At 43.7% G+C, this 72089-nt stretch overlaps 2 protein-coding genes and 1 long non-coding RNA gene across 3 annotated transcripts; all 3 read left to right on the forward strand.

The window, feature by feature from the left end:
• Positions 1 to 17784: 17784 nt before the first annotated feature.
• On the forward strand, positions 17785 to 27414 carry LOC116409569 (mucin-2-like). The gene is made up of 5 exons (XM_031898249.1): positions 17785 to 17842; positions 20011 to 21921; positions 22050 to 23678; positions 26616 to 26714; positions 27395 to 27414. The coding sequence occupies exons 1-5, from the start codon at positions 17785 to 17787 to the stop codon at positions 27412 to 27414; spliced, it is 3717 nt and encodes a 1238-aa protein (XP_031754109.1).
• Positions 27415 to 27455: 41 nt separating this feature from the next.
• Positions 27456 to 35677, forward strand: LOC116409521. The gene is made up of 4 exons (XR_004221886.1): positions 27456 to 27579; positions 28216 to 28274; positions 35248 to 35381; positions 35618 to 35677. It is a non-coding gene; the product is annotated as an uncharacterized LOC116409521 (long non-coding RNA).
• Positions 35678 to 36283: 606 nt separating this feature from the next.
• On the forward strand, positions 36284 to 40269 carry LOC116409522 (mucin-3B-like). Its single transcript, XM_031898180.1, has 5 exons — positions 36284 to 36419; positions 36783 to 36950; positions 38101 to 38195; positions 39097 to 39167; positions 39666 to 40269. The coding sequence occupies exons 1-5, from the start codon at positions 36286 to 36288 to the stop codon at positions 39696 to 39698; spliced, it is 501 nt and encodes a 166-aa protein (XP_031754040.1). The 5' UTR covers positions 36284 to 36285; the 3' UTR covers positions 39699 to 40269.
• The last annotated feature ends 31820 nt before the right edge of the window (positions 40270 to 72089 follow it).

Below are 72089 nucleotides of genomic sequence, written 5' to 3' on the forward strand. Positions count from 1 at the left end.
TCGAGGCAGGTAGCAAGAATCGTAGTCGGGGTACAGGCAAAGGTCAAACCGGAACTAACAATCAAAAAGCTTGAGCAGGTACTGATAAATAACCAGAAGCTAGCTTGGGCAAGGAGAGAATGAGAAATCAGTTTAAATAACCGGGTTTTGGCGCCAAAAACAACAAAGAAATGAGGTAATATAAAGAATCAGAAAACCTTTACCAAGATGGCGTTAACTGGCTTCATGTTGCGCAACCGCGCATGTGCAGTTGCACCTCGGCGCAAACCCTGAAGCACAGACGGGCATAAGCGAGGGTGAGTAACGCGCCTCTGCCGGCTGGCGCGGCCCAGGTCAGGGGATCGTCGACCTGATCCCTGGTTCTGTTCCCCCCAGAGGAAGAACTTATCCTCTCTCGATTCCTGAGACCCAAGCAATGAAAGACTATATTCTGGAGAATCTATCTAAAGGATTCATTAGAAAGTCTAATTCTCCCGCTGGGGCTGGGTTTTTTTTTGTTCAGAAGAAAGATGGAGGATTAAGACCATGTATTGATTACCGGGGCTTGAATAAGATTACCATCAAAAACCAATATCCTCTTCCCTTGATACCTGAGCTTTTTGATCGCCTCAACGGGGCTAAGATTTTCACCAAGTTAGATCTGCGGGGGGCCTACAACCTTATTCGCATTCGTCATGATGACGAATGGAAAACGGCTTTCAACACTCGTGACGGTCATTATGAATACTTAGTCATGCCCTTTGGCACACACAGGTAGCATAGGGCAGGCAGAGTATGGCGCATGCAGGCAGGGTAGGGCAGGCAGAGTATGGCACACACAGGCAGGGTAGGGCAGGCAGAGTATGGCACACACAGGCAGCATAGGGCAGCAGAGTATGGCACACACAGGCAACATAGGGCAGGCAGAGTATGGCACACACAGGCAGGGTAGGGAAGGCAGAGTATGGCACACACAGGCAGCATAGGGCAGGCAGAGTATGGCACACACAGGCAGCATAGGGCAGGCAGAGTATGGCACACACAGGTAGCATAGGGCAGGCAGAGTATGGCACACACAGGTAGCATAGGGCAGGCAGAGTATGGCACACACAGGCAGCATAGGGCAGGCAGAGTATGGCACACACAGGCAGGGTAGGGCAGTCAGAGTATGGCACACACAGGCAGGATAGGGCAGGCAGAGTATGGCACACACAGGCAGCGCAGGGCAGGCAGAGTATGGCACACACAGGCAGGGTAGGGCAGGGAGGCAGCATAGGGCAGGCAGAGTATGGCACACACAGGCAGGGTAGGGCAAGCAGAGTATGGCACACACAGGCAGCATAGGGCAGGCAGAGTATGGCACACACAGGTAGCATAGGGCAGGCAGTACATACAGTGACACAATGCTGGCACTGCTCCTACTGTGCTAAGATAATTTCCATACCTTGGAGCCCTGGCTTCTTGACTTCTGCTTCAGTGAGGTCTATGCCTCAGGCTCCTACTATTTTCAGTAACAACCACCTCTCCAAAATGTGGAGGGAAAAGAGAAAGCTCTTCTTTCTTTTTACAGCAGGAATTACCAAAAACACCCATAACCATATCAGTACAGTACTTTTAAAAAGGCCAAGCTTGACAACCTTCTGTTTTTCCTCAAGTAAACTGATGATGTTGCATACATCTTATTGGTTTTATATTGCACTATAGCTATTGTATAGATGCCCTGAAATTGGAAAATAGTATCCTAGGAATGTTGGTTAGAATGTTTTCATTTTCTCACTTAGGAACCTGTATACATGGACACCAGAGTGGGGCAATCTGCGTGTGTGATGAGAATTTCCATGGCAGCAAGTGCGAGTTGATTTTCAATGAAATAAGACCAGGTATGGTATAGGGATCTGACAATTTAAGGGTCAGGGTATAACCAGGCAACTAGATAAATAAATACAGCCATAAGCACTCACAGAAATGCTGCACTTAGTCCTCTATCAAAAGAAACACAGGATTTCTTGTCTCCTTTTGTGTAAACATGTTCTACTTTGTCCGACCAAGCTAAAATGGTAGCTACTACTTAAACAAACAGAGGGAGCTTCTAGGGCTGTTACTCAGGCAGGTAAAGCTTTCTGCAGAATAAATATAGGGTTCTAGGTGGCACTAATGTGGCAAATCTATTGGTAGTAAAATGCCAAAATGACTTTCCCTCTCATAAATTATTAAGCATCAACTGAGTAAACTATCCCTCACCAATGTAAGATCTTATGACTTATGACTTAATTACCTGGTAGAGCTCTACACATCTTTAATTCAGTCAGTATTAAAGATATCATGATGTGTCATATGATTGGGGGGGGGGGGCGGTTACATACAGGCCCAGTTTATTTCACTCTTTGATTCTCTCCAGTTTCCTATGTTGGTGATTAATGAAAGGAAGGAGCTTAGAGATGTCTCTGTATCTTTCTAGGTGTGGGTCCAATCATTGCTAAAATTAAAGTCACAGTTGTGGTGAAGAACCTCAATTTTTCAGTGGAATTAACTGACAAGAAGTCCTCTAAATACCGAGAGTTTGAAGATTTATTTACGCGTGAGGTAAGTTGATATATTCCCAAGTCTTGTCCAGAATACGTTTTTCTGATTATCTTCTACTCTTCAATGATCATAGACAGTGAGCCGAAATTAGCCCTTACCTTCTGTATAAACATTGTCATGTAAAGCCAGGACCACATTTCCTCTGGCACTCCAACAACAAAAATACCATTTCCTGAAGGCCAAACAATTGGATTACTCAATATCGCCCACCTTAGTTGGATATAATAGTGGAAAGATTCTCTCATTCGGCTCATTGATGCGGTCCTCACCTCAATGGGTGGGAGATATTGAGTAATCTGGTTGTTTTGCCCTCAAACCTAACAATCGCATTGCAATGAATAGAATAGAATAGGACCCAATGAGGTGAGGACCACATCAATGAGCCGATTCACTCATTCAGTGACCTTGCCAAATGAGCAGATGTTATAGTGTATGGCCCCCTTAAGTGACAAGAAGTCCTCTATACCCAGAGTTTAAAGCTATATTTAAGCGTGAGGTACTGTAAGTTTTAATATTCCCGTTTCTTAAATCTTCCACTTGTATCTAGTGAGTGGAATGTTCTTTCCTTGTCTCTGCAGATTAAAAAACTGTATAGTGAAATTACAGGCTTTGCTGATGTCAAGATCATCGCACTCACGTAAGTTCTTTGCTTATACATTGCAGTGTATTGTTTGTGTGCCTCCTTCTACTAGCAATGGCTGCTATCTCCATAAAAATATACCTTATGCCAGGTACCCTGGGGCTGGTTTTGCTAACACATGTGCGCCAGTTAAAGGGACACTGCCATTATATTTATGGGGCACTTTTTATTTCTAAATAACACTATTACACAGCAGATAATTCCCTCTGCCATTTAACCTTTTATTCTTGAACCAACAAATGTATTTGTAGCTGTAATATTGGTGTGTAGGCACCATCTCAGTGCATTGTGCCTGAGTCTGAGCTTTCAGCCAGCGCTACTCATTAGAACTGCTTTCAGCTAACCTATTGTTTCTCCTACTCCCATGTAACTGGAGGAGTCCCAAGCCTGACTTGGATTTCTTACTATTGAGTGCTATTCTGATACCTACTGGGAGCTGCTATCTTGCTCCCTTCCCATTGTTCTGCTGATCGGCTGGTGGGGGTGAGGGGGGAAATCACTCCAACTTGCAGCGCAGCAGTAAAGTGTGACTGAAGTTTTTATAAATCTGCCTCCCCATGTATAAGTGTGGGTTGCTTAATACCCCAAACTGAGACCTCAACTGAGAACTGCCTAATGAGAACTGTGATTGGCTATTTGATAGACCCTTCATGAACTGCCAACCTACAGGGAACTGTGTTTGGCAGTACACCAGGTTTTTATGCAACCAAAACATGTCTCCAAGTGAAGAATTCATAAATAAGCAGCTGCTTTGGGGCCACTGGGGGCAACATCCAAGGGGTTGGCGAGCAACATGTTGCCCCTGAGCCACTGGTTGGGGATCACTGCCCAAGATGATGAGAAACCAAGGTGCAATTAATGCCTGCAACAATTCAAAATAGAAATGAATCTGAACCAGATAGTTCACAGTTTGAGGGGGAGTCCCATTTGCTCAAACAGCTATCGCGTTAAAAAACAACAAAAATACTTGATTGGTGTTCCTGTTTAGTGAAAGGAACCCAAGCAGCCATATTTGCTTGGGGTATGTATTAGTTAACTTCATTAACATCTGAACTCCAAGAGGGTGTCTGATTGAGGTCCAATAGATCCCTTAGAACACTTAAGGACTTTTATTCCCTAAACTGCCCAGATAGGTAGAATGATCTATCTTACCAAGGTCTTGGTCATTTTGCAGTCCCTTTCCGGCCTGCACATGTATCCCTTCAAGTCCAAAAAGCCATACCTAAAATAAGAGCCAACGCACATAAGCTCCAGGGAAGACAAGCAGAGAAAACATATTGGGCCTGATTCACTAAAGTGCGATAAAAATTATCGCACGCTTTTTTTGCGTTAAAAAACGCAAAATAATTTGCGCGCGATTCACCATAGTATTATCGCGTGCGAAAGATCGCCATTTTCGCATGGGTTATTTCTCGCACTAGTTTTACCGCATGCGTTAATTTCCGCGCTGAAAAGAATACGATCGCATGATTCACCATAACTTTTGTGCGCTAAATATCGCATTCGGCTATGCGAAAATTAACACCTACTACAGGCAGGCGAAAAATTATACAAAAGTACAGTAAATGATTTTTTGCAATAAAATATGGACTTACAGTGCTATTTATTCAAGTCTGTGTTTCCCCCAGAGTGACACAGCCGCCAGTTTGCAGCGAAATGTTCATTTTTAATACAGTAATTTTCTGCAAGTATTGGCGTGTATGGCTAACATGGCGTGCGTTCATTTGCGCGACTATTTATATTTGGCTACAAGTGATGAAATGTTTCGCCAGGCATGGATTCGCAGCAAATTTTTGGACGTGCGTTGATTTTTTTGCGGCGGATTTTTTCATGGGTTTCGCAAAACAATCCGCCAATGGCAAAACGCATGAAAAAATTCGCCACGCAAAAATTCACCGCTCATCCAAAAATTGATACAAGCGTCAAAAAATAATAGTCACAGCAACAATTTTTTTGCCCGCACAACATTTTTGCCGTTTCGTGGATCTTTCGAAAGATTTGCTAATTTTTCACTAAAGAAACCAGAACACATTTGCTCATCACTAGTGGCTACTATTTATAAGCAGCTACTATTTATATGCTACTATTTATATGCTACTATTTATATGCTACCATTTATATGCTACTATTTATATGTGGCTAATATTTATATACACCATTTATATGCAGCGAAAATTTTTATACACTATTTCTAAGCTACCATTCATATGCGGCGACTATTCGCGGGCGTAATTTAGCACATGTACCAGCAAATACCGCATTGAAATAGTCTTCGCGAGTTAAATAACGCATGCAATATCACGCGTAAAAAAGCGCGAGTATGCTTATAGTGAATCGTGCGAAAAATCGCCAAAATTAAGCTGCGATAAAAATTTTAGCGCACAATAAAAATAGCGCACGTTTTATCGCCCTTTAGTGAATCAGGCCCATTGTGTAATACTTTTTAACTAGACACCACCACTTATTGTGTTCCTATTCGGATCTATGTAGACACCACAGGATGTGTAGACCCCCTCTAAATGGATAAACATCACCGTTTTATCAAGGGTTCAAAAGCCAAATAATCTGTACTCATCCATAAACAGCGGATGGCAACATTATTTGAATTTAAGCCTTTGGTACAACAATGATCTTTATCAGAGAATGATCTATTGGAAGACCCAAAACAACACTCAGCAGATGAATAGATAAAGGTATAACCTTAGTGGTTGATGCCATTTCTTTCACACAATCAGTCTCCTAATCCTCTGCCCTTATAACCTCTCTCCTTTCTTGTTCTTTCATTAGAAATGGAAGCATAGTGGTGGACCATGAAGTGCTGCTCCATCTCAATGCAACAAATGGAATCGAGCAATACAATACGGCGCTCAGAGAACTTAATGTTACTCTCAATGGAAGAAATGCCACCTCTAATGCTTCAGGTCAGCACAGACAACATATAAGGGGGGGTTACATTCTGAACTGTGCAGCTTAACCAAGTGGGTGGAATACAAGTCTTGGGGTACGGCCCAACATATCCAGCGTGATTGCTAATGTCACAGCGCATTTATACAAGTACATAGTAGAGCGGCCATCTTACTGATTAACCGCAGAACCCCCAATCAGCCATGGCAGTACACTTTACACAAATAATATAATCCTATGTTTTCCTCTACAGATTTCTTGTCCTTGATTGCATACAGAACACAAGTCAAACAAAGTGATGTGGGTGCTGCAGGTATACATCTTCTATTCTTACTATCTATTTACAGAGAATAGTGTTTACGTTACAAGCTGCACGGAGGTTAATTGTAAGAAGCATTTTGTGGTTCTCCTTGTTTGTTGTAATTGTAACCATTACAAATACTTTATTATACTATTTACAGTATAGCTATTACATCTAGTATAAGTAAATCTAAAGTAACTGGACTGGCTAAGTAACCATTGACATTTCACTACTCATCCGAGCAGCTTCTTCAGTTCAACTGACTGAAGAGTTACAAAGTGCCATTGTGATTGGATTAGTGGAAGAGTACATAGGCTGAGGGCTTCCCATACCAGTCAGTTGAACTGAAGAAGTTGCTCGGATGAGTAGTGAAACGTCTTCAATGATTACTTAACAAGTCCAGTTGCTTTAGATTTATTTATACTAGATATACCATGACCTGGATGAATGAAAATCTTCATAGTGATATAGCTATTACGGTCTATACATTCATTCAGAGCAAACCAGTAAGCTGTTATTGTTTAAAGACTGGTTTCGGACTTACTATTTTGTCCATTGTTTTTGCTCATTAGATCTGTGCTGTGTGCTTGATATAATGCCTGAAGAAATGTGCAAAAATTTCTATGGTGTCATTGACTCCAATACTCTCCTCTGTGCCACCAAGTGCAGCACCCTGAACCCAGAGTTTGTCGACTGTAACGGGGGTCAGTGCTCAGTCAGTAACGCAGGACTCAACTGCTAGTAAGTGCCATGATCATTTTCAACTCACTTTCAATCTTATATACACCTAGGGGCACATTTACTTATCCATGTACGCTCTGAGCGTTCGTTCCATCGATCCAATCGTATTTTCCGCGACTTTTTCGTACCTTACACGACTTTTTCGATGCTTTCCCGACTTTTCCGTATTTTTAGCGCGCAAAAAATGGATTTTTGCCGCTGTTTACAATTGTTCGGTACAAACATTTTGTGACTTTCGGATCTCCAATACGATATTATTGTGACTAATACATTTTTTTCGTAAGCATTTTCGTGATATTTGCGATCTTCAGAAATTTTCGTTTCCAATCCGAATTTTTCCCATTCAGGATTCGAACTCGTGTTTTGATAAATCTGCCCCCTAGTTTTGAAATGCTCAAATTAGGATGAGAAACAATCATCGTAGATGAAGGTTTACAGTTCATCATCGTTTTTTAGTCCATTGCTTTTCACCTGTTAGAAGTTCCAACAACATTCTAACGTTATTGGAACTTCTACTAACAGGTGAAACCTTCATGACTGTCTACTGACATAAACCACCCTGGTACTTGGGTTCATAGTCATCAAAGAGTGAAAACAGGGCTTGTTTACTTTGCTAGGGAGGGATTTCACAGTTCTACGCCTTAAAGTTTAACTTTCTCCCCAAAAATATTCTTCCTTTGAGTTAACTTCACAAATATTAACTTCTTGCAGCTGCAAGACCTCGGACCAGTATTGGTACACAGGGGACCGGTGTGAGAACGCTGTTAGTAAAGCAGGCGTCATTGCTGGAGTTACAGTCGGACTCTTCGTTTTGCTCCTTATATTTATCATTGTTGTAATAATCCTAATTAAGCGTCAGAAGAAAACAGGCAAAGAAACGTAAGTTTGAGAGTCTGCGCTTTTCATATGTTTCAAGTAAATCCCCCTCAGCCTAACTCCTCCAACCTGGGGCAGGGTAGAAGAGATGCGGCTCCTAACAGGTCATACGTATGATGGAGACCTTTTTTATTAAGCCTACTCAGGTACCCCCTTTCCATAACCCCATGCCTAATCCCCAGTCTTGCTCTTCCACACCCAGTCCTTTTCACTTTTCCGCATGCATGTGTAGATATTATTCAGATCATATTATGCTAAAAATATTTTAGTTGATGGTTTTTAAACAGGTCCAGTTCCAAACACAACTTTCATTGTCCCCTAGTGATCATAAATTGTTCTACGTTGTCTATGTAGTCTTTAACTACAGGATGGTGCTCTGGCCCACGCTGGCTTTTGAGGTGAAAATTGGGACTTAGGAGGAGGCAGACACTTGGAGTACTGGCAGGAACACAAATACCCAGAAGTGTCTGAAGGGTTAACCAGTCTCTTGGTGACTATATGACCAGTGGTTGGGACTGGCAGAGACTGGAGACTCAGGCAGAACAGCAATAATAAAGTGCACCCAGGAACTTACACAAACAGGAATAGAACCCAGTTCCATAGAATTTGGCACCACTCAGAGGTCCAATGATGTCACTCAACAGGTCACATTTTGGCCAAGAACACTAACATTTTGGACGTGGTGCTGGTAGAAGGAGTGCCATTTGTCTGCCATTGCAAAGATGATGGAAGTACAGTTGTTTTTCAATGTGTTGGGATAACTATGGCCCTGGGTGAGATGCCTGCTTATGAAGCACACTTTATTGCATCTGCTTTACAGATAATTATTATGGTTGAACGTGATGGACGTAAGTCTTTTTTCAACCCAATTTACTATGTTACTATGATAATACAACACTGCTCCCACAGTGCATAGAGCGGATCATGATATGTCATGCCTAACTATCGTTTTCAGTTGAGCCTTACTGGCATTCCAACAGTGATGTCAAATATCAAATAAACTGATCCCATGTCCTCCCACCCACTTTTATTCTGTTTTTTCCTTTTGTTCTGTCCTCTGCAGGTTAGTTGACAATGAACACAACTGGTACAATAACTGGGAAGGTGAAAACTTTGAAAAGGGGCAAATCAGGAACTCAGCATCTAACAGCAACAATGGTGAGGCACCTCTAGAAAGTCTTCCTCCTCTATCATACTCTAGGACAGGGATCCCCAACCTTTTATACCTGTGAGCCACATTCAATTGGAAAAAGTGTTGGAGAACAACACAAGCATGAAACATGTTCCTGGAGGTGCCAGTGAGAGCTATAATTGTCTATTTGGTAGCCCCTATTTATTTATTTATCTAGTATAAATAAATCTAAAGCAACTGGACTTGTTAAGTAATCATTGAAGACGTTTCACGACTCATCCGAGCAGCTTCTTCAGTTGAAGAAGAACTGAAGAAGCTGCTCGGATGAGTAGTGAGGTTCAGTTGCTTTAGATTTATTTATATTGGATAAACCACCCCAAATATTTCCCTGAGAACATTCTGCTTCTTTAGGAGAAACCAGCAGAACTGACTGTTTAATCCATCCCTATACTTCATTGTTCAAAGATCTCTGTAGGTCCTCATCTCAGCAACCTACTGGAGATTTGCAGAACCTCATTCCCTATGTCTGCCAGAAGTATTAATATCGACATCTATTTTAACAACCCTTAACCTTGCTCTGTTTTAGGGTCTCAGAGCTCCAGCTTTGCTAACAGGGAGTTCAGGCCAGCGCTGGACAAAGTGGACACAAGTCTTAAGGTAAGAGATACAAGGTGATAGATGTGTGAGGAGCAAAATGGTCAGGGTGGAAGAGGAAGAGGACTCTTCAAGATCATTAAAGGATGCAAATGTGTTCCCATTTGTGCTGATGCATAGAACACTTGTACCTACTGCCATGGGACAGGGAGGTTAGGGCAGCTCTGCTGGCCTCCATGCAGCCTTGCACTTAGCACTAGTTATAGGCAGGTTCTCCTCTGCATGTTGTGAAACCTGGCATCTTTTGATGTTTAACTTGAGGGAGTTCTTGAGGATGTTTGTGTGCCAAGAACAACCCACCCCCATGAATTCAGTGCACTCAAACAGGCAGCCCTGTATTCCAAGTATGGCACAACTCTTTGCACTCCATTCTAGGAAAGAGGTGCGCCATTGGGAACCCAATTTTTGCACTTGCACATTGTCTCTTGCCTGATAAATGAGCCTTATGGTATGTCCTAATGAGACAATACATTTGTTTTGTTCACATCTCGCTCTCTTTTCCCCACAGATAAGGACCGGCAGAGCCAGAGTAGCTCATTAACTATTTTGTCAAATCATCTCATCGTCTTGAAGAGCACTTAATGTCTACAGCCAAATCTTTTGCACTGTTTCCCTCTAGCAGGCAACCTGCCTTTATTAATCATCACACGTATTCTCTATTCTCAATGCTAATTACCAATCAGCTAATGATTAGGCTTCGGCCAGAAACAAAAATGGCCCACATGGACCTCATATGCTGTCACTGAGCCAGTGAAGGTACAATACACTTAGATATAAGGGGCTAAGGAGCTCCTCCTATAAACTGCCTATTCATGATACAGACTGCTTGGAACAAGCACAGTACTACATTATGGATCCAACTTACCGTGGTTATGATTAACTCCATGTTGGTAGATACCATTCAGGTATGAAAAAAGAAGCCTTTATATACTTATATTGTGATTCACCGATTTTTACTTCAATGCCTCTGTGAATCAATGTAGCCCATAATATGTACCTACACACCTGTAACATGATTTATTTCACAGCACTTACATTATACAGACCCTGTATTGCTTTATATTGCTTTACATAGGAATAAAAAAATCATGGTTAGCTGCAATTCCCCTCAGCGTGCCCATATGGATTCTATGTATATACAGTACCGACTGGTGTATTTTTTTAAAAAATATATATTTTTGACATCAGTTATAAAAACTTATAAACATTTATTTATTTATTTATTGAATAAAATGTCTGTTTATTTTGAAAATGGTGCTTCTATAGTAATGTTACTGCATTTTTGACATGTCCTGTATTCAGGGGTGCAAAGGAGACACAAGCTCTCCCCTACAAGAAAAGATTAATATGCTCCATATACAGGGTTTTTATGTGGTTTTATTAAAAACTTCACAAAAGAGAATTAACAAAACTCAGACCGACATGCCGGCCAATAATTACAAGTTACAACTAAAATTCACCCCCCCAGTCCACTGGCCAAATGTCCCGATGAAGATCCTGACATATGGACAAAAGTAGTCTCAGTCCTGGGAAGAGTCTATGATTTTGCCGTGGATTTCCGGAAGAGGACGATGGAAAATCAAAACTATTTACATCCTGTTGCTCCCGGGGGTCTGAAGGAGCAAAACCCAACATAGTGAGCTTGGCAGGTCCAGAAAGCTCCAAGTCCCATGTAAGAACCCAGTCTAATAACAATGTGACAACTCCTAGAAAACCTGGGAGAAACATATTGTTACCCGAACTATGGCCCCATGGGGATCCCAGTTGAGAGCACAAATAACCAGTAAGCCAGGCAGCAGCTAACAGGGTAAGGGCGGCTAATGTGTGCCCTGGTATCATGGCACTGGGACGCGCAGCTTGGCCAACTCACTAACCTTTGGGCACTGGGACGCGCAGCTTGGCCAACACACTAACCATTGCCCTCACCATGCTGTCTACAGAGGTGTTAGGGTGCCCAATGGTCTGCTTGCACTGGAACTGCCCCAAGAAATACTTAAAGACCGACACATGATGTAGGTGTGGTCAGCACTGTAGGCGGCATTATCTAGCGTTCCATAGGCCAGGTGAGTGTATCCGGCCACTTTCAGAGAAGGAAACTGTAACTCTGTTGCTAGGGAACGCCTGACCGCTGTTGACACTGGGCAGTGAACCAAAAAATTGCATTGAGTTTCCTCAACAGCACATCCCCAGGGGCACACCCTGTCCTGCCGAGAGAGGTGCCGGTAATTACCCCGCACCTTCAGTTTCCCATGCAGAGACAGCCACTGAACATCGTACAGTTTGGGAGGTAACGATTTGCTGTTCAAGTGACGAAGTGAGTGCTCTGCGGTGTCACCGATGCAGTCACTGAGCACAGGGGCAGCAACAAAATAACCCTGAACAATCTCACCATACAGGGCCTTTTCAGGGGACCGTATCGAGCTGGCGCTTGGACAAGGCCCACTTCCTGACCCATACCAAAGCAGTGATGACATATTCAGGAATGTTGCAATTGTTCCGTCTGACTTGGGTCAACCTTTCTCCCTTATACCACTTGGTGAGGTTTGGCTCAGACCAATATGAGATTCCTATCTGCCACAATGCAGGAGGGTCAACATCCGGTGAGGGGTAGTTCAGGGATCATTTTTATTATCTTGGACCTGTTCCCATCAAAGGTTTGGTTTTAAAAATGGATGGGATTGTGGTCCCCATCAGTTATGGTAGGGCAGTGCATTAGGAGTTGAAGAATTCTGCTGCCCCTAGGTAGATTTTTTTTCTGGTAACTCCATTAAGGTCAATGTCAGATCTGTAGGTGGGTTAGATTTCTATGGGAGTCAGGTGATTCCCTAGTACAGGTATAGGGCACCTTATCCAGAATGCTCCAGACCTGGGATTTTCCAGATAAGGGATCTTTCTGTAATTTGGATCTCCATAACTTAAAGGTCCCCATACACGAGGCGATTGCACTCGTTGTGCGACAAACGATTATATCGACAAACGATCGTATGTCGATCGGGTTTCCATACGATATGCCATCCACGGGCAACGATAATTTGCAAAAATATTTCATCGTATCATTATCGTAAAATACGTACGATCCAATGTCGTGGCAGAAGCGGTATTTACAGGAAACAGGAAGTGATGTAACATGAAGTGATGTAACATTCTTCTTCGCTGAGTATAAAAAAATGCTTTATTACAGATCCAAAAGTTTTCATATACGAGCAATTAAGTTCTGCACGTTCTTGTTGTTCCGTTTATGTTCGTTGACTTCCACTGCTGGCAATCATGACATGCGCAGAGAACAATCGTTCAAAGACAAATGTCTGACACTCACACCAACTGGCAGATTTTATCGTTAAACGACTAAAACTTTTAAACCTGGCCGATCGATTTTGGGGACGATAATGTCGGGTCGATTAGTGTGCCGGCGATCGTTCGTACACCATCAACGATATGATAACTTAACGATAGTATCGGATTGTTCGGGAATCGGTCGTTTGACAGTAAAAAATCGGCCCATGTATGGGGGCCTTAACTCTGCTAAAAATCATTCAAATATTGAAAAAACCCAATAGGGCTGTTTTTCCCCCAATAAGGGGTAATTATATCTTAGTTGGGATCAAGTACAGGTACTGTTTTATTATTACAGAGAAAAGGGAATCATTTAACCATTAAATAAACCCAATAGGGCTGTTCTGCCCCCAATAAGGGGTAATTATATCTTAGTTGGGATCAAGTACAGGTACTGTTTTATTATTACAGAGAAAAGGGAATCATTTAACCATGAAATAAACCCAATAGGGCTGTTCTGCCCCAATAAGGGGTAATTATATCTTAGTTGGGATCAAGTACAGGTACTGTTTTATTATTACAGAGAAAAGGGAATCATTTAACCATTAAATAAACCCAATAGGGCTGTTCTGCCCCAATAAGGGGTAATTATATCTTAGTTGGGATCAAGTACAGGTACTGTTTTATTATTACAGAGAAAAGGGAATCATTTAACCATGAAATAAACCCAATAGGGCTGTTCTGCCCCCAATAAGGGGTAATTATATCTTAGTTGGGATCAAGTACAGGTACTGTTTTATTATTACAGAGAAAAGGGAAACATTTAACCATGAAATAAACCCAATAGGGCTGTTCTGCCCCAATAAGGGGTAATTATATCTTAGTTGGGATCAAGTACAGGTACTGTTTTATTATTACAGAGAAAAGGGAAATCACTTTTAAAAATGAGAATTATTTGCTTATAATAGAGTCTATGGGAGATGGCCTTCCCGTAATTTGGAACTTTCTGGATATCGGGTTTCCGCATAAAGGAATCCCATACCTGTATTAGGCAGGTTTTCAAACCTATCGGGTGAGGATCACATGACAGGCCCCTGTAGGCCCGCAGTAAGGTCAGTAGGGTGCCCTAGCTTATTGGACGCCCCAAACAGAGGCACGCAGAGAGCTATGATGTTGCTGGTGTATATATACACATTTACAATCATATAAAACTTCCAGTCCTTTCTGCTTATGAAACGTCATGATACATGGCTGATTTCTAACAAAGATAGAATAATTTTTACTTGTTTTACTTGTAAAATTGGCACAAATAGGGGCGGAGGAATGCAATAAAAGCTGTCAGTGCAGGTAAAAGTCCCAACGAGAATAACGAACACTTGGCACTAGAAATAAATACTAATAATGTTGCACTAATTCAGCAACACTCCAGCACTCCATGAAATGCGCCTTACTTTTTTCATTTTGCATTTTTATTCCATTCCCCTAATACAGGTATAGGGTCTGTTATCCAGAAACCCATTTTCCAGAAAGCTCCAAATTTAAGCAAATAATTCATACTTTAAAAAACGATTTCCTTTTCTCTGTAATAATAAAACAGTACCTGTACTTGATCCCAACTAAGATATAATTACCCCTTATTGGGGGCAGAACAGCCCTATTGGGTTTATTTAATGGTTAAATGATTCCCTTTTCTCTGTAATAATAAAACAGTACCTGTACTTGATCCCAACTAAGATATAATTACCCCTTATTGGGGCAGAACAGCCCTATTCGGTTTATTTCATGGTTAAATGATTCCCTTTTCTCTGTAATAATAAAACAGTACCTGTACTTGATCCCAACTAAGATATAATTACCCCTTATTGGGGCAGAACAGCCCTATTGGGTTTATTTAATGGTTAAATGATTCCCTTTTCTCTGTAATAATAAAACAGTACCTGTACTTGATCCCAACTAAGATATAATTACCCCTTATTGGGGGCAGAACAGCCCTATTGGGTTTATTTAATGGTTAAATGATTCCCTTTTCTCTGTAATAATAAAACAGTACCTGTACTTGATCCCAACTAAGATATAATTACCCCTTATTGGGGCAGAACAGCCCTATTGGGTTTATTTAATGGTTAAATGATTCCCTTTTCTCTGTAATAATAAAACAGTACCTGTTCTTGATCCCAACTAAGATATAATTACCCCTTATTGGGGGCAGAACAGCCCTATTGGGTTTATTTAATGGTTAAATGATTCCCTTTTCTCTGTAATAATAAAACAGTACCTGTACTTGATCCCAACTAAGATATAATTACCCCTTATTGGGGACAGAGCAATCCTATTGAGTTTAATTAAGTTTAAATGATCTTTAGAAGCCTTAAGGTATGGAGATCAAAATTACAGAAAGATCCCTTATCCAGAAAACCCCAGGTGCTATGCACATAATTTTTTGCAACATGTACAGTCAGGAAATGATTTTACCAGCACAATATTCATTCTGTGACCACATAAATAATTTTTGAAGTCATAATATAAATTATGTCAGCACAAAACTTATTTTACAGTCACAAATATATTTTAGCCCCTAAAAAAATAAATCATATGAAGTAAACACAAGGATCATGTTTTAATCACAAAAATAATCATGTAAACACAAATATACGATAAAAAGTATATATATTGTTACAAAATACATTTTGTGCAAAATATATAATTTACGTTGTATTTCTGTGTTTTCATTTACCACAATATTGGCAACAATTATGCTAGAATGTTGCATTGTGGGTAAAACCATGAGCCCTAATATATTTATTTGAAATCTAAGCATACATTCGTATCAGTAATACAGAATATGTTTGTAACCACAAAAAGAATTTTGTCAACACAAAATGTAAAAATGCATTCCTTTGGTTTTGTACAGAAACATTGGGGTAACAGTCACCCTGCTATAGTTCCAGGGGTACCCAGGGCACAAATAAGCACTCACCCCAAATCCCCCCCTAACTGGCCTTCAGGCTGGGCCCCCTTAGCCCATAACAAGGTTACAGATATATAGAAACATTGGGGTAACAGTCACCCTGCTATAGTTCCAGGGGTACCCAGGGCACAAATAAGCACTCACCCCAAATCCCCCCCTAACTGGCCTTCAGGCTGGGCCCCCTTAGCCCATAACAAGGTTACAGATATATAGAAACATTGGGGTAACAGTCACCCCGCTATAGTTCCAGGGGTACCCAGGGCACAAATAAGCACTCACCCCAAATCCCCCCCTAACTGGCCTTCAGGCTGGGCCCCCTTAGCCCATAACAAGGTTACAGATATATAGAAACATTGGGGTAACAGTCACCCCGCTATAGTTCCAGGGGTACCCAGGGCACAAATAAGCACTCACCCCAAATCCCCCCCTAACTGGCCTTCAGGCTGGGCCCCCTTAGCCCATAACAAGGTTACAGATATATAGAAACATTGGGGTAACAGTCACCCTGCTATAGTTCCAGGGGTACCCAGGGCACAAATAAGCACTCACCCCAAATCCCCCCCTAACTGGCCTTCAGGCTGGGCCCCCTTAGCCCATAACAAGGTTACAGATATATAGAAACATTGGGGTAACAGTCACCCTGCTATAGTTCCAGGGGTACCCAGGGCACAAATAAGCACTCACCCCAAATCCCCCCCTAACTGGCCTTCAGGCTGGGCCCCCTTAGCCCATAACAAGGTTACAGATATATAGAAACATTGGGGTAACAGTCACCCTGCTATAGTTCCAGGGGTACCCAGGGCACAAATAAGCACTCACCCCAAATCCCCCCCTAACTGGCCTTCAGGCTGGGCCCCCTTAGCCCATAACAAGGTTACAGATATATAGAAACATTGGGGTAACAGTCACCCTGCTATAGTTCCAGGGGTACCCAGGGCACAAATAAGCACTCACCCCAAATCCCCCCCCTAACTGGCCTTCAGGCTGGGCCCCCTTAGCCCATAACAAGGTTACAGATATATAGAAACATTGGGGTAACAGTCACCCCGCTATAGTTCCAGGGGTACCCAGGGCACAAATAAGCACTCACCCCAAATCCCCCCCTAACTGGCCTTCAGGCTGGGCCCCCTTAGCCCATAACAAGGTTACAGATATATAGAAACATTGGGGTAACAGTCACCCTGCTATAGTTCCAGGGGTACCCAGGGCACAAATAAGCACTCACCACAAATCCCCCCCCTAACTGGCCTAAATAAAAATATTTGTCGGGCCCAGTGCTACCAGTCCCCTCTCTCCCCACCCCCCTTCCAACCTGCTCACTTTCTTGTGGTGCAATTACTTTTACTTTTCACTGAAGCTTAAGGTAGGTGAGGGGCTGGGGGGCAGTGCCGATTCTGGGGTTGCTGTTAAAGCCCTGATGCCGCCCCCCTCCTGAAGGCAAATTTGCTCTTAAAGTTACCAGAGGCGGCAATTTTTTAAAAAAAAATATATATTTCGCTTTGCACCCAAGTCCAGTTTTTTTATAGGATGTCCATTTGGTTACTAACAAAGCTGGACTTTGCTCCCTATAAATGTATCTGATATTTATGTATGGAGGAAGACCTTGTGTAATTCCTCCCCTTGGCACCGCCCATATAAATATAGATATATATATATAAGGCAGGTGAGTATGTGGGATAAACACACACAGGGCATAAGGCTGAGAGACAGAGGGAGAGACCCGGTTCCTCAGGATGGGGACCCTGCACTGGGCTTTGGCTCTGCTCATACTTATATGTGGGGTGATAGCAGGTAAGTCTGCGCTGTAAAACTGCACTAAACTTACAATCAAATCAGGATTATAATTTATTACAGTTGCAGTATATTGCCAAATCCTCTCTCTTGTAAATATATGTCTATATATTAATGTGTTCCTGCAGAGCTACCCATATATTTATTTTATTTAATCTTGGTTGCTATGGAAGGGTCTGGGCTATTTTTTCTTTAGAGGATAATTTCTATAGCTTGAATGGATTGCGCCTCAATGGAAGGGGGGTGGGAATGTGGGGGCCACTGCGCTAAGGGATAAAATGGCCAAGAGGCTGGGGAAGTACTTCAATTAGCCGAGAGCACCTGGGAGAGTTATAGAATTAGGGGGGAAACTATTTTATAGGGGGGCTGGGAGCAGAGACATAAAATATCAATAAGCTATATTAATAATTGGACTGGGGACTTATGGGGAGTAGGATGTTAGTGAAATAATATATACCAGCTGAGGAGATCCCCTTGTTACAGTTAAATCTGTAGGTATAGCCCTTCAATTGTATTGCATTCATGAAACAAAAAAAAAAATTGTCTTGGGCTACAAAAAAAGTGTTGCACGCAAAAAAAATTTGACGCGCACCGCCTTCTGCCTTTATATGGCCATAGAGCCCCTCAGTGACTGCTTATATCCTTATCATTTACAGTAGGGGGTACATTATCCCTTATAATACATGAGTGATACTCAGAGTTCCCTGTATAACTCAGCCTGCAGCCTTGTGCCTTTATATGGGCACAGACCCCCTCAGTGACTGCTAATATCCTTATCATTTACAGTAGGGGGTACATTATCCCTTATAATACATGAGTGATACTCAGAGTTCCCTGTATAACTCAGCCTGCAGCCTTGTGCCTTTATATGGGCACAGAACCCCTCAGTGACTGCTAATATCCTTATCATTTACAGTAGGGGGTACATTATCCCTTATAATACATGAGTGATACTCAGAGTTCCCTGTATAACTCAGCCTGCAGCCTTTTGCAACTAATTCTAATTTTTAAAACTGATTTAATTTTTCCCTTTTAATGATTCCCTTTTCTCTGTAATAATAAAACAGTACCTGTACTTGATCCCAACTAAGATATAATTACCCCTTATTGGGGCAGAACAGCCCTATTGGGTTTATTTAATGGTTAAATGATTCCCTTTTCTCTGTAATAATAAAACAGTACCTGTACTTGATCCCAACTAAGATATAATTACCCCTTATTGGGGGCAGAACAGCCCTATTGGGTTTATTTAATGGTTAAATGATTCCCTTTTCTCTGTAATAATAAAACAGTACCTGTACTTGATCCCAACTAAGATATAATTACCCCTTATTGGGGCAGAACAGCCCTATTGGGTTTATTTAATGGTTAAATGATTCCCTTTTCTCTGTAATAATAACACAGTACCTGTACTTGATCCCAGCCAACAAATAAACTGGCTCTTCTAACATGCCGTGCTACACCTCCATTCCCCAGTCAGGGGTATCAGTTCTGTATTTTTAACTTGGATCCTAGTTTTTTTTTTAAATTGGTATTCTAGTTGGCCAGGTATTTAAGTTTTTATAGTGGGAAAGAAATCTATTATGTTTATATTGAATATTGTCTATGTAATTCCCTTGACCTATTGTAGATTTACACTATAAATTGTATTGCCCTATAAATCCTCCCCTTTTTTTCACCTACTCCAATGCTGATCAGCCTTTATAATTACAGGTCACCTAGCCCATTTCCCCACCCCTTATGTCATAACCACGCCCCCAAATGACATCATGACACACTTCCCAAGCTGAAGGCTGGTATTACCATTAGAAAAAGGGGCAGCCCTTAGAGGAGGAGGGAGAATGGTTGGGGTGTAGCATGAGTGTGAACACTGATCACCTAGAATCAGCTCCCTGGAGGCGAATGTCTGTGCCCTGTGTGCCATAGCCCCAATAGCATGGTGAATTACTTTCACTTTGCAATTTTAATGCCTGGTATAAACACAAGGTGCTACTAGTAGCAGCTACTTGTCACGGCTACTAAAATAGACAATGCTGATCATTTACTGATAATTGTGGCATTTAGTTGCCGTGACAAGTAGCTGCTACTAAGTAGCTCTGTATAGCTCTGTGTAGTTCTAATCAGTTGATCAAACAAGGGTATTAAAATAAAATGTACTTCTGTTGCAGAATCTAGCGTGAGCCCCGACCCCACACCTACCGACTCACTCGATGGCGGCTCCGGTGCCACTCCCTCCGACTCCACACCTACCGACTCACTCGATGGCGGCTCCGGTGCCACTCCCTCCGACTCCACACCTACCGACTCACTCGATGGCGGCTCCGGTGCCACTCCCTCCGACTCCACACCTACCGACTCACTCGATGGCGGCTCCGGTAGCACTCCCTCCGACCCCACACCTACCGACTCACTCGATGGCGGCTCCGGTAGCACTCCCTCCGACTCCACACCTACCGACTCACTCGATGGCGGCTCCGGTAGCACTCCCTCCGACTCCACACCTACCGACTCACTCGATGGCAGCTCCGGTGCCACTCCCTCCGACTCCACACCTACCGACTCACTCGATGGCGGCTCCGGTGCCACTCCCTCCGACTCCACATCTACCGACTCACTCGATGGCGGCTCCAGTAGCACTCCCTCCGACTCCACACCTACCGACTCACTCGATGGCGGCTCCTGTGCCACTCCCTCCGACTCCACACCTACCGACTCACTCGATGGCGGCTCCGGTAGCACTCCCTCCGGCTCCACACCTACCGACTCACTCGATGGCGGCTCCAGTAGCACTCCCTCCGGCTCCACACCTACCGACTCACTCGATGGCGGCTCCAGTAGCACTCCCTCCGACTCCACACCTACCGACTCACTCGATGGCGGCTCCTGTGCCACTCCCTCCGGCTCCACACCTACCGACTCACTCGATGGCGGCTCCGGTAGCACTCCCTCCGACTCCACACCTACCGACTCACTCGATGGCGGCTCCTGTGCCACTCCCTCCGACTCCACACCTACCGACTCACTCGATGGCGGCTCCGGTGCCACTCCCTCCGACTCCACATCTACCGACTCACTCGATGGCGGCTCCAGTAGCACTCCCTCCGACTCCACACCTACCGACTCACTCGATGGCGGCTCCGGTAGCACTCCCTCCGACTCCACACCTACCGACTCACTCGATGGCGGCTCCAGTAGCACTCCCTCCGACCCCACACCTACCGACTCACTCGATGGCGGCTCCGGTGCCACTCCCTCCGACCCCACACCTACCGACTCACTCGATGGCGGCTCCGGTGCCACTCCCTCCGACCCCACACCTACCGACTCACTCGATGGCAGCTCCGGTGCCACTCCCTCCGACCCCACACCTACCGACTCACTCGATGGCGGCTCCGGTAGCACTCCCTCCGACTCCACACCTACCGACTCACTCGATGGCGGCTCCAGTAGCACTCCCTCCGACTCCACACCTACCGACTCATCCAGTGATGGCAGTTCCACTGAAGCTCCCCCCGGCCCCACTCCTACCAACCCACCCAGTGATGGCAGTTCCACTGAAGCGCCCCCCGGCCCCACTCCTACCAACCCACCCAGTGATGGCAGTTCCACTGAAGCTCCCCCCGGCCCCACTCCTACCAACCCACCCAGTGATGGCAGTTCCACTGAAGCGCCCCCCGGCCCCACTCCTACCAACCCACCCAGTGATGGCAGTTCCACTGAAGCTCCCACCGGCCCAACTCCTACCAACCCACACAGTGATGGCAGTTCCACTGAAGCTCCCCCCGGCCCCACTCCTACCAACCCACCCAGTGATGGCAGTTCCACTGAAGCTCCCCCCGGCCCCACTCCTACCAACCCACCCAGTGAAGGCAGCCCCACTGAAGCTCCCCCCGGCCCAACTCCTACCAACCAACCCAGTGATGACAGTTCCACTGAAGCTCCCCCCGGTCCCACTCCTACCAACCCACCCAGTGATGGCAGTTCCACTGAAGCACCCCCCGGCCCCACTCCTACCAACCAACCCAGTGATGGCAGTTCCACTGAAGCTCCCCCCGGCCCCACTCCTACCAACCAACCCAGTGATGGCAGTTCCACTGAGGCACCCCCCGGCCCCACTCCTACCAACCAACCCAGTGATGGCAGTTCCACTGAAGCTCCCCCGGCCCCACTCCTACCAACCCACCCAGTGATGGCAGTTCCACTGAAGCTCCCACCGGCCCAACTCCTACCAACCCACACAGTGATGGCAGTTCCACTGAAGCTCCCCCCGGCCCCACTCCTACCAACCCACCCAGTGATGGCAGTTCCACTGAAGCTCCCCCCGGCCCCACTCCTACCAACCCACCCAGTGAAGGCAGCCCCACTGAAGCTCCCCCCGGCCCCACTCCTACCAACCCACCCAGTGATGGCAGTTCCACTGAAGCTCCCCCCGGCCTAACTCCTACCAACCCACCCAGTGATGGCAGTTCCACTGAAGCTCCCCCCGGCCCCACTCCTACCAACCCACCCAGTGATGGCAGTTCCACTGAAGCACCCCCCGGCCCCACTCCTACCAACCCACCCAGTGATGGCAGTTCTACTGAAGCTCCCCCCGGCCCCACTCCTACCAACCCACCCAGTGATGGCAGTTCCACTGAAGCACCCCCCGGCCCCACTCCTACCAACCCACCCAGTGATGGCAGTTCTACTGAAGCTCCCCCCGGCCCCACTCCTACCAACCCACCCAGAGATGGCAGTTCCACTGAAGCTCCCCCCGGCCCCACACCTACCAACCCACCCAGTGATGGCAGTTCCACTGAAGCTCCCCTCGGCAGTTCTACTGAAGCTCCCCCCGGCCCCACTCCTACCAACCCACCCAGTGATGGCAGTTCTACTGAAGCTCCCCCCGGCCCCACACCTACCAACCCACCCAGCGATGGCAGTTCCACTGAAGCTCCCCCCGGCCCCACACCTACCAACCCACCCAGTGATGGCAGTTCCACTGAAGCTCCCCCCGGCCACACACCTACCAACCAACCCAGTGATGGCAGTTCAACTGAAGCTCCCCCCGGCCCCACACCCACCAACCCACCCAGTGATGGCAGTTCCACGGAAGCTCCCTCTGGCCCCACACCTACCAACCCACCCAGTGATGGCAGTTCCACTGAAGCTCCCTCCGGCCCCACGCCTACCAACCCACCCAGTGATGGCAGTTCCACTGAAGCTCCCCCCGGCCCCACACCTACCAACCCACCCAGTGATGGCAGTTCCACGGAAGCTCCCTCTGGCCCCACACCTACCAACCCACCCAGTGATGGCAGTTCCACTGAAGCTCCCTCCGGCCCCACGCCTACCAACCCACCCAGTGATGGCAGTTCCACTGAAGCTCCCCCCGGCCCCACACCTACCAACCCACCCAGTGATGGCAGTTCTACTAAAGCTACCCCCGGCCCCACTCCTACCAACCCACCCAGTGATGGCAGTTCCACTGAAGCTCCCCCCGGCCCCACACCTACCAACCCACCCAGTGATGGCAGTTCCACTGAAGCTCCCCCCGGCCCCACTCCTACCAACCCACCCAGTGATGGCAGTTCCACTGAAGCTCCCCCCGGCCCCACACCTACCAACCCACCCAGTGATGGCAGTTCCACTGAAGCTCCCCCCGGCCCCACTCCTACCAACCCACCCAGTGATGGCAGTTCCACTGAAGCGCCCCCCGGCCCCACACCTACCAACCCACCCAGTGATGGCAGTTCCACTGAAGCTCCCCCCGGCCCCACTCCTACCGGCTCACCTGACAAAACCATTAGAGCCACAACTGTAGAAACAACCTCTCCTGCTGGCACCACAAGTAAAGGTAATATTAATTATATGTAGCAAGTGCAAAAAGAATCTTAGCACTGAGGGACAAGTAAAGGTAAAGGTAAAGGAAATGTAGTATCACAGGGGTTGATTGATTTGTTTCTGATTGAATTTTGAAATTTCAAAATGGCTCCAGCAATCACAAAATGTTATGGTAAAAAAAAAAATCAGTGTTCCAGATGTTCATTGGTCTTCTAAGTGAATGTGATCTACCTGAATTCTCTTTACACTAAAGTCCCTCCTCTGGCAGGTTTCACATTGGGAACTAACCCCATACTAACCCTCCTCAGCAGAGCAAAGTCTTACTCATTCTAGCTACACTCATTCTAGCTCACACACACACATATATATATACTCCTATATATAACACTCCTAGAAACTGCTTTTACAAGTGATATTATATCAATTGCTACAAGCCCACAGTCATGATCCCTATCCAAAAATTCCAGTACAGCAGTGCTGTCCAACTATTGTGGCACAGAGGGCCACAATTTTTCTAAACTAGGGGATAAAAGACTGATAATGGAAGCCAGTTTTGACTGTTTCCCCTTTTGAAACCACAACCACTTCAAACCACACCCATGTTATCATATTAAGTCAGAGTATGGCACACACAGGCAGCGTAGGGCAGGCAGAGTATGGCACACACAGGCAGCATAGGGCAGGCAGAGTATGGCACACATAGGCAGCATAGGGCAGGCAGAGAATAGCACACACAGGCAGCATAGGGCAGGCAGAGTATGGCACACACAGGCAGCATAGGGCAGGCAGAGTATGGCACACACAGGCAGCATAGGGCAGGCAGAGTATGGCACACACAGGCAGCATAGGGCAGGCAGAGTATGGCACACACAGGCAGCATAGGGCAGGCAGAGTATGGCACACACAGGCAGCATAGGGCAGGCAGAGTATGGCACACACAGGCAGCATAGGGCAGGCAGAGTATGCCACACACAGGCAGCATAGGGCAGGCAGAGTATGGCACACACAGGAAGCATAGGGCAGGCAGAGTATGCCACACACAGGCAGCATAGGGCAGGCAGAGTATGGCACACACAGGCAGCATATGGCAGGTAGAGAATGGCACACACAGGCAGCATAGGGCAGGCAGAGTATGGCACACACAGGCAGCATAGGGCAGGCAGAGTATGGCACACACAGGCAGCATAGGGCAGGCAGAGTATGGCACACACAGGCAGCATAGGGCAGGCAGAGTATGGCACACACAGGCAGCATAGGGCAGGCAGAGTATGGCACACACAGGCAGCATAGGGCAGGCAGAGTATGCCACACACAGGAAGCATAGGGCAGGCAGTGTATGGCACACACAGGCAGCACAGGGCAGGCAGAGTATGGCACACACAGGCAGCATAGGGCAGGCAGAGTATGGCACACACAGGCAGCATAGGGCAGGCAGAGTATGGCACACACAGCCAGGGTAGGGCAGGCAGAGTATGGCACACACAGGCAGCATAGGGCAGGCAAAGCTTACCACACACAGGCAGCATACGGCAGGCAGAGTATGGCACACACAGCCAGGGTAGGGCAGGCAGAGTATGGCACACACAGGCAGCGTAGGGCAGGCAGAGTATGGCACACACAGGCAGCATAGGGCAGGCAGAGTATGGCACACACAGGCAGCATAGGGCAGGCAGAGTATGGCACACACAGGCAGCATAGGGCAGGCAGAGTATGGCACACACAGGCAGCATAGGGCAGGCAGAGTATGGCACACACAGGCAGCATAGGGCAGGCAGAGTATGGCACACACAGGCAGCATAGGGCAGGCAGAGTATGGCAAACACAGGCAGCATAGGGCAGGCAGAGTATGGCACACACAGGCAGCATAGGGCAGGCAGAGTATGGCACACACAGGCAGCATAGGGCAGGCAGAGTATGCCACACACAGGCAGCATAGGGCAGGCAGAGTATGGCACACACAGGCAGCATAGGGCAGGCAGAGTATGGCACACACAGGCAGCATAGGGCAGGCAGAGTATGGCACACACAGGCAGCATAGGGCAGGCAGAGTATGGCAAACACAGGCAGCATAGGGCAGGCAGAGTATGCCACACACAGGCAGCATAGGGGCAGGCAGAGTATGGCACACACAGGCAGCATAGGGCAGGCAGAGTATGGCACACACAGGCAGCATAGGGCAGGCAGAGAATGGCACACACAGGCAGCATAGGGCAGGTAGAGAGTGGCACACACAGGCAGCATAGGGCAGGCAGAGTATGGCACACACAGGCAGCATAGGGCAGGCAGAGTATGGCACACACAGGCAGCATAGGGCAGGCAGAGTATGGCACACACAGGCAGCATAGGGCAGGCAGAGTATGGCACACACAGGCAGCATAGGGCAGGCAGAGTATGGCACACACACAGGCAGCATAGGGCAGGCAGTACATACCGTGACAAAATGCTGGTCTAAGGTCTGAACAGGTGAACAATACAGGGGGATTACAGCTTGAATCTGAGGTGTGAACCATACAGGGGGCCAGTTAATTTCAGTACTGATCCCATTTAAATCTTACACAAAGGTAAGCAGTCACAGCAGGCAGACAGGTGGGGGGTCACTGTACTAAGATCATTTCCATACCTTGGAGCCCTGGCTTCTTGGCTTCTGCTTCAGTGAGGGCTACTGCCACAGGCTCCTGCTATTTTCAGTAACAACCACCTCTCCATAATTTGGAGTCAAACGAGGATGCACATGGCTGCTCCTTTTTCTTTTTACAGCAGGAATTACCAAAAACACCCATACCCATATCAGTACAGTAGTTTTGAAAGGTCAAGCTTGACAATCTTCTGTTGCATACATCTCATTGGTTTTATATTGCACTATAGCTATTGTATAGATGCCCTGCAATTGGACAATAATATCCCAGGAATGTTGCTTGTGAATGCAGAATGTTTTCATTTTCTCACTTAGGAACCTGTGTACATGGACACCAGAGTGGTGCAATCTGCGTGTGTGATGAGAATTTCCATGGCAGCAAGTGCGAGTTAATTTCCAGTGAAATAAGACCAGGTATGGTATGGGGATCTGACAATTTAAGGGTCAGGGTATAACCAGGCAACTAGATAAATAAAGGAGAAGGAAAGGTAAAAACTAAGTAAGTTTTATCAGAATTTCTATGAAAGGCCAGAAACGCTGCACTGAGTATCAAAAGAAGTTTGCTTGTCTCCTGTGTAAACATGTTCTTCTGTGTCAGACCAAGCTAAAATGGCAGCTACTACTTAAACAAACAGAGGGAGCTACCTAGGGCTGTTACTCAGGTATGGTAAAGCTTTCTGCAGAATAAATATAGCATTCTAGCATGGTGAATCTATTGGCAATAAAATGCCAAAGTACCTTTCCTTCTCCTTTAAAGAAGAATGGGCAACCATTGCTGTAAGATACCTCATTAAAATGTCATTCCTTCTTATAAAATTCAGTGGCAAAAAAGCAGAATAACGGTTATTCTATTTTGGCCTATGGAAAATATTGCTGAGTATCGAAGCAGCGCTGCAGGTAGTAGTATTGCAAGTAACAAAGCATCAACTGAGTGTACTATCCCTCACTAATGTAAGATCTTATGACTTTTCCTGGTAGAGATCTGACATCTTTAATTCAGTCAGTATTAAAGATATCACAATGTATCATATGATGGGGGGGGGAGGGGCGGTTACATACAGGCCCAGTTTATTCCACTCTTTGATTCTCTCCAGTTTCCTATGTTGGTGATTAATGAAAGGAAGGAGCTGAGAGATGTCTCTGTATCTTTCTAGGTGTGGGTCCAATCACTGCTAAAATTAAAGTCATAGTTGTGGTGCGGAACCACAATTTTTCAGTGGAACTTAATGACAAGAAGTCCCCTCTATACCGAGAGTTTGAAGAATTATTTACGCGTGAGGTAAGTTGAAATATTCCCAAGTCTTGCCCAGAATACATTTTTCTGATTATCTTCTACACTTCAAAGATCAGACAGTGAGCTGAAATTAGCCCTTACCTTCTGTATAAACATTGTCACGTAAAGCCAGGACCACATTTCCTCTGGCACTCCAGCAACAAAAATACCATTTCCTGAAGGCCAAACAATTGGATTACTCAATATTGCCCACCTTAGGTGGACATAACATTGGAAAGATTCGCTCATTCGGCTCATTAATGTGGTCCTCACCTCAATGGGTGGGAGATATTGAGTAATCTGATCATTTGGCCCTCAAGTGAAACAACTGAATTGCAATGATGATAATAATTGAGGTGAGGACCGCACCAATGAGCCAATTTGCTTGTTCGGTGACCTTGCCAAATGAGCTGATGTTATAGTGTATGGCCACCTTAAGTGACAAGAAGTCCTTTATGTCTGTACGACAAAGATCAAATAAAATGCCGAATCCAAAGGGGATGGAAAAGTTTATCCTTATATGGAAAATATAATAGTTACTGTTTGGTAAAAAATTTAATTCAATGATAAATCTGCCCAGAAACTGGGAGAAATCTTCCCCTTGTATTTAGTGAGTGGAATGTTCTTTCCTTGTCTCTGCAGATTAAAAAGCTGTATGACAAAATTACAGGCTTTGCTGATGTCAAGATCATCGCACTCACGTAAGTTCTTTGCTTATATATTGCAGTGTATTGTTTGTGAGCCTCCTTCTACTAGCAGTGTCTGCTGTCTCCACAAAAATTAAAAATATACCTTATGCCAGGTACCCTGGGGCTGGTTTTGCTAACACATGTGCGCCAGTTAAAGGGATACTGCCATGATATTTATGGGGCACTTTTTATTTCTAAATGACACTGTTACACAGCAAATAATTCCCTCTGCCATTTAACCTTTTATTCTTGAACCAACAAATGTATTTGTAGCTGTAATATTGGTGTGTAGGTGCCATCTCAGTGCATTGTGCCTCAGTCTGAGCTTTCAGCCAGCGCTACACATTAGAACTGCTTTCAGCTAACCTATTGTTTCTCCTACTCCCATGTAACTGGAGGAGTCCCAAGCCGGACTTGGATTTCTTACTATTGAGTGCTATTCTGATAGCTACTGGGAGCTGCTATCTTGCTCCCTTCCCATTGTTCTGCTGATCGGCTGCTGGGGGTGAGGGGGGATATCACTCCAACTTGCAGCGCAGCAGTAAAGTGTGACTGAAGTTTTTATAAATCTGCCTCCTCATGTATAAGTGTGGGTTGCTTAATACCCCAAACTGGGACCTCAACTGAGAACTGCCTAATGAGAACTGTGATTGGCTATTTGATAGACCCTTCATGAACTGCCAGCCTACAGGGAACTGTGTTTGGCAGTACACCAGGTTTTTAAGCAACCAAAACATGTCTCCAAGTGAAGAATTCATAAATAAGCAGCTGCTTTGGGGCCACTGGGGGCAACATCCAAGGGGTTGGCGAGCAACATGTTGCCCCTGAGCCACTGGTTGGAGATCACTGCCCAAGATGATGAGAAACCAAGGTGCAATTAATGCCTGCATCAATTCAAAATAGAAATGAATCTGAACCAGATAGTTCACAGTTTGAGGGGGAGTCCCATTTGCTCAAACAGCTATCGCGTTAAAAAACAACAAAAATACTACCTTTGTGGTTTTGCTTCAAGCCATAATTGATTGGTGTTCCTGTTTAGTGAAAGGAACCCAAGCAGCCATATTTGCTTGGGGTATGTATTAGTTAACTTCATTAACATCTGAACTCCAAGAGGGTGTCTGATTGAGGTCCAATAGATCCCTTAGAACACTTAAGGACTTTTATTCCCTAAACTGCCCAGATAGGTAGAATGATCTATCTTGCCAAGGTCTTGGTCATTTTGCAGTCCCTTTCCGGCCTGCACATAGTTACATAGTTACATAGTTACATAGTTACATAGTTACATAGGGTTGAAAAAAGACCATTGTCCATCAAGTTCAACCCATCCGAGTAAACCCAGCACACAACCTATACTAACCAATCTATACACTCACATACATAAACTATATATACAACCAGTAATACTAACTGTAGATATTAGTATCACAATAGCCTTGGATATTCTGCTTGATCAAGAACTCATCCAGGCCCCTCTTATAGGCATTAACAGAATCTGCCATTACCCCATCACTAGGAAGGGCATTCCATAACCTCACTGCCCTCACCGTGAAAAACCACCTACGCTGCTTCAAATGGAAGCTCTGTTCCTCTAATCTATAGGGGTGACCTCTGGTGCGCTGATTGTTTTTATGGGAAAAAAGAACATCCCCCATCTGCCTATAATCCCCTCTAATGTACTTGTACAGAGTAATCATGTCCCCTCGCAAGCGCCTCTTTTCCAGAGAAAACAACCCCAACCTCGACAGTCTAACCTCATAGCTTAAATCTTCCATCCCCTTTACCAGTTTAGTTGCACGTCTCTGCACTCTCTCCAGCTCATTAATATCCTTCTTAAGGACTGGAGCCCAAAACTGCACTGCATACTCAAGGTGAGGCCTTACCAGGGACCTATAAAGCGGCAAAAATATGTCCTCATCCCTTGAGTCAATGCCCTTTTTTATACAAGACAGCACTTTATTTGCTGTAGTAGCCACAGAATGACACTGCCTGGAATTAGACAACTTGTGATCTACAAAAACCCCTAGATCCTTCTCCATTAAGGATCCCCCAACACACTACCATTCAGTAGATAGTTTGCGTTTATATTATTCCTACCAAAGTGCATAACTTTGCACTTGTCAACATTGAACCTCATTTTCCAGTTTGCTGCCCAGTTTTCCAATTTTGTCAAATCGCTCTGCAAAGCGGCACATCCTGCATGGAACTTATAGTTTTGCACAATTTAGTGTCATCAGCAAAAATAGAAACAGTACTCTCTATGCCCACCTCCAGGTCATTAATAAACAAGTTAAAAAGCAAAGGACCAAGGACTGACCCCTGCGGTACTCCACTAACCACACTGGCCCAATTAGAAAATGTTCCATTTACCACCACTCTTTGTACTCTATCCTTCAGCCAGTTTTCTATCCAATTACAAATATTATGTTCTAGGCCAATATTCCTCAATTTGATCATTAACCTTCTGTGAGGTACTGTATCAAACGCTTTAGCAAAATCTAAGTAGATGACATCAACTGCCATTCCAGCATCAAGGTTCCTGCTCACCTCCTCATAAAAGGCGACTAAATTAGTCTGGCAAGATCTGTTACGCATAAAACCATGTGGCACAAACTAATAGTATTGTGAACTGCAATGTATTCAACTATCCTATCCCTTATTACCCCTTCCAGAAGCTTTCCTACTACTGATGTCAGACTAACAGGCCTATAGTTTTCAGGCTGAGAACGAGATCCCTTTTTAAATAACGGCACCACATTAGCAATCCGCCAGTCTCTCGGCACCATGCCAAACCTCAACGAATCCTGAAAAATTATGTGAAGAGGCTTGGCAATCACAGCGCTCAGCTCATTTAATACCCTGGGATGAATCCCATCCGGTCCTGGACCTTTGTTTACCTTTACATGTTCAAGTCTCTTTTGAATTTCCTCCTGAGTGACCCATGCGTCAGTAGCTAAATGACTAGAACTGGGTATATTACAAGGGAAGCCTTCATTATCTGGCTCCTCAGATGTATAGACAGATGAAAAATAAGAGTTCAAAATTTCAGCTTTTTCCCCGTTCTCATCAACCAACTTACCCCCCCGTGATAATAAAGTTCCCACCCCTTCTTGCTTCATTTTTTTACTATTCACATAATTAAAAAATAATTTTGGATTCTTTTTACTCCTAGCTGCAATATCCCTTTCCATCTCTATTTTAGCTTGCCTGATAGCTTTTTTGCTGCTTTATTTGCTTCCTTGTACCTGATGAAAGTTTCCGCTGTCCCAGCTAACTTGAATGCTTTAAAAGCACATTTTTTATTACCAACCTCGACCTTAACTCTTTTATTCAGCCATAAGGGTTTTGCTTTGCGATGCCTCTCCTTGCTTACAAGGGGGATATACTGTTGTGTATACCTGCAAAGCAATGTTTTAAAGATGTTCCATTTTCCTTCTGTGTCTAACCCCATGAAAAGCCTTTCCCAGTTGACACATTGCAGAGATGCCCTTAAACTGGCAAAGTCTGCACGTCTAAAATTAAGCGTATTAGTTACTCCCTTATAGAGCTGTCTCTGTAGCATTATCTCAAAGGAGACCATGTTGTGATCACTGTTCCCCAAATGCTCACCCACACAAATGTTAGAGATAAGTTCAGTATTATTAGATATTACCAGGTCCAAAATAGCGTCATTCCTAGTGGGTTCTTGAACCACCTGAAATAAAAAGTTGTCATTTAGCATATTTACAAACCTACTAGCTTTTTCTGACTTAGCCCCCCCATTACTCCAGTCAATGTCCGGATAATTAAAGTCCCCCATAATAACAACTTGACCCAATTTTGAAGCCTCCTCCATTTGCAAAAGTAGCTGGGCCTCATCCCCCTCATCTATACGGGGTGGTTTATAGCATACACCAATGATCATTTTCTTTGTGACCTTCAGCCCTACTGAAATTTCTACCCAAAGAGATTCAACGTTTTCATTGGTAATGTCTTTATTACATGGCTTTAAATCTGACTTTACATAAAGACAAACCCCTCCACCCTTTTTAATCCCTCTGTCCCTCCTAAAAAGTGTATACCCATTTAAATTCACTGCCCAGTCGCATTTATCATCCCACCAGGTCTCAGTGATACCAATTAAATCATAATTTTCAATACATGCAATAGCCTGCAGCTCCCCTATTTTTCCCGACAAGCTACGCGCATTAGCCAGCATGCAGCGGAGATTACTACTTCTTCCTCTACAGCTTACATTAGCTAAAGGACAGTTAGAGCTAAGGTGAAAATTAGTCTGTTTCCCTTGTAACAATGGAAGCTCCTTATCTGATAAACTATATGCCCCCCTCACTCCTCCCCCACAACCCTTTACTGGTCCCACTGCCCCATCTACACTAGCTCTCCCATAAGAATCTAGCTTACCAACCCCCCCTTGTCTAGTTTAAACACTCCTCCAGCCTCTTAACCATTCTCTCCCCTAGCACAGTAGACCCCCTTCCATTGAGGTGCAATCCGTCAGGGCTGTATAGATTGTACCCCAAAGAAAAGTCAGCCCAGTGCTCTAGGAACCCAAACCCTTCCTTCCTACACCAAGACTTTAGCCACGCATTTAGCTCCCTAAGCTCCCGCTGTCTCCCTAAACTAGCACGCGGCACCGGCAAAATTTCCGAAAAAATTACATTGGAGGACCTTTGCTTAATTTTAGAGCCTAGATCCCTGAACTCACTCTTTAAGGTCCCCCACCTACCGTTCATTTTGTCGTTAGTACCGATATGTACCAAGACAGCCGGGTCATGCCCAGCCCCTCCCAATAATGTGTCGACCCGATCAACCACATGCCGAACCCTGGCACCAGGAAGACAGCAAACTGTCCGGTTGAAGCGATCCGCTCGACAGATTACCCTGTCCACTTTCCTAATGATTGAATCCCCTATAACCACCATCTGTTTAGGCCTAGCTCTGCTCTCCTCCCCACCACTACTAGAGAAACTGGTCTCCCGGCTGTTAGAGAGATCAGCCTCATCTAGAACCGCCAATCCAGAGTTCACACTCCCATCTTCTTCACACAATCTGGCAAATCTGTTGGGATGCGCAAACCCTGGAGCAGCCTCCCTTTTTCTTTTCCCCACACTCGATTTTCTAACTGTCACCCAGCTTACTGCCCTATCATCCTTTCCTTGCTCCCCTCCCCCCATACTATCTGACCCCGCTAGTTCTTGTTCAGTTAGCAAGAGACTTCTTTCAAGATTGTCAATAGAACGCAGTGTTGCAACTTGTTCCTCTAGTGCTCTAACGCGAGCCTCTAAAGTGGCAATTCGCTCACATCCACAACAGAGGTATGCACTTTGGAACTGTTGTTCCACAACTGCATACATGCGGCAGGCTGTGCACTGTGTCATACCTTCAATGTTGCTGCCACTCATTCTCCCAGTTACAGAAACAGTTAAACAAAAATTGGTGAAAAAAGGCTATTAAATAAACAAAAAAATTTTTTTTTTTTTTTTTTTTTTACCTTGTTTTAACTCCCTTAGTTTGTAACTCCTGTGATTATAACTCCACTTATAGAGCCCCCACTAACTCCTGTGATTATAACTCCACTTATAGAGCCCCCACTAACTCCTGTGATTATAACTCCACTTATAGAGCCCCCACTTAAAGAGCAATCACTTACAGAGCACCTACCACCAGAGCAAGCTCCACTGGAGTGCCAGTGGTTCTATTTCAACAGTCTGTTAAGGTCAACTAATCAAACCCCACCCCCTCAAACTGAGGGTAATTACAAAGGAATGTAACTCTGGCAAACCTGCTGTAAGCCTTATAGTTAACCAAACTTTGTAAATTGGCACCAAAAAGAGCAAATACTTTTGAAAAAATTTAAACCCAACAGTTAGAAAACACAGTGATTCTGAATAAAGTTAATAAAAAATACTTATCCCTTTTTTTTGTTGAATTGAAAAAGCAGTTGATTCAGTCAGCCACCAGCCTGTATGTATCCCTTCAAGTCCTTAAGAAGGATATTAATGAGCTGGAGAAAGTGCAGAGACGTGCAACTAAACTGGTAAAGGGGATGGAAGGGTTAAACTATGGGGTTAGACTGTTGAGGTTGGGGTTGTTTTCTCTGGAAAAGAGGCGCTTGCGAGGGGACATGATTACTCTGTACAAGTACATTAGAGGGGATTATAGGCAGATGGGGGGTTCTTTTTTCCCATAAAAACAATCAACGCACAAGAGGTCCCCCCTTTAGATTAGAGGAACGGAGCTTCCATTTGAAGCAGCGTAGGTGGTTTTTCACTGAGAGGGCAGTGAGGTTGTGGAATGCCCTTCCTAGTGATGGGGTAATGGCAGATTCTGTTAATGCCTTTAAGAGGGGCCTGGATGAGTTCTTGATCAATCAGAATATCCAAGGCTATTGTGATACTAATATCTACAGTTAGTACTAGTGGTTGTATTTATAGTTTATGTATGTGAGTGTATAGATTGGTAGGTGTGGGTTGTGGGTGCTGGGTTTACTTGGATGGGTTGAACTTGATGGACACTGGTCTTTTTTCAACCCTATGTAACTATGTAACTAACTATGTAAGTCCAAAAAGCCATACCTAAAATAAGAGCCAATGCACATAAGCTCCAGGGAAGACAAGCAGAGAAAACATATCGTGTAATACTTTTTAACTAGACTCCACCACTTATTGTGTTCCTATTGGGATCTATGTAGACACCACAGGATGTGTAGACCCCCTCCAAATGGATAAACATCACAGTTTTACCATTGGTTCAAAAGCCAAATAATCTGTACTCATCCATAAACAGCGGATGGCAACATTATTTGAATTTAAGCCTTTGGTACAACAATGATCTTTATCAGAGAATGATCTATTGGAAGACCCAAAACAACACTCAGCAGATGAATAGATAAAGGTATAACCTTAGTGGTTGATGCCATTTCTTTCAGACAATCAGTCTCCTAATCCTCTGCCCTTATAACCTCTCTCCTTTCTTGTTCTTTCATTAGAAATGGAAGCATAGTGGTGGACCATGAAGTGCTGCTCCATCTCAATGCAACAAATGGAATCGAGCAATACAATACGGCGCTCAGAGAACTTAATGTTACTCTCAATGGAAGAAATGCCACCTCTAATGCTTCAGGTCAACACAGACAACATATAAGGGGGGGTTACATTCTGAACTGTGCAGCTTAACCAAGTGGGTGGGATACAAGTCTTGGGGTACAGCCCAACATATCCAGCGTGATTGCTAATGTCACTGCGCATTTATACAAGTACATAGTAGAGCGGCCATCTTACTGATTAACCGCAGAACCCCCAATCAGCCATGGCAGTACAATTCACACAAATAATATAATCCTATGTTTTCCTCTACAGATTCCTTGGACTTGATTGCATACAGAACACAAGTCAAACAAAGTGATGTGGGTGCTGCAGGTATACATCTCCTATTCTTACTGTCTATTTACAGAGAATAGAGTTTACGTTACGAGCTGCATGGTGGGTAATTGTTAGAAGCATTTTGTGGTTCTCCTGGTTTGTTGTAATTGTAACCATTACAAATACTTTATTATACTATTTACAGTATAGCTATTACTATACATCTAGTATAATTAAATCTAGAGCAACTGAACTTGCTGAGTAATCGCTGAAGACGTTTCACTACTCATCCGAGCAGCTTCTTTAGTTCGACTGACTGAAGAGTTACAAAGTGCCATTGTGATTGGATTAGTGGAAGAGTACATATGCTGAGGACTTCCCATACCAGTCAGTTGAACTGAAGAAGTTGCTCGGATGAGTAGTGAAACGTCTTCAATGATAACTTAACAAGTCCAGTTGCTTTAGATTTATTTATACTAGATATACCATGGCCTGGATGAATGAAAATCATCATAGTCATATAGCTATTACAGTTTATACATTCATTCGGAGCAAACCAGTAAGCTGTTATTGTTTGGCCTGTTTAAAGACTGGTTTCAGACTATTTTGTCCATTGTTTTTGCTCATTAGATATGTGCTGTGTGCTTGATATGGTCCCTGAAGAAATGTGCCAAAATTTCTATGGAGTCATTGACTCCAATAGTCTCCTCTGTACCACCAAGTGCAGCACCCTGAACCCAGAGTTTGTCGACTGTAACGGGGGTCAGTGCTCAGTCAGTAACGCAGGACTCAACTGCTAGTAAGTGCCATGATCATTTTCAACTCACTTTCAATCTTATATACACCTAGTTTTGAAATGTTCAAATTAGAATGAGAAACAAACATCGTAGATGAAGGTTTACAGTTCATCATCGTTTTTTAGTCCATTGCTTTGGCCATGAAGGTCTTCACCTGTTAGAAGTTCCAACAACATTATAATGTTCATGACTGTCTACTGTGATAAACCACCCTGTTACTTGGGTTCATAGTCATCAAAGAGTGAAAACAGAGCTTGTTTACTTTGCTAGAAAGGGATTTCACAGTTCTACGCCTTAAAGTTTAACTTTCTCCCCAAAAATGTTCTTCCTTTAGAGTTAACTTCACAAATATTAACTTCTTGCAGCTGCAAGACCTCGGACCAGTACTGGTACACAGGGGACCTGTGTGAGAACGCTGTCAGTAAAGCAGGCGTCATTGCTGGAGTTACAGTCGGACTCTTCGTTTTGCTCCTTATATTTATCATTGTTGTAATAATCCTAATTAAGCGTCGGAAGAAAACAGGAAAAGAAACGTAAGTTTGAGAGTCTGCGCTTTTCAAATGTTTCAAGTAAACCACCCTCAGCCTAACTCCTCCAACCTGGGGCAGGGTAGAAGAGATGTGGCTCCTCACAGGTCATACGTATGATGGAGACCTTTTTTATTAAGCCTACTCAGGTACCCCCTTCCTATATCCCCATGCCCAACCTTCAGTCTTGCTCTTCCACACCCAGTCCTTTCCACTTTTTCCACATGCTTCTCGACCTTGTCTGAACCCCTCTGTTGATTCATTGTTTAAATAAGAGATTATATTTAATGGCTGCCTAAAAATTATTCTGAACATGGAAACCGTGTGTAGATATTATTCAGATCATATTATGCTAAAAAATATTTTAGTGATGGTTTTTAAACAGGTCCAGTTCCAAACACAACTTTCATTGTCCCCTAGTGGTCATAAATTGTTCTACGTTGTCTACATAGTCTTCAACTACAGGATGGTGCTCTGGCCCACGCTGGCTTTTGAGGTTTTAGGAGGAGGCAGACACTTGGAGAACTGGCAGGAACACAAATACCCAGAAGTGTCTGAAGGGTTAACCAGTCTCTTGGTGACTATATGACCAGTGGTAGGGACTGGCAGAGACTGGAGACTCAGAACAGCAATAACAAAGTGCACCCAGGAACTTACAATGTGTGACACAAACAGGAATAGAACCCAGTTCCATAGAATTTGGCACCACTCAGAGTCCAATGATGTCACTCAACAGGTCACATTTTGGCCAAGAACCCTAACATTTTGGACATGGTGCTGGTAGAAGGAGTGCCATTTGTCTGCCATTGCAAAGATGATGGAAGTACAGTTGTTTTTCAATGTGTTGGGATAACTATGGCCCTGGGTGAGATGCCTGCTTATGAAGCACACTTTATTGCATCTGCTTTACAGATAATTATTATGGTTGAACGTGATGGACGTATGTCTTTTTTTTAACCCAACTTACTATGTTACTATGATAATACAACACTGCTCCCACAGTGCATAGAGCAGATCATGATATGTCATGCCTAACTATCGTTTTCAGTTGAGCCTTACTGGCATTCCAACAGTGATGTCAAATATCAAATAAACTGATCCCATGTCCTCCCACCCACTTTTATTCTGTTTTTTCCTTTTGTTCTGTCCTCTGCAGGTTAGTTGACAATGAACACAACTGGTACAATAACTGGGAAGGTGAAAACTTTGAAAAGGGGCAAATCAGGAACTCAGCATCTAACAGCAACAATGGTGAGGCACCTCTAGAAAGTCTTCCTCCTCTATCATACTCTAGGACAGGGATACTCAACCTTTTATACCTGTGAGCCACATTCAAATGGAAAAAGTGTTGGAGAACAACACAAGCATGAAAAATGTTCCTGGAGGTGCCAGTGAGAGCTATGATTGTCTATTTGGTAGCCCCTATGTTGACTGGAAGCCTACAGAAACTTCTGCTTGGCAATTACACTGGGTTTTTATGATTCCACAACTTGCTTTCTAACCAGAAATTCAAAAATAAGCACCAACTTTGAAGCCACTGGGAGCAACATCCAAAGGGTTGTGGAGCAACATGTTACTGCTGAGCCACTGGTTGGGAATCAATGTTCTAGGACCCCTTAAAGTATTCCCTCAAGCAAAAGAAACAACAGGGGTAAAGGGATAGATAAAATAGTCTACTACCAAATTTAGACCAAAGGCATGACACCCACCCCCATGCTCACACACACTAACCACCCCAAATGACTATGAAGATTTTCATTCATCCAGGTCATGGTATATCTAGTATAAATAAATCTAAAGCAACTGGACTTGTTAAGTAATCATTGAAGATGTTTCACTACTCATCCGAGCAGCTTCTTCAGTTGAAGAAGAACTGAAGAAGCTGCTCGGATTAGTAGTGAAGTCGAGTTGCTTTAGATTTATTTATATTGGATAAACCACCCCAAATATTTCCCTGAGAACATTCTGCTTCTTTAGGAGAAACCAGCAGTACTGACTGTTTAATCCATCCCTATACTTCATTATTCAAAGATCTCTGTAGGTCCTCATCTCAGCAGCCTACTGGAGATTTGCAGAACCTCATTCCCTATGTCTGCCAGAAGTATTAATTGTGACATCTATTTTAACAACCCTTAACCATGCTCTGTTTTAGGGTCTCAGAGCTCCAGCTTTGCTAACAGGGAGTTCAGGCCAGCGCTGGACAAAGTGGACACAAGTCTTAAGGTAAGAGATACAAGGTGATAGATGTGTGAGGAGCAAAATGGTCAGGGTGGAAGAGGACTCTTCAAGATCATTAAAAGATGCAAATGTGTTCCCATTTGTGCTGATGCATAGAACACTTGTACCTACTGCCATGGGACAGGGAGGTTAGGGCAGCTCTGCTGGCCTCCATGCAGCCTTGCACTTAGTACTAGTTATAGGCAGGTTCTCCTCTGCATGTTGTGAAACCTGGCATCGTTTGATGTGTAAACTTAAGCGGGTTCTTGAGGATGTTTGTGTGCCAGGAACAACCCACCCCCATGAATTCAGTGCACTCAAAAAGACAGCCCTGTATTCCAAGTATGGCACAACTCTTTGCACTCCATTCTAGGAAAGAGGTGCACCATTGGGAACCCAATTTTTGCACTTGCACATTGTCTCTTGCCTGATAAATGAGCCTTATGGTATGTCCTAATGAGACAATACATTTGTTTTGTTCACATCGCTCTCTTTTCCCCACAGATAAGGACCGGCAGAGCCAGAGTAGCTCATTAACTATTTTGGCAAATCATCTCATCGTCTTGAAGAGCACTTAATGTCTACAGCCAATACTTTTGCACTGTTTCCCTCTAGCAGGCAACCTGCCTTTATTAATCATCACACGTATTCTCTATTCTCAATGCTAATTACCAATCAGCTAATGATTAGGCTTCAGCCAGAAACAAAAATGGCCCACATGGACCTCATATGCTGTCACTGAGCCAGTGAAGGTACAATACACTTAGATATAAGGGGCTAAGGAGCTCCTCATATAAAATACTTATTCATGATACAGACTGCTTGGAACAAGCACAGTACTACATTATGGATCCAACTTACCATGGTTATGATTAACTCCATGTTGGTAGATACCATTCAGTTATGAAAAAAGAAGCCTTTATATACTTATATTGTGATTCACCGATTTTTACTTCAATGCCTCTGTGAATCAATGTAGCCCATAATATGTACCTACACACCTGTAACATGATTTATTTCACAGCACTTACATTATACAGACCCTGTATTACTTTATATTGCTTTACATAGGAATAAAAAATCATGGTTAGCTGCAATTCCCCTCAGCGTGCCCATATGGATTCTATGTATATACAGTACCGACTGGTGTATTTTTAAAAAAAATATATATTTTTGACATCAGTTATAAAAACTTTTATTTATTTATTTATTTATTGAATAAAATGTCTATTTATTTTGAAAATGGTGCTTCTATAGTAATGTTACTGCATTTTTGACATGTCCTGAATTCAGGGGTGCAAAGGAGACACAAGCTCTCCCCTACAAGAAAAGATTAACACGCTCCATATATAGGGACAGAGGTGAGGGGTAGTTCAGGGATCATTTTTATTATCTTGGACCTGTTCCCATCAAAGGTTTGGTTTTAAAAATGGATGAGATTGTGGTTAGGCTTGCAATAGGCAGAGTCCCCATCATTTGGGCATTTGGGTAGGGCAGTGCATTAGGAGTTGAAGCATTCTGCTGCCCCAGGTAGATTTTTTTCTGGTGGAAGTGCTTCTGGTAGCTCGATTAAGGTCAATGTCAGATCTGTAGGTGGGTTAGATTCCCATGGGAGTCAGGTGATTCCTTAGTACAGGTATAGGACTCCTTATCCAGAATGCTCCGGACCTGGGGTTTTCCGGATAAGGGATCTTTCTGTAATTTGGATCTCCATAACTTAAGTCTACTAAAAAATCATTCAAATATTGAATAAACCGAATAGGCTTGTTTTGCCCCCAATAAGGGGTAATTATATCTTAGTTGGGATCAAGTACAGGTACTGTTTTATTATTACAGAGAAAAGGGAATCATTTAACCATTAAATAAACCCAATAGGGCTGTTCTGCCCCAATAAGGGGTAATTATATCTTAGTTGGGATCAAGTACAGGTACTGTTTTATTATTACAGAGAAAAGGGAATCATTTAACCATTACATAAACCCAATAGGGCTGTTCTGCCCCAATAAGGGGTAATTATATCTTAGTTGGGATCAAGTACAGGTACTGTTTTATTATTACAGAGAAAAGGGAATCATTTAACCATTAAATAAACCCAATAGGGCTGTTCTGCCCCAATAAGGGGTAATTATATCTTAGTTGGGATCAAGTACAGGTACTGTTTTATTATTACAGAGAAAAGGGAATCATTTAACCATTAAATAAACCCAATAGGGCTGTTCTGCCCCAATAAGGGGTAATTATATCTTAGTTGGGATCAAGTACAGGTACTGTTTTATTATTACAGAGAAAAGGGAATCATTTAACCATTAAATAAACCCAATAGGGCTGTTCTGCCCCAATAAGGGGTAATTATATCTTAGTTGGGATCAAGTACAGGTACTGTTTTATTATTACAGAGAAAAGGGAATCATTTAACCATTAAATAAACCCAATAGGGCTGTTCTGCCCCAATAAGGGGTAATTATATCTTAGTTGGGATCAAGTACAGGTACTGTTTTATTATTACAGAGAAAAGGGAATCATTTAACCATGAAATAAACCCAATAGGGCTGTACTGTTTTATTATATCAAAGTAAGTCCTGCCTGTGTAAGCCTACATAAAGTTTATAGCACACAGCGAAGTTTGCAGATGTAAATGTCACTGATGATGTGTCAGAGGGGAAATGGCTTCCAGGTAAAAGCGGCTATTTGTTTTAAGGAAATGGGATGGCGCTGCAAAACGGAGGGGAATATATACAGTACAAATAATGCCATTTGGGTGATAAGCCCAACTTATTTATATTATAGGAAAATATAGGCTTTACATGACTTTTAAATTCAAAGAAATCTTTAGTTATCCCGCATACTGTATTTATTCTCAGCCTGTCAGATTGCATGTTGCCCCAACACTTGTAAATAGAGTTTTAGACTGCCCTGTTTTATATACACTGTATCTCTGACTTCTACACGCATTGGACTTTGTACCCTATAAATATGCCTAAAATTCATGTATTTTCCTCCATTTCCTTGTCTTGTGACCCATTTCTCTGTAACTGCTTTTCTCCTTCCCCTTTGTTTATCCCCCACAACACACCTTAAATGATAGCTATAATATAACCCCGAGGAGAACTCCAAGAAGCACTGGGTTCTGGATTATTCTGCATATATAGACCTTGTCCTGGTCTTTGGTTCTTTTGTTGACTTGGTACAAGGTGAAAAGTAAGTTATGTTTATAGCTCGTAATATTGTCCCATGGAATACTTACCGCATAAGGAACAGAGCAAGTTGGTGGGTAAATGTCATAAGCACCGATTGCCTGAAAATGTATTGTTCCGAAATTGAGCAACAAAATGCTTACAGTACGGTAACTACATCAACATCTTTTGTTAGTTCAGCTATTTCCTCTTTATAATAGAGAGCTATTACGTAAAGGGAAGAATCCAGTTTTCATAGAAGTTTTATAGCAGTTTTTATTGAGATTGGGTTTAACAAAACATATGGGCAAAGGTTATTCTGCTCAGGGAACCTTATTCACCTGCACATTTCTCTATATTTAATTGAGATGCTGCTTCTAATTTTGTCTTGAATTCTAAAGCCTCATTTATTTATTAGGGGGACACATAGGTTCATTTTCCCTTATTTTACCCCCACAATGCTGCATCTTTAATCATAATTCCCAGTTTACCCAGAATTTACCCAAATAGGTATCACTTGGGTAAGATAACATATATGTTCCTCAATTGTTTATGAGTTTCAGAGCAAAAACATCTGGTGGGCATGGGTGCAACCATATTTTTCATTTGGTCAATGGCAAAACACAGGGCACCCTTGAACCTCTGCACCAATGCTTGGACACAACTGGGGGTTACTACATGGTGTCTAAAGATGAGTAAATTTGTTTTTGTGCCTATCAAAGTGACCAAGGACATGGAAACAGTAAATGTTTGTTGTACTTTAGCAAACTATTATATATTTAACATTGTTTAAATAATAAGCTCAATCCTATTCGCAAGGTTCAAATAAAATAGGAGAGAAAAAATAAGAAAATGGGAAAAAGAAGAGAAGAAAGCAGAAGAAGGGTACAGAGCTTGGGGGAGAAGGAGAAATAGGTAAATGGAGTAGGGTGAAGGGGGAAGGAATGGAGGAAGAGGAGAGGCATAAGAAAGAGGTACAGTCAGTGGCTTCACTAGACAGAACTGGGACCCCCTCCAGAATGGGGAATACAGAGAATGAAAGAGGAGACCACAAGAGAAAAGAGGAGGAGAAGGGAGGGGAGAAGAAAGGAAAATGGGCGACCAACAGGACAAGGTGAGAGGAGGGAGAAATCTATAAAAAGGGAAAGAAAGTGAGGAAAGAATTAAATTGAGAGACGTGAAAATGAGAAGAAAAAGCTGCGATGTAAAGAAAAAGAAGGTTAGAGAAACACAGCAGAAGAGTAAGGCAGGGTGAGGGAGAAAGGGTACAGGAGCTGTGTAATAATAGGGAGATGGTCAGGGAAAAAGTAATGAAGATAAGAGAAATGAACAGAAATAAAGACGAGCAGAGGAAAAAGCAAATGAAAATCTTAGGAAGGGAAAGCAGAAAAAAGTTGGGATAGGAGGAGAGAATAAAAGAATAGAAGATAGAGAAAGGGGAAGAAAAGAATGGATAATTGAATGGAGGAGGGAACTGTAGAAGAGGAGGGGCGTGAGAGAACCCCCCAGGGGCCCCTGTCACAACTCCCAACCCCCGAGCATTCATAACTCATACTTACCTTGTTGCAACCAGGGGAGGGAGGGCAGCTCAATGCTTCCTGGCAGGGATCCGGTCTTGGTCGGTGGGTCCATCAGGTCGGGTTTTTTTCACTGTGTCCAACTAACCCAGTCCAAACCTGGATAATCCATCTGAACAGATGTGAGCTTTGAGTTATTGGATTTATTGGTTCCAACTTCTGTTATCCTATCCCTCTCCTACACTCACAGCAGGATTTGAATCTGAGCCCACTGAATACCATACCCCCCATCCTGCCCAGTGTGTTCTACCTATTTAGCATTACCCAATAGCACGTACTACTACATTTATGAAAATGGTTTATGTAGATGAAGCAGGAAATTACATATGACCTACATTGGGGGTATCATTTTACTTTAATGGTGTCCCACACCCTAAAACTGTAAGTTTAGTGTTAGCATAAGCGACAGGGTGAAGGGGCAACTGGGCAAACGCACACAAGAGGTATTACTGGCATAATCAGGGCAGCTGTATAGAGAAGATTAAGACTAAGATCAGAGAGAAGGTAATCGTCTGATAGATGAAGGGGGATCACATGAAGTTGTAGAAGTCCAGATCTATTGCTACATGTTAGGCATGGACATGTGTAGGGACTGGGTGTGAAGTACTGGCATGTAAGCAGCCATACAGTCTGGAGTGTATTTACCCTATGGGCCCTTGAGGATCTGTGCCTAGGGTGGCAGTTTTAGGGGGGCGGCCCTTGGATGCCTATATGCTAAATAACATTTTCCAAAAAAAAGACCCCTCTCCTACTGCCAGATACTTTCCTATCAAACTTGGCAGCAGAGGTGGGGTATAGGGGGCTCCTTGGAGATGCTCGAGTGGAAGAGACTATCCTACTGCATACAGTATGTGCTACTGCTACCTGGCCTGTAGGTGGTGCTAGCAGGTAGGGAACAAAAGGATTATATTATGGTGCTGCTTTTCTGCAGGTGTGAGGAATATCATTGAGAAACTGTCAACTAAAGGCACAGGAAGCCTATGGGGACAGGATTAGGGATACTAAGGGCCTATAATCTTAAATCATCTGTACAGAATACATTGGGCCAGGGAATCTTTACTTGACAGATCCAAATATTAAATTCTCGTGGCTGAGCCATTTCACCCCTGCAAAGCTAAATATACATATTTATATATATATCATTATATTCAAATAGAAGCCGTCTTTATTAGTATATGTTCTAGCCGCTATGATTGAATGGTTAACCCATGAAGTGTGGGCTGAGAAAACATAATGTACAGGCTCTGGGTGAAACAGTGCCCTCTTGTGGACAAAGTACAATAAAATAATTGCCCTACTGGCGTTACTAACGGAAAGCGGAACCGTATGTCACATAGTGATGTCAGATCCTATGCGGTCACTATTTGGAGGGCAAGGGGTTCTTCTTGGTGGGGGATGGGGGTGGTAGCTATATAACTAATGGGGTCAGTGCTGTATTTACACCCGGTACCTTTGCATCTTTATGACATGTACCTGCTTCTAGTGATACTGACTGGCCTCTGTGTTTATTGGAGGAGTGTTGTAAATCTCCACCAATCAGCACAGGGCGCATCAGTAACAGATATGTGTATTATATATATATATATAGTGCTACTTTTATAGGCAGTTATGTACTGACAAACAATACAGGCAGGCAATAGTACAATGACAGATAATGGATACAACAATTCTGACCATTCACCAGATTAAAATTGCTGGGTTCATGTAGAAGTCAATGGCAGTTACAGGCCCCTCCCACTTACCCATCATTCTGTGTGTGTGTGTCACATGGTATAAGTGTATCTGTGAGGTGAAACCCACCTAGATATGGGGAACCCCTCATATAAACTACTTGTTACTGGCCCCTCCCACTTACCCATCATTCTGTGTGTATGTGTCACATGGTATAAGTGTATCTGTGAGGTGAAACCCACCTAGATATGGGGAACCCCTCATATAAACTACTTGTTACAGGCCCCTCCCACTTACCCATCATTCTGTGTGTATGTGTCACATGGTATAAGTGTATCTGTGAGGTGAAACCCACCTAGATATGGGGAACCCCTCATATAAACTACTTGTTACAGGCCCCTCCCACTTACCCATCATTCTGTGTGTATGTGTCACATGGTATAAGTGTATCTGTGAGGTGAAACCCACCTAGATAAGGGGAACCCCTCATATAAACTACTTGTTACAGGCCCCTCCCACTTACCCATCATTCTGTGTGTATGTGTCACATGGTATAAGTGTATCTGTGAGGTGAAACCCACCTAGATATGGGGAACCCCTCATATAAACTACTTGTTACAGGCCCCTCCCACTTACCCATCATTCTGTGTGTGTGTGTGTCACATGGTATAAGTTTATCTGTGAGGTGAAACTCCCCTAGATATGGGGAACCCCTCATATAAACTACTTGTTACAGGCCCCTCCCACTTACCCATCATTCTGTGTGTGTGTGTGTCACATGGTATAAGTGTATCTGTGAGGTGAAACCCACCTAGATATGGGGAACCCCTCATATAAACTACTTGTTACAGGCCCCTCCCACTTACCCATCATTCTGTGTGTGTGTGTCACATGGTATAAGTGTATCTGTGAGGTGAAACCCACCTAGATATGGGGAACCCCTCATATAAACTACTTGTTACAGGCCCCTCCCACTTACCCATCATTCTGTGTGTATGTGTCACATGGTATAAGTGTATCTGTGAGGTGAAACCCACCTAGATATGGGGAACCCCTCATATAAACTACTTGTTACAGGCCCCTCCCACTTACCCATCATTCTGTGTGGGTCACATCCAGAATTGCCAGATTTATTTTTCCAAACCAGCCAAAGTCAGTCCAGCCCAAAACTAGCCAAAAGCCCCTTTGAAAGTAGCCCAAAAACAGCCCAATATTCGCAAAGAAAAACAATTCTAAAAAATAAAAGTATATATGGGAAAACCTGCCTTTTTAAAGCGTATAATCACTACCCATGCCCTGCGCCCCCTCCCCAGTTACTGGGATGGCTGATAATTCCCTCTGTGCCCAGTCCCGCTGGGAAGTCACTACAGAAATGGATTCAGAATGTTGCATTAACCCCAGGCATGATATACATATGGGTGTGTTGGACTACAACTCTCAGCCATACCTCCCAACATTTGAAAAACAAAAAGAGGGACAAAAAGCGGCACTTTTTTGGCCACGCCCACTTTTGTGACCGCGCCCCAATTAACACACCCTATTTTTTTCTACTCCTTTTATATAGTTGAAATGGCGGGATCAGATGCAAATGTGCTATATCCTCATACTGTACTACCTAAGGGAAACAATAAAGCTACTCCTACATATAAAATACAAATATAGAGAGAAGGCAGTCAGTTATGTATGTATATATGTATGTATGTATGTATAACTTTATTTATAAAGCGCCACAAGGGTACGCAGCGCTGTACAATCTTACAATATAAACAATTACACACAGGGAGGACAAATGTTATAATAAATATAAGTGAGTTATAAATATCTACCAGTTTTGCCCCCCCACACAGGGGAGACAGTACCCCTCATACACAGTACCCCCCAGGCCCCCATAGACAGTACCCCCCATAGAAAGTACCCCCCCCATAGAAAGTACCCCCACTTGACCCCATAGACAGTGCCTCCAATTTCCCCCATAGACAGTACCTCTCATACACAGAGCCCCCCATACACAGTACCCCCCATACACAGAGCCCCCATACACAGTGCCCTTCATACACAGAGCCCCCCATATACAGTACCCCCATACACAGTACCCCCCATACACAGAGCCCCCCCATACACAGTGCCCCCATACACAGTACCCTTCATACACAGAGCCCCCATACACAGTGCCCTTCATACACAGAGCACCCCCATATACAGTACCCCCCATACACAGTACCCCCCATACACAGAGCCCCCCCATACACAGTGCCCCCCAAACACGGAGCCCCCATACACAGTTCCCCCCATACACAGTGCTCCCCCATACATAGTGCCCCCCAAACACAGTGCCCCCCATACACTGCCCCCCCATACACTGCCCCCCCCATACACAGAGCCCCCCATACACAGAGCCCCCCCATACACAGAGCCCCCCATACACAGAGCCCCCCAAACACATAGCCCCCCATACACAGAGCCCCCCATACACAGAGCCCCCCATACACAGTGCCCTTCATACACAGAGCCCCCCCCATATACAGTATGCTCATGCTCTCAGCAGCCCCAAGAGATCCTGTTATAGCTTAAGGATCAACTTCAGAAAGTAACAAATGGCAGCCCCCCCACATTACAGTAGAATACACAGTACCCCCCAGGCCCCCATAGACAGTACCCCCATAGAAAGTGCCCCCACTTGACCCCATAGACAGTGCCTCCAATTTCCCCCATAGACAGTACCTCTCATACACAGAGCCCCCCATACACAGTACCCTTCATACACAGAGCCCCCATACACAGTGCCCTTCATACACAGAGCCCCCCCATATACAGTACCCCCATACACAGTACCCCACATACACAGAGCCCCCCCATACACAGTGCCCCCATACACAGTACCCTTCATACACAGAGCCCCCATACACAGTGCCCTTCATACACAGAGCCCCCCCATATACAGTACCCCCCATACATAGTACCCCCCATACACAGAGCCCCCCCATACACAGTGCCCCCCATACACGGAGCCCCCATACACAGTTCCCCCCATACACAGTGCTCCCCCATACATAGTGCCCCCCAAACACAGTGCCCCCCATACACTGCCCCCCCATACACAGAGCCCCCCCATACACAGAGCCCCCCATACACAGAGCCCCCCAAACACATATTCCCCCATACACAGAGCCCCCCATACACAGTGCCCTTCATACACAGAGCCCCCCCATATACAGTATGCTCATGCTCTCAGCAGCCCCAAGAGTACAATCACATACGGTATGGAGCAGGGAGCAGGGGGCAGGGTGTAGGGCAGACAGGCTGAGCCTGAATAGAATAGAAATGGGAGGCTCTGTCTATACTGCCCAATTGCATGCTGGGTATTGTAGTTTTATATTAATCCTAGCTGTAGGCTAATTGTTAGATACAAACTACATTACCCAGCATGCAGTGGAACAGGCATACTAGGGGAGAAAAAACTTTGCCTAGTTTCCAAACTACAAACCCACCAAGGCTCCAAAAACTAGCCCAAATCTGTATGTTGGCGGGTTTGTACTTTGGAAACCCCCCTGGGCATTAAATTAGTAGCCCAATTGGGCGGGAAAACCGCCAACTTGGCAACCCTGGTCACTTCTGTGTATCAAGGAGAGAAAATAGCCTTTGTCCTCAATTCTCAGCCTGAAGTTGTATTTAGGCTGAGCCCCCTTTGCTTCAAGCCCCCCAAGGGGTCAGGCCCACAGTGTAGGTACCAATTCTATTTTTTATAAGGACATGCTTGATGTATTCATTCCCTGAGTTTCTGTCGTCCCTAAGAGGCAGAAAACCCCAGATATTCTGCTCAGATAATGTTGATTTTGATTGACAGAGAATCTCCTGACTGATTTAGTGGGCAGACGTTACCTGTGACTGCACTGACGCGGTGCCAATATGGCCACCAAACAGCAAATGTGAACTAGAAGTCACTTCTTGGATGCAGAGCTGGTATAAATAAAAAAAACATGTTTGTGTTAAAGTGATCCAGTCTATAAACATGTTTTACGCACATATTTATATTGCCCTAATTAAAGAGGATAGCTGATTATATGCCGCTTTATATATACTCTTTGCACTTTGTCAGTACAGGAGGCTGCGGTTCCTTTCCGTTGCTTATCTCAGCTTATCTTAATAGCACAATAAAGCTCTATTCAGTGCTCCTTCTGACAAGAATAGCACCACGTGCAAATTATGATTGAGATAATGAACTTTTATTGTCCAAATTTAGGGCAAACTATACCTCTTATACTATGTAACTATTAATGCCACCATAGAACACGGGTGAGTTTTTTTTATGTATTAAGCTAAAATCAGAGGTGGCATTAATAGTTACATAGTATAAGAGGTATAGTTTACCCTAAATTTGGACAATAAAAATGTATTGGCCCATGTATGGGTTTTGCCCGATTGGATGAGGACACATCAACCATTTAATGCAAAGACTGCAAAAGAGCCGCCCAGTGACAAATTAAATCCTGGATTTGGTGCATCCTTTATATATACTGTATATAAATGTGTATATCTACATATATATACAGTGGCTTGCAAAAGTATTCGGCCCCCTTGAACTTTTCCACATTTTGTCACATTACAGCCACAAACATGAATCAATTTTATTGGAATTCCACGTGAAAGCCCAATACAAAGTGGTGTACACGTGAGAAGTGGAATGAAAATCATACATGATTCCAAACATTTTTTACAAATAAATAACTGCAAAGTGGGGTGTGCGTAATTATTCGGCCCCCTTTGGTCTGAGTGCAGTCAGTTGCCCATAGACATTGCCTGATAAGTGCTAATGACTAAATAGAGTGCACCTGTGTGTAATCTAATGTCAGTACAAATACAGCTGCTCTGTGACGGCCTCAGAGGTTGTCTAAGACAATATTGGGAGCAACAACACCATGAAGTCCAAAGAACACACCAGACAGGTCAGGGATAAAGTTATTGAGAAATTTAAAGCAGGCTTAGGCTACAAAAAGATTTCCAAAGCCTTGAACATCCCACGGAGCACTGTTCCACCGATCATTCAGAAATGGAAGGAGTATGGCACAACTGTAACCCTACCAAGACAAGGCCGTCCCCCTAAACTCACAGGCCCAACAAGGAGAGCGCTGATCAGAAATGCAGCCAAGAGGCCCATGGTGACTCTGGGGGAGCTGCAGAGATCTACAGCTCAGGTGGGGGAATCTGTCCGACAACTATTAGTCGTGCACTGCACAAAGTTGGCCTTTATGGAAGAGTGGCAAGAAGAAAGCCATTGTTAACAGAAAACCATAAGAAGTCCTGTTTGCAGTTTGCCACAAGCCATGTGGGGGACACAGCAAACATGTGGAAGAAGGTGCTCTGGTCAGATGAGACCAAAATGGAACTTTTGGCCAAAATGCAAAACGCTATGTGTGGCGGAAAACTAACACTGCACATCACTCTGAACCCACCATCCCCACTGTCACATATGGGGGGGCAGCATCATGCTCTGGGGGGGCTTCTCTTCAGCAGGGACAGGGAAGCTGGTCAGAGTTGATGGGAAGATGGATGGAGCCAAATACAGGGCAATCTTGGAAGGAAACCTCTTGGAGTCTGCAAAAGACTTGAGACTGGGGCGGGGGTTCACCTTCCAGCAGGACAACGACCCTAAACATAAAGCCAGGGCAACAATGGAATGGTTTAAACCAAAACATATCCATGTGTTAGACTGGCCCAGTCACAGTCCAGATCTAAATCCAATGGAGAATCTGTGGCAAGATCTGAAAACTGCTGTTCCCAAACGCTGTCCATCTAATCTGACTGAGCTGGAGCTGTTTTGCAAAGAAGAATGGGCAAGGATTTCAGTCTGTAGATGGGCAAAGCTGGTAGAGACATACCCTAAAGACTGGCAGCTGTAATTGCAGCAAAAGGTGGTTCTACAAAGTATTGACTCAGGGGGCTGAATAATTACGCACACCCCACTTTGCAGTTATTTATTTGTAAAAAATGTTTGGAATCGTGTATGATTTTCCTTCCACTTCTCACGTGTACACCACTTTGTATTGGTCTTTCACGTGGAATTCCAATAAAATTGATTCATGTTTGTGGCTGTAATGTGACAAAATGTGGAAAAGTTCAAGGGGGCCGAATACTTTTGCAAGCCACTGTATATATATGTAGATATACACATTTATATACAGTATATATAAAGGATGCGCCAAATCCAGGATTTAAGTAATACTTTTGCAAGCCACTGTATAGTGAATAATGTACCCCCTGTTGTAACATATGGGGATATTATAAGTCACAGAGGAGTTCCTTATAATATATAGTGAATAAAGTACCCCCTATTGTAACATATAGGGATATTATAAGTCACTGAGGAGTTCCTTATAATATATAGTGAATAAAGTGCCCCCTATTGTAACATATAGGGATATTATAAGTCACTGAGGAGTTCCTTATAATATATAGTGAATAAAGTACCCCCTATTGTAACATATAGGGATATTATAAGCCCCCGAGGAGTTCCTTATAATATATAGTGAATAAAGTGCCCCCTATTGTAACATATAGGGATATGATAAGTCCCCGAGGAGTTCCTTATAATATATAGTGAATAAAGTACCCCCTATTGTAACATATAGGGATATTATAAGTCCCCGAGGAGTTCCTTATAATATATAGTGAATAAAGTGCCCCCTATTGTAACATATAGGGATATTATAAGCCCCCGAGGAGTTCCTTATAATATATAGTGAATAAAGTACCCCCTATTGTAACATATAGGGATATTATAAGCCCCCAAGGAGTTCCTTATAATATATAGTGAATAAAGTACCCCCTATTGTAACATATAGGGATATTATAAGTCACAGAGGAGTTCCTTATAATATATAGTGAATAAAGTACCCCCTATTGTAACATATAGGGATATTATAAGCCCCCGAGGAGTTCCTTATAATATATAGTGAATAAAGTACCCCCTATTGTAACATATAGGGATATTATAAGTCCCCGAGGAGTTCCTTATAATATATAGTGAATAAAGTACCCCCTATTGTAACATATAGGGATATTATAAGCCCCCGAGGAGTTCCTTATAATATATAGTGAATAAAGTGCCCCCTATTGTAACATATAGGGATATGATAAGTCCCCGAGGAGTTCCTTATAATATATAGTGAATAAAGTACCCCCTATTGTAACATATAGGGATATTATAAGTCCCCGAGGAGTTCCTTATAATATATAGTGAATAAAGTGCCCCCTATTGTAACATATAGGGATATTATAAGCCCCCGAGGAGTTCCTTATAATATATAGTGAATAAAGTACCCCCTATTGTAACATATAGGGATATTATAAGCCCCCAAGGAGTTCCTTATAATATATAGTGAATAAAGTACCCCCTATTGTAACATATAGGGATATTATAAGTCACAGAGGAGTTCCTTATAATATATAGTGAATAAAGTACCCCCTATTGTAACATATAGGGATATTATAAGCCCCCGAGGAGTTCCTTATAATATATAGTGAATAAAGTACCCCCTATTGTAACATATAGGGATATTATAAGTCCCCGAGGAGTTCCTTATAATATATAGTGAATAAAGTACCCCCTATTGTAACATATAGGGATATTATAAGTCCCGAGGAGTTCCTTATAATATATAGTGAATAAAGTACCCCCTATTGTAACATATAGGGATATTATAAGCCCCCGAGGAGTTCCTTATAATATATAGTGAATAAAGTACCCCCTATTGTAACATATAGGGATATTATAAGTCACAGAGGAGTTCCTTATAATATATAGTGAATAAAGTACCCCCTATTGTAACATATAGGGATATTATAAGTCCCGAAGAGTTCCTTATAATATATAGTGGATAAAGTACCCCCTATTGTAACATGTAGGGATATTATAAGTCCCGAGGAGTTCCTTATAATATATAGTGAATAAAGTACCCCCTATTGTAACATATAGGGATATTATAAGTCCTGAGGAGTTCCTTATAATATATAGTGAATAAAGTACCCCCTATTGTAACATATAGGGATATTATAAGCCCCCGAGGAGTTCCTTATAATATATAGTGAATAAAGTACCCCCTATTGTAACATATAGGGATATTATAAGCCCCCGAGGAGTTCCTTATAATATATAGTGAATAAAGTGCCCCCTATTGTAACATATAGGGATATGATAAGTCCCCGAGGAGTTCCTTATAATATATAGTGAATAAAGTACCCCCTATTGTAACATATAGGGATATTATAAGTCCCCGAGGAGTTCCTTATAATATATAGTGAATAAAGTGCCCCCTATTGTAACATATAGGGATATTATAAGCCCCCGAGGAGTTCCTTATAATATATAGTGAATAAAGTACCCCCTATTGTAACATATAGGGATATTATAAGCCCCCAAGGAGTTCCTTATAATATATAGTGAATAAAGTACCCCCTATTGTAACATATAGGGATATTATAAGTCACAGAGGAGTTCCTTATAATATATAGTGAATAAAGTACCCCCTATTGTAACATATAGGGATATTATAAGCCCCCGAGGAGTTCCTTATAATATATAGTGAATAAAGTACCCCCTATTGTAACATATAGGGATATTATAAGTCCCCGAGGAGTTCCTTATAATATATAGTGAATAAAGTACCCCCTATTGTAACATATAGGGATATTATAAGTCCCGAGGAGTTCCTTATAATATATAGTGAATAAAGTACCCCCTATTGTAACATATAGGGATATTATAAGCCCCCGAGGAGTTCCTTATAATATATAGTGAATAAAGTACCCCCTATTGTAACATATAGGGATATTATAAGTCACAGAGGAGTTCCTTATAATATATAGTGAATAAAGTACCCCCTATTGTAACATATAGGGATATTATAAGTCCCGAAGAGTTCCTTATAATATATAGTGGATAAAGTACCCCCTATTGTAACATGTAGGGATATTATAAGTCCCGAGGAGTTCCTTATAATATATAGTGAATAAAGTACCCCCTATTGTAACATATAGGGATATTATAAGTCCTGAGGAGTTCCTTATAATATATAGTGAATAAAGTACCCCCTATTGTAACATATAGGGATATTATAAGCCCCCGAGGAGTTCCTTATAATATATAGTGAATAAAGTACCCCCTATTGTAACATATAGGGATATTATAAGTCCCGAGGAGTTCCTTATAATATATATAGTGAATAAAGTTACTGAGGAGTTCCATGACCATATAAAAGAACGAGGCTGAAGGCTAGAGTGTGTTTATACAGGTCATGAAACTCCAAGGTTCTAATATCCTCATATTTTACAACAGGGGGTACATTATATATTATAATACACAAGTTTCGGTGAGTCATGTGACAGAAATTACATTACTAAGCTCCCATTATAACTGAGGACATTACTAAGCTCCATTTATAAGGATATAATTTACAGGTTGGGATCTGGGTGACTTTATATCTCTGCCCTGGAATCTCCCATCTGTGCCCTGTAGATGGGCTCCAAGGGGACATGCACATCCTATCCTTGGGGCCCCAGGTTTTGTGCCTGGCCCCTGTATTAAAGCAGGATAGGTGCATATGAATCTCTCATACCCTTTAGTCTGATTTTGCACTTCCAATGAAGGACTTTGACCAACCTGCGTACGATTTTTATGTTGCACGTTTGTTGCAGGCCAATAAGGGATATATTTTCTCCTATAATCCCAATACAGTGACCCCAAATTCAGATTGTGATTGCTGATAAGGAGATTGTAATCATGGCTCACACGTGCACAGACTGATACACCTCTCTGTAATTCAGCACAACGGACGTCACTCTGTGCCGTAATCATTGCTTAATATACTGCAATAAAGCTATAGGAATAATTAGGCAGAGGAATGCTGGTACCATTGTCAGGCAGATCATTAGTTTACTGTATTTTTCCCAATAAAGCAGTACTACCAGTACCAGCACACTTCCATCACTGCCATGTACAGAAACACTACAGTTCCCATGATGCACTATGAGGTCTTTACTCACAGGAGGTCAGTAGCTGCAGCTATAACTGGCAGTTAGTCTTCACAGGGTGACACAATAACCATTCTGAAAATGCTAGCCCTCAGTGACTTCTAATATCCTTATCATTTACAGTAGGGGGTACATTATCCTTTATAATACATGAGTGATACTCAGAGTTCCCTGTATAACTCAGCCTGCAGCCTTGTGCCTTTATATGGGCACAGAACCCCTCAGTGACTGCTAATATCCTTATCATTTACAGTAGGGGGTACATTATCCCTTATAATACATGAGTGATACTCAGAGTTCCCTGTATAACCCAGCCTGCAGCCTTGTGCCTTTATATGGGCACAGAACCCCTCAGTGACTGCTAATATCCTTATCATTTACAGTAGGGGGTACATTATCCCTTATAATACATGAGTGATACTCAGAGTTCCCTGTATAACTCAGCCTGCAGCCTTGTGCCTTTATATGGGCACAGAACCCCTCAGTGACTGCTAATATCCTTATCATTTACAGTAGGGGGTACATTATCCCTTATAATACATGAGTGATACTCAGAGTTCCCTGTATAACCCAGCCTGCAGCCTTGTGCCTTTATATGGGGGGCACAGAACCCCCTCAGTGACTGCTAATATCCTTATCATTTACAGTAGGGGGTACATTATCCCTTATAATACATGAGTGATACTCAGAGTTCCCTGTATAACTCAGCCTGCAGCCTTGTGCCTTTATATGGGCACAGAACCCCTCAGTGACTGCTAATATCCTTATCATTTACAGTAGGGGGTACATTATCCCTTATAATACATGAGTGATACTCAGAGTTCCCTGTATAACCCAGCCTGCAGCCTTGTGCCTTTATATGGGGGGCACAGAACCCCTCAGTGACTGCTAATATCCTTATCATTTACAGTAGGGGGTACATTATCCCTTATAATACATGAGTGATACTCAGAGTTCCCTGTATAACTCAGCCTGCAGCCTTGTGCCTTTATATGGGCACAGAACCCCTCAGTGACTGCTAATATCCTTATCATTTACAGTAGGGGGTACATTATCCCTTATAATACATGAGTGATACTCAGAGTTCCCTGTATAACTCAGCCTGCAGCCTTGTGCCTTTATATGGGCACAGAACCCCTCAGTGACTGCTAATATCCTTATCATTTACAGTAGGGGGTACAGTATCCCTTATAATACATGAGTGATAATTAGAGATCCCTGTATAACTCTGGGATTCCTTCCCAGGACTGTATGTGATGGAACAAACAGTAAAATTAGTTTTATCTGGAATATCTGTTGATATCTGCCCATCTGGACTTTGCTCCTTTTAAGTTAAAATTCATATATTGGTGACACTTTGCATTTCTCCTCCTCTTGGCACCGCCCAGTGCACCCTATGGGCTATAGATATATATATATATAAGGCAGGTGAGTATGTGGGAGCCACACACAAGGCATAAGGCTGAGAGACAGAGGGAGAGACCCGGTTCCTCAGGATGGGGACCCTGCACTGGGCTTTGGCTCTGCTCATACTCATATGTGGCTTTGTACAGGGTGAGTCTTACTTATAGCTGAACTATTTCTTGCTTTATGAAAATGTCAGTCTAAGCGACTTCCCAATATACTGTATATCATTTTCACTGGTTTTAAAATCATATGGCAATGGGGCACGCTGATCAAGGGGGGCCGCTGGCCTGATGGGAATGCTGCAGTTTGCTATTCACTTATGCTGGGTTTTCAGGAGTCCCCAATAATCCCATTTAAAGGGGAAGTTCACCTTCCAAACGTAATTTAAGTTTAAATTTCATTTCTACCCTCTGATGTTTCCCAGGAGCAGCTTAGTACAGGGTGGGCTTGCCGACTCTGTAAGCCATTACAATATGACCCATTTGTTGATATGTTGTTTAAAAGGCACCCCCTGCCTTACAGATGTTTTAATTAAAAAATACATTTGACTTAATTGTTCTTATATTCTCTGCACAGCTGGTTCTGACTACTAGACAAATGTATCAAAAGCATATATATTGTATGTATATTTATTCCAGTTTGGCAAGATTCTTTAATAGGCCACTCAATGTGATAAAAACTGTCTATTGGATAAGTATTTAGTCTGGGGGTTTGGATGTTGGAGACCAAAGAAAATGGTCAGATATAAGCAATATTTGGGCAAAATTAAATGCTCATTTCTACTCTCATCCTCTCTGCTAGTTACTAGGTGTGCTTCATTCTCCCAGGATCTCCCACTGTTGCAAAAAGGCAAGTGGGACTAGCACTTTGCAGGAAGCAGTAAATGGTGCTCAAAGTGTAGTTGCCCCTTCCCCAAACATGAGAAGTTGTGGAGGGGACAACACTGCTCTGAGCAACTGGACATGCCCTATGTGACTGCAAGTAGGTACAGAAGAGGAGAGGATTTTAGAGTAAACACAAAGCTGGGGGTAAGGGGATAGAAGGTGCACTTTGGGTGAAATGGAAGGGTGCAAAGGTAGTATTGGTTTAGTATTGCTTACTATTAAAGATAAATGTTTTCCTTTTGCAGGCTCAGCCACAACTACTTTGGTTAGTTCAAGTGGCCCTTCCTCTGGCACCTCGGTGGGAACAACCTCTTCTGGCAGTTCAAGCAGCCCTTCCTCTGGCACCTCGGTGGGAACAACCTCTTCTGTCAGTTTAAGCAGCTCTTCCTCTGGCACCTCAGTGGGAACAACTTCTTCTGGCAGTTCAAGCAGCCCTTCCTCTGGCAACTCGGTGGGAACAACCTCTTCTGTCAGTTTAAGCAGCTCTTCCTCTGGCACCTCAGTGGGAACAACTTCTTCTGGCAGTTCAAGCAGCCCTTCCTCTGGCACCTCAGTGGGAACAACTTCTTCTGGCAGTTCAAGCAGCCCTTCCTCTGGCACCTCAGTGGGAACAACCTCTTCTGGCAGTTCAAGCAGCCCTTCCTCTGGCACCTCAGTGGGAACAACTTCTTCTGGCAGTTCAAGCAGCCCTTCCTCTGGCACCTCAGTGGGAACAACTTCTTCTGGCAGTTCAAGCAGCCCTTCCTCTGGCACCTCAGTGGGAACAACTTCTTCTGGCAGTTCAAGCAGCCCTTCCTCTGGTACCTCAGTTGGAACAACCTCTTCTGTCAGTTCAAGCATCCCTTACTCTGGCACCACGTTGGGAACAACCACTTCTGTCAGCTCAAGCAGCCCTTCCTCTGGCACCTCAGTGGGAACAACCTCTTCTGTCAGTTCAAGCAGCCCTTCCTCTGGTACCACGTTGGGAGCAACCTCTTCTGTCAGTGTAAGCAGCCCTTCCTCTGGCACCACGTTGGGAGCAACCTCTTCTGTCAGTTCAAGCAGCCCTTCCTCTGGCACCTCAGTGGGAACAACCTCTTCTGTCAGTTCAAGCAGCCCTTCCTCTGGCACCACGTTGGGAACAACCTCTTCTGTCAGTTCAAGCAGCCCTTCCTCTGGCACCACGTTGGGAGCAACCTCTTTTGTCAGTTCAAGCAGCCCTTCCTCTGGCACCACGTTGGGAACAACTTCTTCTGTCAGTTCAAGCAGCCCTTCCTCTGGCACCACGTTGGGAACAACTTCTTCTGTCAGTTCAAGCAGCCCTACCTCTGGCACCACGTTGGGAACAACCTCTTCTGTCAGTTCAAGCAGCCCTTCCTCTGGCACCTCAGTGGGAACAACTTCTTCTGTCGGTTTAAGCAGCCCTACCTCTGGCACCACGTTGGGAACAACCTCTTCTGTCAGTTCAAGCAGCCCTTCCTCTGGCACCTCAGTGGGAACAACTTCTTCTGTCAGTTCAAGCAGCCCTTCCTCTGGCACCACGTTGGGAACAACCTCTTCTGTCAGTTCAAGCAGCCCTTCCTCTGGCACCATGTTGGGAACAACCTCTTCTGTCAGTTTAAGCAGCCCTTCCTCTGGCACCTCAGTGGGAACAACCTCTTCTGTCAGTTCAAGCAGCCCTTCCTCTGGCACCACGTTGGGAACAACCTCTTCTGTCAGTTCAAGCAGCCCTTCCTCTGGCACCATGTTGGGAACAACTTCTTCTGTCAGTTCAAACAGCCCTTCCTCTGGCACCTCGGTGGGAACAACTTCTTCTGGCAGTTCAAGCAGCCCTTCATCTGGCACCACAGTCGGAACAACCTCTTCTGTCAGTTCAAGCAGCCCTTCCTCTGGCACCTCGGTGGGAACAACTTCTTCTGGCAGTTTAGGCAGCCCTTCCTCTGGCACCACAGTCGGAACAACCTCTTCTGTCAGTTCAAGCAGCCCTTCCTCTGGCACCTCGGTGGGAACAACTTCTTCTGGCAGTTTAAGCAGCCCTTCCTCTGGCACCACGGTGGGAACAACCTCTTCTGGCAGTTTAAGCAGCCCTTCTTCTGGCACCTCAGTGGGAAAAACTTCTTCTGGCAGTTTAAGTAGCCCTTCCTCTGGCACCTCGGTGGGAAAAACTTCTTCTGTCAGTTTAAGCAGCCCTTCCTCTGGCACCTCGGTGGGAAAAACTTCTTCTGTCAGTTTAAGCAGCCCTTCCTCTGGCACCTCGGTGGGAAAAACTTCTTCTGTCAGTTTAAGCAGCCCTTCCTCTGGCACCACATTGGGAACAACCTCTTCTGGCAGTTTAAGCAGCCCTTCCTCTGGCACCTCAGTGGGAACAACCTCTTCTGTTGGTTCAAGCAGCCCTTCCTCTGGCACCACAACTGAAGGAACAACTGGTATAAAAATTATCCCTTTAAATTTCCATTAATTAAATGTATTTGTAGCTGCAGCAATGTCAGAGTTATGTTAAGCAATAGATACATGTTATGTGGCCAAGTAAAAACAAAAATAATTCATTTTAATGGTAGTGTGGATTAAATGTGCATATTATTTAAGTGTATTTATATTTATTTTTTCCCCCATTATCTTACCCCCCCCCCTATTCTCTAAATGGAGATCACTAGGCATGGGGCAATGAAGGCAAACCACCCCCATGCCCACCTGTATATATTTCGTTTACCATTGCTAGTTTACCTTATTGGTAAATCTATGTATTGATCATTCATTATTTCACTGGATACTTTATTCCCCTATCACCGCTACAGAACAAATGAATAAGCTCAGAATGTGTATTTAGCCAGCCAAGGTCGGACTCGGGGATGCAGGGCCACCATGGTTGCCGCCTCAGGGGCCCTGCACCCCCCAAGGTGCCCCAGCCAGCCACGTCTCCTGCACCTCCCACAGTGGCCCCAGCTGCACCCCCCTAACCCCCGCAGAGGTCCCCACCCGACATCCTCCCCTGAGAGCATATAAGTAAAACAAGTCAGGGGAGGGACACTGGCAGCTGGGGGAGTTCCGACAGGGATCGGATCTGGGCCCACCGGGTTTTTTCCCAGTGCCCTGGTTGCCCAGTCCATCCATGTAGCTAGCGCTTTATTCAAAAACCATTACTATTTTTTAATCGAGAGCTTGAGGTACCTGATCAGTTATTTGTCTATGAATTTGTACCACCTGTGAACTGACTCTATGCATATAAGAAAGCCAGTTATTAATAGGGATCTATTAGGGATATAACAAATTGACAGGTCGTTGCATCCCTAATTACTAGGTACATTAATAATAGTGAGAGTTTGATTCATTTTTAGCCTTCTATTTAATATTCAATGACATTTATTGCTCTTATTTTTCTTCCAATGCTGGTTATGTCTTTTTATGGAATTTTCACCCATGTTGTCCCAATGGTGGGTTCATGGCTGTAGCCATAATGTTGTGTTAGGGGCGGTTCACCTTTACGGTAACTTTAGTGTTTTATAGAATGACCTATTCATAGCAACTTTGCCATTGGTCTTCATTATTTATTTTTAATAGTTTTTGAATGTACTGCCTTCTTCCGACTCTTTCCAGCTTTCAAATGGGGGTCACTGACTCAGGCAGCCAGAAACTATTGCTCTGTGAGGCTCCAGTTTTATTGTTATTGTTACTTTTTATTCCTTATCTTCCTATTCACTCGCTCACCTACTCATAGTAACATAGTAAGTTGGGTTGAAAAAAGACATACGTCCATCAAGTTCAACCATAATGCCTATATATAACCTGCCTAACTACTAGTTGATCCAGAGGAAGGCAAAAACCCCATCTGAAGCCTCTCTAATTTGCCTCAGAGGGGAAAAAATTCCTTCCTGACTCCAAGATGGCAATCGGACCAGTCCCTGGATCAACTTGTACTAAGAGCTATCTCCCATAACCCTGTATTCCCTCACTTGCTAAGAATCCATCCAGCCCCTTCTTAAAGTTATATAATGTATCAGCCAGCACGACTGATTCGGGGAGGGAATTCCAGAACCTCACAGCTCTCACTGTAAAAAATCCTTTCCGAATGTTTAAATGGAACCTCCCTTCTTCTAAACGGAGTGGGGCCCTCGTGTCCGTTGGAAGGACCTACTGGTAAATAAAACATTAGAGAGGTTATTATATGATCCCTTTATATATTTATACATAGTTATCATGTCACCCCTTAAGCGCCCCTTCCCCAGTGTAAACAAACCCAACTAGGCCAGTCTTCCCCCATAACTGAGACTTTCCATACCCTTTACCAGCTTAGTTGCCCTTCTCTGGACCCTCTCTAACTCAATAATGTCCCGTTTGAGCACTGGAGACCAAAACTGAACAGCATATTCTAGATGGGGCCTTACCAGCGCTCTGTAAAGGGGAAGAATAACCCCCTCCTCCCGTGAATCTATACCCCTTTTAATACAGCTCAAAACCTTGTTTGCCCTTGCAGCTGCTGCCTGGCATTGCTTGCTACAGCCAAGTTTATTATCTACAAGGACTCCAAGGTCCTTCTCCATTATGGATTTGCCTAGTGCAGTCCCATTAAGGTTATACGGGGCTTGCATGTTTTTACATCCCAGGTGCATGACCTTACATTTATCCACATTAAATCTCATCTGCCACTTAGCTGCCCAGATTGCCAGTTGGTCAAGATCCTGCTGCAGGGATGTCACATCCTGGATAGAATTGACTGGTCTGCAGAGTTTTGTGTCATCTGCAAACACTGATACATTACTCATAATACCCTCCCCTAAGTCATATTCCAGTCTTTCATTCAAGCCTTCTGCCTGGTTGCCGGGGTACATTAGACCCCAGCAACCAGGTAGCTGCTGAAATACCAAACAGTTAAGCTGCTCAATACAACTAAATAACACAAAAAAAATATAAAATGAAGATCAGCAAATTCTTTTAGAATATAAATGTCTACATCATGCTAAAATTTTATTTAAAGGTGAACTAACCCTTCAAGTAGAAAACAATTTTCACCAACCACCATATACTGAATCCTACAGCCAATTGCAGGACAACCAAGATTCCAACTGCGGCATCCAGCAGCATGTGAGCCCCACTAATGCCCCTAACCACCCTATTAAGATCTTACCCTGGAGTAGGAACAAGATGAACTTGACAGATCTGTAATAACAGACCAAATAACTTGACTAGGTCACATACATCTCATTGGTTTTGTATTGTATTGTATTGTATAGATTTCCTGTGAGGGACCCAATACCCCAGGAATATTGTTGTAAGACTTTCCATTTTTATGTTTAGGATCTTGTGTACATGGATATCTGATAGGCACAGAGTGTGTGTGCATGGAAAATTTCCATGGCAGCCAGTGTGAGCTCATTTCAAATTATATAAGACCAGGTATGTTTGGGGATCTGCAAGCTGAAGGGTGGGGTATAATCAGGAACAACAATATTATATATATAAGCGCAAACAGATTTTTTAAAATTTAATTTCAAATTGTGACATTTGGCTAGACATATCTTAACTTCCCAGGTGCCCTCAGCCATGTGACTTGTGCTCTGATAAACTTCAGTCACACTTCACTGCTGCGCTGCAAGTTGGAGTGATATCCCCCCCCCCCTCACCCCCAGCAGCCGATCAGCAGAACAATGGGAAGGGAGCAAGATAGCAGCTCCCAGTAGGTTTCAGAATAGCACTCAATAGTAAGAAATCCAAGTCCGGCTTGGGACTCCTCCAGTTACATGGGAGTAGGAGAAACAATAGGTTAGCTGAAAGCAGTTCTAATGTGTAGCGCTGGCTGAAAGCTCAGACTCAGGCACACTTTACTGCTGCGCTGCAAGTTGGAGTGATATCCCCCCCCCCCTCACCCCCAGCAGCCGATCAGCAGAACAATGGGAAGGGAGCAAGATAGCAGCTCCCAGTAGGTATCAGAATAGCACTCAATAGTAAGAAATCCAAGTCCGGCTTGGGACTCCTCCAGTTACATGGGAGTAGGAGAAACAATAGGTTAGCTGAAAGCAGTTCTAATGTGTAGTGCTGGCTCCTTCTGAAAGCTCAGACTCAGGCACACTTTACTGCTGCGCTGCAAGTTGGAGTGATATCCCCCCCCCCTCACCCCCAGCAGCCGATCAGCAGAACAATGGGAAGGGAGCAAGATAATCCCTGACACCTGTATTGCTAAAAATTAGGGATGCACCGAATCCAGGATTCGGTTCGGTATTCGGCCTTTTTTGGCAGGGTCCTGGCCGAACCAAATCTGAATACAAATTAGCATAAATTAACATATGTTAATTATTATTCGGAAGGGTTAAATGTTAGGGGGGAAAAATTTACCAATTTTTTCACTTTATGCATATGCTATTTAGGATTCGGTTCTGTATTTGGCCGAATCCATTGGGGTGGATTTGGGGGTTCAGCCGAACCCAAAAAACTGGGTTCAGTGTATCCCTACCAAAAATGCTCCCATAACCCACCTAGTGGTAGACAATAGTAAAAAACTCAATAGTAAAAATCCAAATCCAGCTCAGCCAATTCATGACTCCTCCAGTTACATGGGAGTAGGAGAAGCAATAGCTTATCTGCAAGCAGTTCTATTGTGTAGTGCTGGGTCTTTCTGAAAGCTCAGACTCAGGCACAAGATTAGATTTAGAAAGGGCAGCTTCTCTCCCATACACACTTTGGTGATCAACTAAAAGAAGGCGCTGAGAGATGCCTCTGTATCTTCTAGGTGGGGGTCCAGTCACAGCTAAAGTAAAAGTGACAGTTGCGGTGGTGAACGTCCCGTATTCAGAGGAACTAAACGACAAGAAGTCCCCTGGATACCAACAGTTTGAATCTAGATTTAAGCAAGAGGTAAGTATAATATCCCCAACTCTTGTCCAGAACTCCTTTTGCAGATAGTCTTCTCCCATCATAAGATATATCAGAGGCTGGAATGTGCCTTTCTCTTTTCTACGAACATCATCCCATTGAGGAATCCATCAGGAAGCAGTCTGAAAATGTATATATTAGGCAATAGGTGTATTTTTATATTGAGTGGGTAAATCAAAGCCTATTGAGCTACATGTAACGAAAATCATAACGTAATCATCATCTAAACGCCGGAACCACTTACTTCTACTTTTCAGTCCATCTGGCTGTCCATATACTCTCAACAAACTGTCTCCTGCCAATTACATATTGATTGATTTGGTGGACTGCATGCACTTTTGTGTACAAGATTATAAACCAAAAGATTAAATAACCTAGAAATATATAGAACTAAAGGGAAACTATACCCCCAACTAATGTAGGTCTCTATAAAAATAAAAAACGTGTAATGTAAAACCCTGCTTCATCTAAATAAACCATTTTCATATAAATATACTTTTTAGTAGTATGTGCCATTGGGTAATCCTAAATAGGAAACTGCCATTTTAAGTACTAAGGGCCGCCCCCTGGGATCATAGGATTCACTGTGCACACAAACAAGCCAAGGCACACATGCTAGGCCCCATCAGCCAATGAATGGGCAGAGTTCTGCCTTTTACGCCCACACTACTTCCTGTTACAGTCAGAACTGCATTATTTCCTGTCAGGTGATCTCTGAGGGAGCACACAGACACACAAATAAAGTTAGACAGAAACTGAACTGAGAATGCTCTTCCCTTAAGTATTCATTCAAATACTTCTGTCCCTGCAGATTATAAAGTTGTATGAGAATGTGGCGGCCTACACTGATGTTAGGATCACCTCTATCAGGTATTGAATTTTTGCTTCTGTGCATTATTCTACTGGGTTTTCACATGGGGATCCGGAGGGGGCATGGGCAGGTGCTGTTGGGGGTGTGTCAATGTCTGGGGGCAGGTCAGTGACATCAGTGGGATGGGCTATGATGCAGCAGACAGGGATTGGTTGAATTTCCTTTGGGTTTCAGTTTTAAATCAGGCAGCCCCTATAATATCCAGGGGGCAACCTTAAATGGGAATGACTGTAAACTCTACAAAAGTTAAGGATACAGTAAAGAAGGCATACTGGGGCTGGTTTTACTGGCAGAGGTGCCCCTGTTCAGTTATCTACAACAACCAATCAGATCTTTGAGGTCATTTTCTAAAGGTGCCCATACACAAGCAGATTTCAGCTGCTGATTCTGGTCCTTCAGACCAATTCGGCAGCTTATCCGCCCGTGTATGGGCACCCCCAACGGGCCTACCTGATTGATTTCTGGGCTAAAAAAGGCCAGATCTTGACCAGGTAGGTTTGATTCTCCACCGGATTAGGGACCTCATCTGCTCATTGATACCTAGGTGCCTCTGCCTCGATTATTTGGCCCTAGGGCCCTAAAGGATCTTACCGTGAATGGCCACCTTTACTTGCATTAGACTTATCAAAATGAATTGATGATTGGTTGCTATTGCTAGCAAACTGGGGCCCATCAAATAGTCAAAAATTGACCAACATACCATTATTTACAAAACCCTTTCTCTGCCCTATCTGAAGTATTGGTATTTCATCTAATTTAGTAGGAATTCTATCACTTTCATAATTTTGATGAAATAGTTTCTCTGCTTCCGACCTGGCAGCCCTGTTACAGGCATGGGATCTAATATCCAAGGTTCCATTATCCGGAAATATCATTCATTGAAAATAAAGCGAGTGCCCATTCTCCTGAATGAGATTTCAAAGGCTTCTTTTTGTTTAGTATTTTTAGGAGCCTATTTATCAAAGCATGAACTCTCACATTTCCCTCCTGCATAAATATGTGTATTATTCAATAATAATAACCTCTCTCTCTGTTTTTCTGTCTTTAGACCAGGAAGTGTAGTGGTGGAACATGATGTGCTGCTAAAAATCAGTTTAATAAATGGCAACGAGCAATACCATAAGGCGGTCAGAGACCTTTATGTGACTCTTGATGGGACAAGCTCCACCTCCAATGCTCCAGGTCAGCACTTACGGGGGAAGGCCATCTCCCAATGACTCCATTATAAGCAAATAATTCTAATTTTTAAAAATGATTAACTTTTTATTCTGTAAGAATATAACAGTTACTTGTACTTGATTCCAACTAAGATACATTTAATCCTTATTGGAGGCAGAACAGCCCTATTGGGTTTATTTAATGGTTAAATGATTCCCTTTTCTCTGTAATAATAAAACAGTACCTGTACTTGATCCCAACTAAGATATAATTACCCCTTATTGGGGGCAGAACAGCCCTATTGGGTTTATTTAATGGTTAAATGATTCCCTTTTCTCTGTAATAATAAAACAGTACCTGTACTTGATCCCAACTAAGATATAATTACCCCTTATTGGGGGCAGAACAGCCCTATTGGGTTTATTTAATGGTTAAATGATTCCCTTTTCTCTGTAATAATAAAACAGTACCTGTACTTGATCCCAACTAAGATATAATTACCCCTTATTGGGGCAGAACAGCCCTATTGGGTTTATTTCATGGTTAAATGATTCCCTTTTCTCTGTAATAATAAAACAGTACCTGTACTTGATCCCAACTAAGATATAATTACCCCTTATTGGGGGCAGAACAGCCCTATTGGGTTTATTTAATGGTTAAATGATTCCCTTTTCTCTGTAATAATAAAACAGTACCTGTACTTGATCCCAACTAAGATATAATTACCCCTTATTGGGGCAGAACAGCCCTATTGGGTTTATTTCATGGTTAAATGATTCCCTTTTCTCTGTAATAATAAAACAGTACCTGTACTTGATCCCAACTAAGATATAATTACCCCTTATTGGGGGCAGAACAGCCCTATTGGGTTTATTTCATGGTTAAATGATTCCCTTTTCTCTGTAATAATAAAACAGTACCTGTACTTGATCCCAACTAAGATATAATTACCCCTTATTGGGGGCAGAACAGCCCTATTGGGTTTATTTCATGGTTAAATGATTCCCTTTTCTCTGTAATAATAAAACAGTACCTGTACTTGATCCCAACTAAGATATAATTACCCCTTATTGGGGTACTGTGTGGAGGCCATGGCACATTAGGCATATGGAGGCCTCCATTATCAGTACATTATCAGTTAATTACAACAAAGTTTGCTAATTGTGGATTTTGGAGTTTTCTTCTGGCTATTTTCCCCCTTTTTCAGAGCAGGAATCTCCCCATTCACACAAATATGACTATTTCCATGTTCTACCCTACAGATTACTTGCAATTGGACACAAGAAGAACCCAGATCCATGATTCAGAACTGGACGTGGCAGGTATAAAGCCCACATTCTTACCGTCTGTCGGCACAAACACATTCACTTTTGTCATTTTGGAACTTTATAGTCTGTCGTATTGTGCAAGATCAGTCTTGTGTTTCCCAGCCACAAAATGCAGCCTAAATTGCACATAAGTGCCCAATGGAATCTTAAAGGAACAGTAACACCAAAAATGAAAAGTTACTGCTCCTTTAATACACAAGTGCAAGTTTGTTGATAGTTTCACATCCCATAACAGACAAGGCTTAGTATATACTGGACACCCAAAAGACATCTAATATATTATACACACTTGTTTCTCATTGGTTGGAATGCCAGCCCAGCCATGTTGACTACAATCAAAGCTGAATAGATTCTATACCCTTTATGTATTAAGCTCTAAAGTCACATTTTGATAAATCTGCCCCTACTATGACACATTCTGAAAAGAAAAATTAAGACTAAAAAACATTGTTTTTCCCATTAGACCTGTGCTCGGAGGTTGATATCATCCCTGAAGAGATGCGCCAATATTACTATGGTGTCAATGAATCCAATAGACTCCTCTGTGCCAGCAACTGCAGCTCTCTGAACCCCGAGTTCTTCAACTGTAACGCGGGTCAGTGCTCAGTCAGTACCGCAGGACCCCACTGCTAGTAAGTGCCACAATCATATTCTACTCACTCTTATGCCTTGTCAGGGATGTTCCAAATATGATTCTAGATAAGCTGCAAAGCACTGCAACTCAAGCCATTATAGGGTGTATATATTAAATACTGCTGTGATATTTATGGGGCACTTTTTATCTCTAAATGACACTGTTACACAGCAGATAATTCCCTCTGCCATTTAACCTTTTATTCTTGACCCAAAAAATGTATTTGTAGCTGTAATATTGGTGTGTAGGCGCCATCTCAGTGCCTTGTGCCTGAGTCTGAGCTTTCAGCCAGCGCTACACATTAGAACTGCTTTCAGCTAACCTATTGTTTCTCCTACTCCCATGTAACTGAAGGAGTCCCAAGCCGGACTTGGATTTCTTACTATTGAGTGCTATTCTGATACCTACTGGAAGCTGCTTTCTTGCTCCCTTCCCATTGTTCTGCTGATCGGCTGCTGGGGGTGAGGGGGGGGGATATCACTCCAACTTGCAGCACAGCAGTAAAGTGTGCCTGAGTCTGAGCTTTCAGCCAGCGCTACACATTAGAACTGCTTTTGGCTAACCTATTGTTTCTCCTACTCCCATGTAACTGGAGGAGTCCCAAGCCGGACTTGGATTTCTTACTATTGAGTGCTATTCTGATACCTACTGGGAGCTGCTATCTTGCTCCCTTCCCATTGTTCTGCTGATCGGCTGCTGGGAGGGTGGGGGGACATCACTTCAACTTTCAGCACAGCAGTAAAGTGTGACTGAAGTTTATCAGAGCACAGGTCACATGGCTGTGGCACCCTGGGAAATGAAGAATATGGCTATTTATTGGAATGATATTTATTCCTACTGTTTGAAGCAACTGCTGAACTGTTTGAGCCCCCTACTGTGCTGTGTGGGGCTCTTTAACAAATTTCGGTTTGGAAGCCAGAGTTCCCCTTTAATTTTCTAGACCACTTTCAATATCTCCACTACGAGATTGTTCCTATAGTATCAACCTCACATCATCCCCTTTTATTCTCCCGTAGCTGCCAGACGTCGGGGCAGTTCTGGTACACAGGGGAGCGGTGCGGGAACTCTATTAGTAAAGCAGGCGTCATCGCTGGAGTTACAGTCGGACTTATCGCTTTGATCGCTGTATTTATCACTCTGCTAATCTTCATATGTCGGCGTCGGAGGAACACAGGCAAAGAAAGGTACGTTTTGGAAAGTCTGCATTATGCATTATATGCTAAATGGAAAAATAAAGGAGGCATACTCTGAATATCCCTGAATAGTAAGAAATCCAAGTCCGGCTTGGGACTCCTCCAGTTACATGGGAGTAGGAGAAACAATAGGTTAGCTGAAAGCAGTTCTAATGTGTAGCGCTGGCTCCTTCTGAAAGCTCAGACTCAGGCACACTTTACTGCTGCGCTGCAAGTTGGAGTGATATCCCCCCCCCTCACCCCCAGCTGCCGATCAGCAGAACAATGGGAAGGGAGCAATATAGCAGCTCCCAGTAGGTATCAGAATAGCACTCAGTAGTAAGAAATCCAAGTCCGACTTGGGACTCCTCCAGTTACATGGGAGTAGGAGAAACAATAGGTTAGCTGAAAGCAGTTCTAATGTGTAGGGCTGGCTCCTTCTGAAAGCTCAGACTCAGGCACACTTTACTGCTGCGCTGCAAGTTGCAGGGGGGGGGGGGCGGCGTGTTATCGGTACGCCACTGGATCCAAAAATGTTTTTCTGGGAGGCCTAGGCCCTGAAGCTGAACAGCTGCTCAACTATTGCTTTTAATTTTTACACTTCCTTTTCATTTTCTTCCTTCCTGTGCAGGTTAATTGACAATGAACAATCCTCCTGGTCTGATGGTTGGGAAGGTGAAACATTTGATAAAGGGCAAATTAAAAAAACAGAAACCAACAGCACCTCTGGTGAGGCCCCTCTTAAAGGTTCTTCTTCTTTATTAGAGTAAAAAGAAGCTTTTCTAAACATTATATGCGTCAACCTATCCATTAAAATAGTTCAGCACTATGTCTGTTTGCACACAGCTCCTTTTAGATTATATTACCAGATAAAGGGTAAGGGCTGGCCGTTAGATATCCTACTTTATGCCAAATTATCTACCCTATGTCACCTTTTTATAGGTAGGGTGGAAAAGACATGTCTCCTAGTTCCACCTCAGGTTTATGTAGTAATTCTGAGTACTATTAATTTCTAACGAGGTCTTCATCCAAACCTTAGTAGGAATCTATTAGGAGGGTTGTTTCAGTTGAGGTGGCCATACATGTTGAGATCCATTAGTTTGGAGAGGTCACCAAACAAGCAGATCTTCTCCAGATTTGCCCATGAATGGACTATCTTCTACTGATATGTCCATAGGTGGGCAATATTGGGCTGATTCAATTGTTTTGGCCCTAGTGCTAAATGAACAAATTACAGCGACAGGTATAGGAGTAGTTGGGTCAAGGACCACATAAATGAGCCAATGCATTCCCGATGCAACACTTGGTCGATTTTTGGGACAGACATTGATCATCAGAGGGGCCCCATACACAAACAGATAAGCTGCTGAATCGGTCTACATGTGAATGGGCACCATTACAGGTAAGGCAAGGCTGATGTCCCACGGAGCACATTAGATATCTGCTACCGCGGATGACCGCTCCCAAAGTCCTTCCCACCAGCAACAACAGAAGCCGCCGGTTTCCGAAGTCGCCTGAAGTTGCCTGCAGGAGGAAACGGAGAAAACTGAAGCGATGTGAAGGCCTTCCTATCTGTGCCAGAGAAAAGGCATATCGGAGCAATTAGTCACCAGCGATAGCAGATATTTATCGTGAATGACTTAAGGTCCCCATACATGGGCCGATTCTAGATCCTGATATCGGTCCCGATTCGGCAGCTAATCGGCCCATGTATGGGCACTATTGACGGGCCTGCCCGATCGATATCTGGCCTGAAATCGGCCAGATCTTGATCGGGCAGGTTAAAAAATCTAGTCGGATCGGGGACCACGTGGGCTCATTGATACGGCCCCCGGAGCGACTTTTCCTATACCCGTCATTATAATTCGATCTTTTGGCTTCAAGCCAAACGATCGAATTAGCCTGGATTCTCCCAATATCGCCCACCCGTAGGTGGGGATATCGGGAGAAGATTCGCTCGCTTGGCGACATCGCCAAGCGAGTGAATCGGCCCGTGTATGGGGACCTTTACACGCTCTGTGGGACATCAGCCTTATCATTGCTGGGTGAGCAGGTTTCCTGAAGCTCTACTAACCAACTGCACTGACAAATGGCCTAGACAAGGGTTGCCTACAAATTCAATCTAATGGCCGCTTATAGGCACAAATACCCACAGATTTAATATAATTACAGGTACCCCTTCCT

The sequence above is a fragment of the Xenopus tropicalis genome, chromosome 3 (genome assembly GCF_000004195.4).
Source record: "Xenopus tropicalis strain Nigerian chromosome 3, UCB_Xtro_10.0, whole genome shotgun sequence".
Classification (NCBI taxonomy): Eukaryota; Metazoa; Chordata; class Amphibia; order Anura; family Pipidae; genus Xenopus; species Xenopus tropicalis.

Coding starts and splice junctions, on each gene's coding strand:
- LOC116409569 (XM_031898249.1), top strand. CDS start 17,785: ATGGGGACCCTGCACTGGGCTTTGGCTCTGCTCATACTTATATGTGGG. Junction 17,843..20,010: donor TATATGTGGGGTGATAGCAG/GTAAGTCTGCGC, acceptor CTTCTGTTGCAG/AATCTAGCGTGAGCCCCGAC. Junction 21,922..22,049: donor CACTCCTACCAACCAACCCA/GTGATGGCAGTT, acceptor GTTCCACTGAAG/CTCCCACCGGCCCAACTCCT.
- LOC116409522 (XM_031898180.1), top strand. CDS start 36,286: ATGTGCCAAAATTTCTATGGAGTCATTGACTCCAATAGTCTCCTCTGT. Junction 36,420..36,782: donor AACGCAGGACTCAACTGCTA/GTAAGTGCCATG, acceptor AACTTCTTGCAG/CTGCAAGACCTCGGACCAGT. Junction 36,951..38,100: donor AAGAAAACAGGAAAAGAAAC/GTAAGTTTGAGA, acceptor TGTCCTCTGCAG/GTTAGTTGACAATGAACACA.